The sequence below is a fragment of the Parasteatoda tepidariorum genome, chromosome 10 (genome assembly GCF_043381705.1).
Source record: "Parasteatoda tepidariorum isolate YZ-2023 chromosome 10, CAS_Ptep_4.0, whole genome shotgun sequence".
Taxonomy (NCBI): domain Eukaryota; kingdom Metazoa; phylum Arthropoda; class Arachnida; order Araneae; family Theridiidae; genus Parasteatoda; species Parasteatoda tepidariorum.
Genome location: NC_092213.1, coordinates 73174601 through 73240581, shown reverse-complemented (window position 1 = coordinate 73240581; position 65981 = coordinate 73174601). Strand labels below are relative to the sequence as shown.

General features: G+C 30.0%; 4 protein-coding genes across 11 annotated transcripts; 3 read left to right on the top strand and 1 right to left on the bottom strand.

The window, feature by feature from the left end:
* Positions 1-8071: 8071 nt before the first annotated feature.
* LOC107442633 (uncharacterized) lies at positions 8072-21258 on the bottom strand. Of its 2 annotated transcripts, XM_016056249.3 has the most exons (3): positions 21107-21258; positions 16777-16911; positions 8072-12231 (listed from the first exon to the last, which is right to left on the bottom strand). In XM_016056249.3, exon 3 carries the CDS (start codon positions 12214-12216, stop codon positions 10960-10962), a length of 1257 nt encoding a protein of 418 aa, XP_015911735.2. In that variant the 5' UTR covers positions 12217-12231; positions 16777-16911; positions 21107-21258; the 3' UTR covers positions 8072-10959. The 2 variants fall into 2 exon arrangements, with proteins under 2 accessions (XP_015911735.2, XP_071043041.1); XM_071186940.1 differs by lacking the exon at positions 16777-16911 and having other exon boundaries at positions 21107-21252.
* A 160-nt stretch (positions 21259-21418) lies between these two features.
* LOC107442632 (uncharacterized) lies at positions 21419-30416 on the top strand. 5 transcript variants are annotated; one of them, XM_043042305.1, is made up of 3 exons: positions 21419-21552; positions 25350-25496; positions 26990-30416. In XM_043042305.1, the coding sequence occupies exons 2-3, from the start codon at positions 25374-25376 to the stop codon at positions 28160-28162; spliced, it is 1296 nt and encodes a 431-aa protein (XP_042898239.1). In that variant the 5' UTR covers positions 21419-21552; positions 25350-25373; the 3' UTR covers positions 28163-30416. The 5 variants fall into 5 exon arrangements, with proteins under 5 accessions (XP_042898239.1, XP_042898240.1, XP_042898238.1 ...); XM_043042306.2 differs by having other exon boundaries at positions 21477-21552; positions 25332-25496; XM_043042304.2 differs by having other exon boundaries at positions 21486-21638.
* Positions 30417-39265: 8849 nt separating this feature from the next.
* On the top strand, positions 39266-42281 carry LOC107442631 (eIF-2-alpha kinase GCN2). Its single transcript, XM_016056247.4, has one exon. The coding sequence runs from the start codon at positions 39397-39399 to the stop codon at positions 41644-41646; it is 2250 nt and encodes a 749-aa protein (XP_015911733.2). The 5' UTR covers positions 39266-39396; the 3' UTR covers positions 41647-42281.
* A 3059-nt stretch (positions 42282-45340) lies between these two features.
* LOC107442630 (eIF-2-alpha kinase GCN2) lies at positions 45341-61239 on the top strand. Of its 3 annotated transcripts, none has more exons than XM_043042296.1 (3): positions 45341-45498; positions 50074-50134; positions 53692-61239. In XM_043042296.1, the coding sequence occupies exon 3, from the start codon at positions 53716-53718 to the stop codon at positions 58396-58398; it is 4683 nt and encodes a 1560-aa protein (XP_042898230.1). In that variant the 5' UTR covers positions 45341-45498; positions 50074-50134; positions 53692-53715; the 3' UTR covers positions 58399-61239. The 3 variants fall into 3 exon arrangements, with proteins under 3 accessions (XP_042898230.1, XP_042898233.1, XP_042898232.1); XM_043042299.2 differs by lacking the exon at positions 45341-45498 and adding an exon at positions 47630-47668; XM_043042298.2 differs by lacking the exon at positions 45341-45498 and adding an exon at positions 47640-47887.
* The last annotated feature ends 4742 nt before the right edge of the window (positions 61240-65981 follow it).

The window sequence follows — 65981 nt, the reverse complement described above, 5'->3', positions numbered from 1 at the left end:
ATTAATCGATATAAAATATCGATTAAATCGATATCGAAATAATAACAGTCACTGCTATTTGTCACTGTTACTTTTGGGTCCCAGTAGCAGAAGTAACAGTGACTGAAAAGTAGCAGTTTTGCCCATCTCTAGTTCATGCGTCAAACTGACGCGTGTTACATAGGATACGTCCATTAATCAAACATTGCAGTTTATAACATTTTCTTTATATTTCAGAAACTCTCACTTATTCTATAATCAAGAGTTTCCACAATCTATAATAAGTTCCTCGGAGGACTACAGAAGATAGTTAAACACAAAGTAAAATTAATCCTTAAATATTTACTTTTTAAAATAAAACGGTAGTTTAATTAAATAAACAGATTGAATTAATTTAAATCTTGCTTTGTGGCTGGGTGGCGCAGTTGGTTTGTCGTCGGCCTTTTGAGCCCAAGTCTGCGGGTTCGATCATGCAATTTGGATCAAAAAGTTTCAAGAGTGGTGACCTAGTTCATTTACTTATACCTGACTCTAACAACAAGCTTTATGCCTTCGAGTGGTCCTGGAAAAATCGTGAGTCTTATCCGGAGCCTGACCCGGAGAAAATAATAACTATGAACTGTCGAGGTCAATGCAGACTTAGTTGGACAACTTGTGTTAAAATTTATTTTATGACATATATTTTTTTTTATTAGAGACTCTAAGTGTTTATATGTTAATATTGAAATCTACTTGTGGATAAATTTAAAATAACAGATATGTGAGGTAGGTCAAATAGTAGGGCTGGGTACGGGCTTGTGGTCAAAAAAGACTGTACCACAGTGCCGACGGCCTCCACTAGAATTTCTGATAATGCTAGTGTCTTCCTGGCGGAGTTGATGGCTATTCGTGACGCATTTACATGGTTGCCAATAATAATTACCCGGATGAGGCTGTATTCACTGATTCGGATCCCTAACCGAAATATGACGTCGTTGAACACATAAAAAGATTATGGCGGAATAACATCCACTGTTTTTGTGTGAAAGCGCATATCGGCATTGCAGGTAATGAGGAGGCGGATCAAGCTGCAAAATCGGCCATCGATCTCCGTCAGGTTTCTGAGGTCCCGAGCTCCAAAAAAACAAATTAAGACAATCATTAGGGAGATAATTATGAAGAGCTGGAGGTCTGAGTGGCACGGTTCAGAGAAGGGTCGACAAACATTTCAATTTTTTAAGGACCCAAGTACTACAGGACTGCAAGCCAGATTTTACCTCAATCAATTTTTAACCGGGCACGGAGTGTTTGGTGTTTTTCAACAAAAAATGCTTGGGAAAAATCCAAATTGTAGATACTGTGGGAAAATCCAGACAATTGATCACCTTATTAAATTTTGCCCCCACTTCCAAACACTCCGTCAAACACACTTTATTAATCTAAGTCAACACCAATGCTTTTCCAAACTGGCCTGTAGAAATATTATCAAATTTATTATAAAAACCACCCTGGAGGACTTGATGTCAGACCTTTAGGCCCCGATCTGGACCTGACACTCATGTCGTCGACATGTTGCCGTTTTTTCTCTTTTATCCATTTTGACTTTTAGTTTTTTGATTATACCTATTTAAGATTGTTCTGACAGTGTTGTCAGGTGCTGATAACCGTTTACCCCCAGATGGCGTTGTAAAATCCCCTAAAAAATTTTTAAAAACTCTCAAAATTTTTAACTTAATGTATAAGTATTAAAAAATAGTACAAAAGTTAAATAATATATAGAAAACGTTGCTTTAATACTTTTTAATATTTTATTATCAACAAATTAATCTTTTTTACATTTCAATCGTTACATTATCTTTAATTTCTACTAAAATATTTAAGATATTTTCTTCAATGCTTTTTGACTTGGAAATTTTTTCATAAATATTTTATCGTCAACGATATAGTCTTTTTTAATATTTTAATTCTAACATTATGCTTAAATTTTTGATAAAATATCCAACATATTTTCGCCAATACTTTATGATTTGTATATCTTTTCGCCATTAAACATTTTTAACATAGAAGAAGTAGATACAAAATCCTTTACCCTTAAACCTTTAAACTGCTTTTCGTATTCCCAACCTTTCTTGTGCTTTTGTACGTACTTCTTTCTTTTTTTATCCTTTGGCATTATTTTTAAACCATGCACATTAAAAATTTTAAATAATTTGAATTCAAATTCTCCAAACGTACTGATTGATCGAGCTAAGTAATAACCTAGTACATTCAACATAGGGGTAAAGGTCTAAAATAATATCTTAATCTTTTTGTTTTGGTTTAACATATTGAATTTCATATTACCATCTCACACATTCAGTTATAGAATTTGACATTAGAAGGTAACCAAAATGAAACTAGTAAAATTCACAAATAACCCTAAAACAAACCCCTAAAAATCAATTCCTCTAAAATACCCACTGAAGATAAAAAAATCCCCCTAAATTTGGGGGGAAAACCCCTAATCTGGCATCACTGTAGTTCTGACTGCTTTTACATTTTGACCTTTTATTTATTTAGCTTCGTTCTTATCTTTGGGTTTTTATGTACTTTTGCTCTTGGATTTTAACTATTCTACGTGTTTTTTTTTTAATGTATTGTGTCGACTTTGTTTTATTTTAGTTTTTTCAATTTACCATTTCATACTTTTTCTTGAGATTGGTAATGTATTACTGCACTATACCTCTTTTTTTTTTAACTTGTATTATTTTACTTGCGTTCTGCTTTACTTTTGTCTTTCTTTTTGCTTTACTATTTTTATAAGGGTCAGTTGGCCTGATTTGTCATAATCTTCTGTTTTATTTTTTGTATCAGTTAGTTGTGTCACTACCATATTATATTAGCACTGGTTTAAATTTTTTATGGAATTTTTATAATTCTGTTTTTGTTTCCACCTCCTATTCTGATTTTTATTCTAGTTGTTTTTTTTAGTTTTATGTGTGTATAATGTATTATTTATGTATGTATAATGTTTCTATCTTCCCTCGTATGCCCTTAAATAGGGCGATTCGAGATCCAAATAAACATATGTAGTCGTAAAATCATACTCCCAAAGAAGGGAAATGATGAAGTTTAACATTTTTAGCCTGTTAAGTATTTTTTAAACATAAAAAATCTTGATCCTAGACATAGTGTTAGTTGAGGTAACAAATTTTAAAAGAAATGAAAGCTTGCATTATAATCGGCACCAATTACAACTAAGATTAAAATTTCTAAAAATAATATAAAAAAACCGCTAAAGATTGCTAGATTGCAAATTACCCAGGAAGTAAAGCACACCTAGTTATATACCTAGATTTTGCAATGAGATCTTGAATATAAATTTAAACTTTTCTACCACTTCTGCTATTCTCTCACACGACCAATCACACTTGCTACTTACTGCCATTATTTCAGTCACTCAAGGACACAAACACAGATTAAGAAGTGAGGTATACACTTCGTGGACAGGCACTTTGAATCCGAGTCAAAGCAAGGAAGATATAGTATTAATCTTAAAATAAAGTGAAATATGAAAATTAGATGTTTTGTTAGGTTTAAGTTAAAGGAAACTGTATGCTCGTTAGTTTAAATTATATTGGAAACCACTTTTTGATTTTCATATTACGTTGCGACCACTAAAACAGTTATAACCCAGAGATAGGAACTCTTTATGAGGGGAAGAAAAGAGCAGCAGAAAGAGTAGACCGCAACATTCTCAGTAATTATTTGACTTCTTTACGAATACTCTTTGTAATATCCTTTTTTTTTATAGTTATAAGAATAAAAGAGTTTGGAGAACGATACAAATACTATATAATTTATTTAGGCCGGGATAGTCTGGTTGGTAGAGCACTGAACCCATGTCCAAGACCATGAATTAGGTATTTTATGACCTAATTCAAGTAATTCTACTATTACCCTATATGTTTCGAACAAATGAGCAATTTATATTTCCTACCAATTAACACAGTGACTAGAAATTAAAATATTTTATATTCATCTTTTCGTGATAGCAAGCATGAACAAAAGCAATAGAGAGCTATAATTCTCGAATTGTTCCAGTTCTTAAAATTTTAACTATTTATAATTAGTAAATATTGTACAGTTTTCTGAAAAAATTAAATTCTATTTATTTCCACGAGCTGACTCACGTAATTCTACCATTACCATGTTATGTCACAATGTACCGTGTTGTATGAAATACAGTGCAAGGTTAAGTAGAAAGTAGGCGTTACTTTTCATCGCATACCCGATGCCAGATTTCGGCAGAGAAAAATGTTCACCGCATATACACACCCATGGTGTTTTTCATACAAGATGCTCCGCAATCTTCGTCCATAGCTCCATAATCATCGCTCTCAAAAATGCAATCAGCTTACAATTTAATATTTGAGCTAACAAAAAGCAAGAAGGTTATCGAATCTCTAATCAGACAAGTAGGCCGAAATACGCCGAAGACAGTTTTAATTACCAGAAGTGACAGAGAGGAGCTGAGAGGCGATTAATCAAACAAATCAAGAGATTTATCCAGGCAATCAAACTATTTTTGATATTGACTACTTCGCCTTCCTCAATGGCGATTCGATAAATTTTTGTAACGTTTTTGTTCCTTCCTCACTGACATGTTTATATATTTCCTTCCCTCCACTGTGCCTACCGTTTTTACTTTATTCTCGACAAGCATTTTAAAAATGTATATTAAGAGATGGGCTTACGAAACAGCTTTTACATAGACCTGATATGGTGTGGGAATTTCAAATCTTAAATTAGTTTTGTTTGGATAATTGCAATTTTTTTTCAAGATCATATTTTTAGTTCAGTTTATTTTTTTGTCTGAAGGTACAAGTTATTGCAAGTGAAAGCACAAGTTAATACAAGTGAAGGTACAAGTTAACAAAAAATAGAAGAGCATAGCATATCACATCATAGACTGAAATGTATTACAGCCTTCTTCCTACCACTCCCTACGTTTAAAAAAAGTGGCAACATGTAGTAGTCACTCGCGTGAATTTTAATATAATCACAACTGTGAATATATTAGTAAATTGCTCAAATACTGTAGCATGTAGAGAAAAATCGGTTGCAGATTTAAACCAGCGACGCGAAAATATCTAAGCCCGTACATAAATCTCAGGTAAGCAAAAAAAAAAAAAAAAAAAAAAAAAAAAAAAAAAANATTATGATGGAAAAAAAAAAAAAAAAAAAAAAATTGCTTCACAATGTAATTATATGCCGGTTCTAAAGCTTAACACAGCAAACTCACTGCCCGCAATTCGTATTTAGAGTTACGGAACTTATACAGAAACTGTTCATCTGTATAAAAAGAGCAACCTAATTATGTCAATACTTAAAACTAATACAAATTCATAGCTATAAAATGAGTTATTGAATTCTTTCTTTTTTTTCTAAAATAACTCTGAAATCTGGTGTTTGAAAGTTAAACTCGAATATCAAAAGTGCAACTTGCTCCTTTTTGCAAAAACGTTTTTGCAGCGTAAATGCAAAAAAAATTTTGATTAAATTTATAATTTAAAAAAGAAACGGAAAACTCTGCGAAACTTGCGCTTTTGTTCTTACAGTATCGGCCAGAAACTACAGCTCTTAAATAAATTAAGCTTTTTCAATTAAAGCAGTCTCTCTGCCAGCTCAGCAACATCTTATAACAATTAGATTTGTAATGTATTACGACGTACATCGTACATCATTGCATAAGAAGAAGTCGTCCGTCATAAACCGATTCTTTAAGTTGTGGTTCTTTCTTCCATTGTCCATTCCATTCACCAAAAGCTGAGTAGTAAATACACTATTGCTTTCGGCAAATGTTTTTTAAGATATTACGCATGCGCAGATGAACAAAAGATTTGTATAATAATTTAAAACTATATATTAAATTAATAGTGGTAGTGTTGTTCATTTACTAAATTTATATTAGATGTGTGATGTTTTGGTGCCTTTTATTGCCTATAAATGCATTCTAAGTTTTCACTTTTATAACCTGTATTTTAAATTATTTCTTTTATATATTTAAAAGGTAAAAATTTTTATAATAAACTCATTATAGTTTATTATAGTAAAAAACCAGTTAGTTTTGTAGTTACGCCTACCTTTGTAGAAATTACTCTTAGATGTTATGAGGAACTTCATATTTCATAATAATACATCTGAAGCAACTGCAACCACGATTTGTATGCACTTTGCACACGAGGCATCATACCAGCGACCTTAATTGGTTCTTTTATTTTCTAATGTTCATTTACCAAAAGCAGAGAAAAAGTACTGTTTCTTTCAGCTAATATTTTTCAAGACTTTAAGCTGGGAAAAATAATTATAATAAACTCATCACAGATTTAGTTACGCCAGATGGCTTTGAAGTTACGCCTACTTTTATAGAAGCTTTCCTAAGAGCTTTATGGAAGAAAACACCAAGAAAAAGAAGTGAGAAAACACCAAGAAGAAAAAGAAGTGAGAAAACGCCAAGAAGAAAAAGTAGAAAGAAAACGCCAAGAAGAAAATATATATATATGTATTACAAAAAGTAAATACTTTTGTATTAATAAAAGAATTAAATCTNAAAAGTATCATAAAGTGCTTCGATTTGAAGAATTAAGTAGTAATAAATTAGGAGTTGTTTTATAACGAAGAAACTAACATATAAAGATTAATTGAAGCTTTTTATGTTACATATATATAATTAATTGATTTTAATTGGGCATTTGTGTAATTCCAGAACTTAAAATGATAAAAGGGCAGCTTAAAAAACGAAATTCTTGCTAGCATTAGCGTAAATTTACTATCACTGAAAAACTCTGTTAATATTGACCGGTGCATAGCCCCTAAGAGTAATTAGTTCGTTTAAACTCATTGTTGATTAAGTAAAGAAAGGTATATCTAAAGTGACTATTGTTGGGTTTACAAATTAGTTTGGTCTGTTTTCTTTTGTGGTCGAAAATACAGTTATTTCAGAAAAAATGTATGAACAGATTAATCAAAGTATTGTCCATCGCTGGCTACTACTTTTTTTTATCTCTCGGGAAATTTTCAAATTCCATCTCGAAAAAATGTCTCGTCTTTTGAGGCGATCCAAGTTAGGAGTCAATTTTCGATTTATGCGAAAGAAGTGACCCAGTGATTTGCAAAATCATGCTGCATCCGTCGGAACAACCAGTAATCAGAAGGAGCAATGTCCGGTGAATACAGCGGGTGCGGTAAAATATCCCATTTGAGCATTTCCAAATGATTTTTTACGACTTTTGTGACATGAGGCCGACAGTTATCACGCAGATTAACTTTGTCATGTCTTTGCTCGGATTCCGGCCGTTTTTCACGTAATGCACGGCTCAAACGAATCAATTGTAGCCTATACCGATCGCCCGTAATGGAATCGCCAGGTTGTAGCAGCTCATAGTATGCAGCACCACTCTCCATTCTTAAAACCATTCCCTACATGATTTATCAGTTGGAGCATTGTCACCATAAACTTCTATAAGCATTCGATGCGCTTCAGCTGCACTTTTCTTAAAATTAAAGCAGAAACATAAAGCCTCCTGTAAATGCTGATTAGTTACTACAAAATTTGACATATTCAACAAATTAAAATACAGTTGTATGAAACTCTAAGCGATATAAACAGAATATTATTGACAGATGCCTAACCTCTCTGAAACCACCAAAACCAGCTGTCACTATGAAATATTCATAACAGTCAGAGCTATTTTTTTGAAAACGGACCGAACTAATTCGTACTCCCAATATGTAATAAGCGTTTTCATTCATAATGCAATATTTCCTTTTGTTTAAATGTCAAAAAATAGTAATTCACGCAAACAAAGTCTATTAAACATTTCAGATTTTTTTAAAAATGTTTTCTGGTCCAAGACGCAACATGGCATGAAATGGAAGTTAGGTAGGCCTCCATTAGCATAGCTCATAAGGCTTGAACCATTAGAAGTCACACCTTAATACCCTCGATAACATACATTTTAAGTTAATTTCATCAAAACTTGTAAGTTGATTGAATATGGATATTCCCACAATGTAAACTTATTTTTCTTGTAACTTGCATGAGATAAATAAATCGAATCAATCATAAACGTAATACCAAAAAATAATTTTATTGAAATATTTTGAAATTGCATAGTTTTAATAAGAAAATAATTTTAAGTTGCTATGAAGTTCTCCACTACTGAGGTTCACTACCACTATGTATATGCTGCCAAGACCTGTTGCACACACACACTTGAATGGACTGAAGTTACAATACGGAGATTGGTTCAATATAAAAACAAACTCACATTTATTTTAGGCTATACTAGATGCAGGATGATACGAAACATCTGTGGTCGCTAAGAGACACTCCACTTCTTCATCCCAGAAATGAGACCCACAGGCGAGCGGTTACGAAATGATGTTATAGGGAGCCCTAGGGTTCCATGGAAGGGTTAAAAAGGTTCCAAGAGCAATCGCTTTGTTTTTTTTTAAACTAGTACTAATTTTTGAAACTTGTACTTATAATTAGAGATGCAATCCATTATTTATTTAATACTTTGGTTGACTTTATAAAATAACTTAAATGAAAAATGCTAATTATAAAGATATTGAATTATGAAAAGAACAAGTCCGTCACGTTTTTAAAATTAAAAATAAATAAATTCGTTAGTAAAAATGTTTTCCAGGAAATTATTTTCAATGTTTACAGCAGCTCTTTTTTTTCTTTTTTTTGCCGTCATTTCAACGGAAGCTACATTCGGCTTGTTTCATTTACAGTCTATATGTCTACTCCAAAAACAAATTTCAGAACTTAAGTAAGATACAGCTTTAGGAGTACGAATTCATCTATCAGACATAAAACCCAATTTAATGTCATTACAGATAAAAAAGATGTAAAAATTTCATTCCTCTAATTAAATAATTAGTAATCTTTTATAGATAATACCCTCCCGATTGTCTTTATAAACTTTATTCAAAAGGTCATTGGTTCCACCGAAAGAAGACTTCCTTATGTAGAGTTCCTTAACCATTAAAAAAAAAAATTAGGATTGCTACCTTAGGCAACTAAAATAAGAAAACGTGTAAAGAGACTTAAAATTGTTAAATTCCACAGTAGAGCTGTTGTTTGCCTAGAGGGTAGAATGCTTATTTAATTTCGTAAAGTCTAAGGAAAAAAAATTTTTTTATAGAAAATGGTACTTTATTTTATAAAGAATGAAATTCTGGTACTTATCTACTAGACTTTACTTTCCAAAAATTTACTCAGCAACTGAGAAATCTCAAAAACGCAACTAAATAAGAAAACGTGTAAAGAGATTTAAAATTGTTAAATTCCACAGTAGAGCTGTTGTTTGCCTAGAGGGTAGAATGCTTATTTAATTTTGTTAAGTCTAAGGAAAAACAAATTTTTTATAGAAAATGGTACTTTATTTTATAAAGAATGAAATTCTGGTACTTATCTACTAGATTTTACTTTCCAAAAATCTACTCAGCAACTGAGAAATCTCAAAAACGTTCTCTAGCACGTGCTTGGAAAACGTGAAATTAGAGCCCCTGATTTAGACAGGCCGACTTATCAACTATTTTTGGAGCAAAGAGGTAACATAAGCACGATGCTAACATAACGTTAACTTGCGAACTTGTTTGCTCCAGTATTGCTTGATAGGTCAGCTCTGATAGTATAGGAGCCTTACGTGAAATGGTCACCAACACAGCCAATAGTATCTGACGTCACACATATTAACTACATATGATGAATGTAAAATTCTCCACTGGGTGGCGCAATTGATAACACTTGTCCAAGGTACAACTATCTTTCTTTACTAAGTTCAATGCAGGGCTGTAGAGCAGTTTTTATTTGTAACAGAGGTAAAAAGCCTGATTTGCAAAGAGAAGTCGACACAGATAAAAGAAAAGCGGGGCATTATAGCTCTTTCGGTCATTCTTGGATAACATGCGCACATAAGATCAAAATTATGTGACTCCCCCACCCCCCAAATATATACTTAGTTTGAGAATCTATTTTCGGTTCAAAAATTTTACCTTGCAAAGCATCGAAATATTTTTCAACTAACAAAATTAATTTCATAATAAACATAACTCTTCATCAGATAATTCAAGTGAGTAACCCATCTAATTTGATTTTCTTACAATATTGGCAAGTCCACAGCAGAAAGCAACTGCAATCAGACTGATCTCTCTGAAGGACACTGTTAACATGGAGAAGAGTGAACACAAGTCCCTCTTAAGAAATAAAAAGTTTAAAAATAAATCCTCATTTTCTAAAATACACTAGATCTAACACTGTTTGATAATAACCTACGATTTTGACAATATATAACTTAGGCAATATTAGACATATTCCGAATTTATACGATACAATCCTTACGAAATAAAACTTGACAAAAAATATTTGCCCAAGTTATTATTTAAGTGTTAGATGGAAAAAGTTTTTTTTTAACTAGGCTATTCACTGTTTATTATAATTAAAACATTTGTTTAAGTAATTAATTGATCCACGTCGCTGTAGATCGGCGGCAATAGTTGAAAATCTAGAATATTAGGAACCTACAGCGAATGAAAAGCATTGGTACTAGTATATAATTTGAAAAATACCATTATACGTCCGTATTCTTACATTTTTCCGTGTCATAGGTAAGCTCGGAGAAACTAAAAGATTGCAGTATTTTGATAGCGAAGCTCTTTTTAACAAGCTATTGCATGGCTAACGCTTACAAATAACACATAAAAAAATCTAAGCTGCATGATCTATAGTTGTTGCTGTCGTGTACTGTAGAGAAATCAAATAGCATCGAAGGCGTCCAAAACAGTGCAGGGAAATAAAACACCTTCCGCGGATCAACAGGGTAGAAATCCAACCTTTTTGGTTCAGGCAAATCACAATTGCATGGATAGTGCTATTTTAGAATGGAGTTATGGCCTATTAATTTCTTAAATATGGACAAAAGGAACAAAACTAGTTCCATAAAATATTTACAAACTAAACAGTTTCCACTTTCCATTCTCATCTCGCTCATACATTTTATTCCCATTAGTATGCATATACATTGATATAGCAGTATTCCCAAAGTGCTGATATGCTCCAGCAGATGTAGCATCATCCGTTTTGTAGTATATGCAACATGTGAAAAAGAGGGTATTACGAATCATATCTGCCGCTCTTTTTACACTCATCTTGTCTCTGTAATCTCTAGTGTAACAACAAGTAACTCCTGTTGATGAAGCATATTCCGCATATCGACGGGAGAAATTCGTTGAACATTTAGCACTAATAATATCAATGTTATTAGGGTCTGTTACAATAGATTTTATTTTTTCCCAGGCTCTATCATGAACAGATAACTTATCAATAGGATTAATTTCAGTGTCGTTAAATAAAAGCCACTTTCCCACTGTGGTAGATGTCTTCCATCTTAGACGAGGAACTGATCCATACTCTGAATCACTTTCAGACTCATCTGAGTCAAAAGGTTCATGAGGACGTGCATTAGATGACACAGAATCTTCAACCGAAGAAGTCTTTGAGCTATCAGACGGTTCAAATGAGTCATCCTCAAATATTTTGCTTAATGTTTCTTGTGAAATATGGATTGAAGCATCTTCAGAAGTTTTTGCTGAAATTTGGATCGATGCATCTTTAAAATTTTCTGGTGAAATTTGGAGTGAAGTATATTCAAAAGTATCATTCCTTGGCTCTACTGAATTGCGCCTTCTCTTGGAAGGTTGAGATGGCAAAGTTTCTTCGAAAGTTTCGAATGAAGGATCTTCAAAAATTTTACTGATTGTTTCTTGAGAATACTGACTTGAAGTATATTGAGGAGATTTGTGAACTAGATCTTGCGAAAACTGACTTGAGGTTTCATCAAAAATTTGATTGATTGTTTCTTCTAAATATTGGCTTGGATCATTGTAAGTAACTTCATTAGTTTTCTCTTGTAAACACTTACTTGAATTACCTTGAGTGGCTTTATTAATTTTCTCTTGGGAATAACTCTTACATGTGGCATTTTGGGAAGCTTCGTTAACTGTTTTTGGTTTTCGTTGCCTTGATTCATCTTCGGCAGTTTGGTTAAATGAATCTTTTGAGGACTCGCTAGAAACACAATGAGAGATTTTATTGACGAATTCTCCAGCTATACTATTTGTTGTATTCACTAGATTAGAAGACGTGACATGCAACCATCGTAGGTTGTCTACTCGGGATGGTACACCTGCATCACAAGCAAACATGATTGGTATTAAATCCTAAAGAAAAATAAACAATGCTATGAATAAAAGAGTATTGAAATGTGAAAATAAAATTTATAATCTAAATTGAAAAAACTTGTTTATCTAAAACTATTATAATCCTAAAGAATAATCAAATGATGATTAAATAAAAATTTTGAATAATTACAAAAACACTAATTATTCAATATTTTCTATTTTATATGGGGTTTTTTAAATCAGAGATTAAAGAATTTTAAAATAATTTTTGTCTATGAATATGAAAAATTAAAGAAAATAAAAGTTAGGTAATAATATTCAGTTAGGTAGTGGAGTATCTTATTCAATATAATTCTATTTTTGCAGTGATAAAAATTATACTTTACAATCATAAAACATATCACAAAAAAATTCTATAAGTCAAAAAAGTAATATTGCTAGAAAGTTTTGTAGTACTTGTAATAATGCAAACGTAAGCATGCATGTCAATTAAAAATATGCACATTTTCCATGCCACATATTCGTCACAGGTATGACAAATCCAACCCCATCATGAAATATATCTCATTAATACACATAACAAATATTAGTAGGCAATTTTCTTGGGGACTAGGTCATACATGGATATAAAAGCCAAAATTTTTCTTCATTATTATTTTGCTTAAAAAAATTATAAAGTAAAAGTTCTAAGTCATTTTTGAAACAGATAAACAACTTTTTAAGTTTTACTTAACACACTTTACCTATTTCAGCATCGTTTTGCAAATGTGTATTAATTACCGTATCGTATTGTAATAAAAAGTATAAGATATCGAATAGTAAATAATATTTAGTATTGTAATAAAAGACTACACCAATGCAAACTGCTCAAGACATGCCAAAATAATTTTTAAAAAAATGGTATATAACTACAAAGTAAATTTTGCAAATATTAGACTATTTTTGATTGCTTTTTAAAAGGTAGGGTGACCCGGGGTAATTCCCGATCACTCTGTTTCTGGGGTAAATAATAATCCCCTAAGTTTTATTTAAAAAAAAATTTTTTTTTTTTTTAAATTTGAGACATGGACAAGAATGCTTGTACACTTTACTAAAGTATAACTACATTTACTTAATAATAATTTTTTGTTTAATCTAACAAAATAAGTATCTTTTAAACTGCTTTCTGTATTTTCCATTTCAAAGATGGGTTTCAAAATGTGCACATTTCTGCAAAGATCCCCCTCCTTCTCTTAATAATAAATATTTTGAGTTACTTTCTTTTTCTTTGATATAAAAGTAGTGTAAGCTTTTGTTTAATTGTTTCACATCTACTGTAAACATTATAATTGATTATAGGAAACTATATCAAATGTTGCCCCCTACAGATGGGGTAATTATTGATCACTGGGGTAATTCCTGATCATTGTCATTTCTTCTTATAAATAGTATATAAAATAGCTTATAAATAGCTAATTGTCTTTTCTTAAATAACAGTTCATATTTATTAAGTGGAACAACTATAAAATATATTTTAACTGTCATCACAAAATTTGTTTTTAACTGTATACAAGACTGTATTCTGATTTGCACCATTTCTGGTTTGTCTTACCTTGCTTCTATCTTAATTTTATGTGTGTACATTGTTAGAATAATTTTTAAGTTTATAAATTAGCCTAGTATAAATATGGTGAGAAATTATAAGCCTAAAAAGGATACTAAGCTTCTAGAAAACAAAATTAGTGAATTTCTTTTAATGATTGAAAATGAAAATTTCAGTGTGAGAGCTGCTGCCAGAGCTGTTGGCTTACCTTACTTAACTTTACACTTTCCCTTAATGAAGTTAAAAAATCCAGCAAAAGTAACCCATGTGGAAACTCTCTTATATTTCAGAAGAATATGAGAATGAGTTGGCTGATTGCCTAAAATGTATGGCAAAATGTAAAGATTTTTGAAAATTTAAAGCGTTAATCGTTCTTCATGCTTTTAAATAAATTGTTTTATTAGCTGCTTAAACATAATTATTTGGTTTATTTTTTTTTTATTTTGATGTCTTATTTGTTAATTACCATTATATAATTATTTTCAAACAGCCCCTATACAATAAAAACTGGTGATCAGTTATTACCCCAGAAGTGATCAGGAATTTCCCCAGAAATGATCAAGACCAGGGGTAATTCCTGATCACTAAAAATTTAAAATATTTTAAATTCTAATTAGATTTTCAAACAAAAGAAGCTGGCATAGGACTCATCTCATATACCCTCAAACTTCCAGTAAATATTAAAATTCTATTTTGAATAGTTTTTTCCTAAAATAGATGTTTGCGTTTTTTGATCAGGAATTACCCCAGGTCACCCTATAGCATGACAGTACACTAATACAATAAAGTGGTGAATTATATAAGCCTACGAATTATTTAGAAATAGTGGTGGATAAAAATCTACTGAATTGAATTTATTAAACCAAGAATCACAATTGATAAACTACCACTTTAAAATATATATTTGCTGCCCGGAGCAAGTTGGCATCTCTGAGACTATTACCATTGGGTTTAATCTCAATTATCACTAAAAGTAGGATTTCTTTCTGCTTTATAAAATTTATTACAACAAAAGAAAAAAATAACAAATTTTACACTTGTTACTCTAAGAATTCAAGAACACATAAAAAGTACAATGAAAATGTAATCACTTCTAACAATTGTTACATGGTTTATTAAAAAAAAAAATTTTGTTGAAGTATTTTTCCTTATTTAGTTGTACCACTTCAATGTTGCAATGAATGAGTTTTTAATCTTTTTAAAGGCAAAACCATGAAAAAATTGCATTTTACAATTTTAAAATTAATAATTCTTCGAAATCAATTAGAGAATAAAGAGTTCAGTTAATAATTTTTTCATTTCTGAACTTTTTTAATTACAAGTATTACCTTTGAACCAAAGTTAAATAATGAATTGGATCAACAAACAATTATTGAATTCTAGTGATAAGTATTTGAATTAAATTATTTCCGAAACTATTTGTAAGGAAAGGAATTTAATGTTACATGACATTAACAAATGAATTTATGTAATAAGTCTTAATTTAATAATTACGTAATAAGTCTTAATTTAATTCTCATTTTTCAATAATTTTAGCACCCAAATTGTACTGTACCTGATAGCAATTATACTGTATATTGTAATTGTCCAATTTACAATATACAGGGTATCTGCTACATTTCAGATTTTCAAATGCATGACTTTCCATGACTAATTCCAAGAATTTTTCATGACTTAACAAAGTTACTATTTTCTGTGACAAAAACACAGCAATAAATTTAAAAAAGTATTATAATAACATTCATTGAAATGATATGTATAACCTAAACTGTTATACTTTGCATCTTCATATTTAAAGATTTTAAATATAAAACAGAGTTAAGAAAGAGTTGTAGCAATAAAATAGCTGAAAAAAATACAAAGGCAAATAATTTTTTTTCTCTTTTTTTCTGCAGAATTACATTCTACAGATACTTTTCGTGTTCATCGGAAAGGAAAGAAATACTCCTGTTCTTTCTGTTCTCATTTCGGAATTAAAAAGTTCGCCAATGACTGACTTGCTTCAGCTAAAATTTTAATTTGATAAAATAAAAAATAAATAAATAATAATAAAAATTCTGAAATCACAGAAGTTTCATTTTTCCATTAATCAAATATGACTGTGACTGGGGATTTTGTTACAAATTCAGATATTCTGAACACTATGAAATTGGGGGGAGGGGTAAATTCTATTTTAAAAAATTGTTAAAATCACAACATTTCATAAAAATTTTTGTTCCATACACAAATTCATGACTTTCCAGGTGCGCAGATACCCTGAATATAAGTTATAAAAGTAAAATTATTTAAAATATTTAAAGAATTAGTGCAACATTAAAAATCCATTTCATTTATTAAAATAAACAAAAGTTATAAATCAACAAGAGTCCATTTAGATTTTGTGTCTCTTTCATATAACTGACTATCCAGTGAATGTTTGTACCTTGAAACAGCTTTGTTGCCTTGATTTCTGTACGCACCAGCATATGTAGCTTCATCGGTTTTATAAAACATATTACACGGATATGAATAAACTTTACGAATAGCATCAGCAGCTCTCTTAACACTTGCCTTGTCTCTGTAATCAGCTGTATAGCAGCAGATAACTCCATTGGGAGTGGCGCCACCTGCATAACTACCTTGCCAATTTGTAGAAGACTTAGCACTAATAATATCTGTATTAGAAGGATCTATAACCAAAGCTTGTATACTTTGCCAAGCTTTATCATGAGGTGATAATTTCTCACCAACTTCAACTTGAGTTTTATGAAATAATAACCATTTCCCAACTGTATCTAAGTCACACACTGTTTTGTCATCAGAATCGCTACTAGATTTATGTGGAGTTGACACATAAAGCCATGGATGAGTTAGAACTTCAGAAGGAACTAATTTACTGTTCTGTAGCATTATGAATGATTTCTTAAGAGTTATGTTCGGCTAAAGAATCAATCCAACTATTTAATCAGATTCTATTTTTTAGTTTTATTAAAACAGTACTAAACTTTCTGTAATACACAAACCTCAATGTCCTTCAGCAAAGTTAATAGAAATATCTGCCTTCAGTCACAGGACTTGGGAGAGAATTGGAAAAGGAATCTTTACAAAAGAACCAAATATCAAGTTGCAAGTTTTTATCACTTTACACAATTTTTAACCTATAAAAAAAATAATAAATAGACAAGTTGACATAAAATGGCATATAAAAATCAGGGTTGGCTTTTTGCCGGCAGAAACTGGTTATAACCGGTAAAAACTGGCAGAAACTAAAAAAACGTTTATACTAGTTCTAGTAATTGCTTAATGACATTGCGTTTAAGTAAACTGAAAAATGTAACTCTAAGTAACTGTAACAAACTTTTTAATTCATTGTTTGTAAATATATATTATTTTGTTTATATTAAATTAAAAGAGTGCAGTATATCAAATATTTATATGAAATAAAGAATAAAGTAATGTAATAATAAATATAAATACTAGATTTTAGTTTATTACATTAAACTCTGAAATTCAGTAATTATTATCATTTAACTCTTAACATAACTGAATAGAGCTATTTTCAAATATTTTTCTTTTCTTTTCAAGACATAATTTGCATGGCAACAATCCAATCATTATAACAGTAACAGTTTTAGTCTTTGCTGTATGTAAGAGGCAATATTATTGGTTAGACTGCTACATGGTGGTCCTGTTTTAAAAAATATGCAATAGATGAAAGTTTCACAAATCTTGCTTGTTCCTTGATGGCAATGCTTGCTAGTTCTGCTGGACTTGAGAGAATCTTCTCAAATTTCTCGTTCGTGCATAGGCGAATTGAAAAATTGTTTAGGTTTNATACTAGTTCTAGTAATTGCTTAATGACATTTTGTTTAAGTAAACTGAAAAATGTAACTCCATGTAACTGCAACAAACTTTCTAATTCATTGTTTGTAAATATATATTATTTTTTTTATGCTAAATATAAAGAGTGCAGTATATCAAATATTTATATGAAATAAAGAATAAAGTAATGTAATAATAAATATAAATACTAGATTTTAGTTTATTACATTAAACTCTGAAATTCAATAATTATTATCATTTAACTCATAACATAACTGAATAGAGCTATTTTCAAATATTTTTTTTTTCTTTTCAAGACATAATTTGCATGGCAACAATCCAATTATTATAACAGTAACAGTTTTAGTCTTTGCTGAATGTAAGAGGCAATATTATTGGTTAGACTGCTACATGGTGGTCCAGTTTTAAAAAATATGCAATAGATGAAAGTTTCATAAATCTTGCTGGTTCCTTGATGGCAATGCCTGCTAGTTCTGCTGAACTTGAGAGAATCTTCTCAAATTTCTCGTTTGTGCATAGCAAATTGAGAAATTGTTTAGGTTTAGAAACTGCATAAAAACTTGTCTTTTGTTATAGATTACTGCAGAGTGCAAACAATGTAATACAGTAGGGAACCGATTATCCGGAATGATCAGGACCATCGCTATTCCGGATAACTGATTTTTCCGGTTTTCTGAATCGCTACAAAAAGCCGTTTTTTTATTGTTAAACCCAACTAAAGAAAAAAAAATATTTGGAAATAATCTTGAAAAAACAAAGTAATACACTAATGATTATTTCCAAAATGATGGTAAGGTAAACATCTTTCAAAAACGAAAGAAAAATCCTAAAATCTTATGAGGAAACAAACATTTTTTTAAAAAAAAAATGGCGGGAAAATTTAACGAATTTCGTTCCGGTTTTTTGGTTTTCCGGTTTACTGATTTCCGGGTAACGGGTTCTGTACTGTATTTGATTTTGAATGGTGATAATTTTTTAAATAAATTGAACTTTGTATAACATTTAATTGTTTTTTCTATGAATTATACATTGTATGTCAATCCACAAATGTGGCAGAAATGGGTTTCTCCCATGCCAGTTCTAACCGGTTTCTACCAGTGGTTTTAACCACCTCGGCAGAAACTTGCCAACCTTGATAAAAATACAGTGCAATGAAGTAATTTTAGGAAAATTGATAGTAATAGTAAAATTACAACATTAGTCAAAAATACATTTTTGAATTTTTCAAAATACAAATAAAAAACAAAGTAAAAATTGATTATTGTGCATTGATTTTTTTCTTTTTTTGTGTGCCAAGAACATGATTATAATGAAAATCCTTTCTAGGTTCAAAATGCAATTTTAGAAACAAAATTTTATTTTAATGATCCAAATGCATTCCTAAATCTTAAAATATGTACAGTTTTAATAGAAAATTTACACAAAATAAAAAAAAAGTAGTTTAAAGATAAATTCTGATTGCCATTTCATAGAGTTTGATTTATTTTTAATAAGCGGGTAATTTAAGTTATTGCATGTTTAAATATTTGTGAAGTTACAATTGATGTTTAAGGCTTTAGATAATTTATTTCATCATTTCAATATAATTTTGAAGAAAAGATTTGCAAAATTAATTTTGTAAATTCATTTTAGCCTGTTGACAGTACTTAATAACGATAAATTTCTACTCCGTTTTCATTAATTTTGAAGCCTGCATTTGCATGCATTATGCATAACTGTTTTCTACAAAAAAAAATTTTTCACCGTAATATAGCTTCAAATGTATTGTTGTGATTCATTTTTAATAATATTTTAAATATAATTATGAATGTAAAATTTAACTAATTACAAAATTTCTTGAATTATCTTTAAAATAATTTTTAAAAAATTGATTTAAATAAATCTGATTTAAATCAAAGTAATCAGTTATTTTACTTATTTTTTTCTTAGAAAAATACATATAAAAAAATTAACCCTGATCCCTATGACCATGTATTACTGCTTGAAATAAGATTTATATTAGGTTAAAAAAGAACTTTTTTTTCAGATATTATTAACTAAGTTGACAAATTTTTGACATGTGTCAGTTGAGAGATTTAACCATGGGAGGCCTCATAGTGAGACAGAGAAAAAATCAAAACATATTAACAGTTCACATATCGCAGACTACTTTTAAAAAGGGAAAATGACAAACTAAAAAAAATAAATATTTGCTGCCTATAAGTATAATAAAGGAAAAATTTATTGCAAAATAATTATAAAGTATAGGTACTGTTTCTAATTTCAGAATTATTTAGTTTATTAATGAAAGTTGTGATAGTTACCAGAGATGACTATTTGCTTTGGATAGCGGATAAATATTTTCAAGTTGTGGTCTTTTAAAGTCTGATCCTTGATTAAATGAACTCGATTTATAGGGCTTTTACTCACAACTACCTACTTCTAAATAATTTAAAGTCTTATATAAAACACCTCTCTTTTTCAGTTAAGCCATGTTGAGCCTTGTATAAAGTTGGCAAAAGTAACTGAAAATATGAAAATGCTAGTCTATTATTCTCGACCGTTTTTTGAAATATTTTGTCCAATCTGAAGCAGTAGGCATCTATGAGTTATCAGTACAATTTTAATATAGAACTCCTGAATTCATAATAGTATGAGAACAATTATGAGAAAACCTATATAGAACTTTCGCATTAAAAAAATTACCTGTATCAATAAGTCATTAATCTCGAAACAAAACATGGTAAATATAATGTACCACTTATCATTTTTGTATTAAAGTACAAAAGTGGATTATCTCTCAATTCACCATTTATAAAATTAAATGGTAGGTATAAGTGGTATATTGACTTTTGCTTGTTGTGTGGAATTGGATCATTTTTCAAATCAGATGAATGTCTGCTACAGTTGAACTTTAAGCACTATAGATCAGCGGTCCAGATTCAGGGAACTCTATGGTTCTGTTGAAGGGCAAAGCCTTGGGGTGCCTACAAGTTATACCCTTCTAGATGGCCCTTTCTGTGATTTAAAAAAAAAAAATTAAGATTCTTGCAGGCGCTGCCCAGAAGTTGCCATGACTTGGCAATTCTTCTGCCACAGATCACGATACAGGAATCTTCCCTTTAAAGGAATAGTTCCATATCCAATTGCCAAGATGCAAAAGAGATTACAAACTTTGATTAATAGAAATTATGTCAACTATCATCTATCAAAAGGTACCTCATGAGAGAATCAAGTTAACATGTGTTATATACTAGGGAATTGGTATTTAACATTTATAGTGGTAGTTACGCCACAAATTTAGACATAGCTTGTGAAAATTAAAAATTATATTAAAAAATCAACACAAAAATATGATACAAATATTAATTTATCGTTTCTTAAGGTATACAAAACTAAAATTTTAAGAAAAAGTTTTTTGTGAAACTACCGTTTTCCTAAAGTTGAATTTGCGAAGATACCACTGAACGGTAGTAAATTTGGCCTGGACAGACCCCTATAGGATCACAAAATATTGTCATATCAACTTACTTGAAGACACAATGTAGTTACTGGTCCCCAGTCATTTGCAAATCACTTTTTTACTAAATGATTAGTGTTTATTTTGATAATAGAGACTTTGAAATTTGAAAACGTGCGATTGTTTGAATTGACACGTCTTTTGCTGCCTATTTTTGCGTTTTAAAGAACCTCAAATTAATTCTTACTTTAAAAGAAAATTCCCTTTATTCAGTAGAAATTTCTTTTCTTTAAAAAATAGGATGCATTAATATATAAATTTTAATAATAATGTATTTACTTGTGAAGGATTTGTGTTTTGAATTTGAATTGAATTATTCCTAAAATATAGTTCACCAAACAATGACAATTGAAATGCTTAGCAGAAATTGTCTTCTTAAAACGTACCATGTTGATAAAATTCAAATTTAAAGAAAACTAAAGCTGATTTAACATTTTTGATTTTCCAAGTTTTTTAGGTAGATAATCATATTGATTATAAACTGATTAAAACATATTGTAAATTTTAAAAAATAGTTGCTTATTTTCTGTGAAAAAACTATAGGTTTGTGGCGACATTTATTTTGTCAGGATTTTTCAAAGTGATTATATTATTAAACAAATATTGACTTTTGTATATAGATTGTTATGTTACCAAAATTTAAATCTCTATTTATATATCGTCTCTAGTATTTCCTGAGGATGCTAGTAGCCTTGGACAATAAATCTATCTGATGTTTACATTAAATAACAATAAATTTTGACGGCACTAAAAATATTTTATACAATGAAATTCCAAGTGATCTATCTACAAGGAATTGAGGAATATAAGAGACAATTGAAATTTTCTACCATTTCATTCATCTTTGTTTACAAACCATCTTCAAATATCTGGGAGGGAAACAAAAAAAAAATAAAAGCTTATATGTGACTTGAGTTAATAACTGGAAGGAAAAAAAAAAAACCTAGGGTGACCCGGGGTAATTCATGATCAGTCTGTTTCTGGGGTAAATAATGATAATCTAAGTTTTATTTTAAAAAAATAATTTTTTTCTAAATTTGAGACATGAACAAGAAATGCTTGTACACTTTACTAAGGTATAACTACATTTACTTAATAATAGTTTCTTGTTTAATCTAACAAAATAAGTATCCTTAAACTGCTTTCTGTATTTTCCATTTCAAAGGTGGGTTTCAAAAAGTGCACATTTCTGCAAAGATCTCCCTCCTTCTCTTAATAATAAATAGTTTGAGTTACTTTCTTTGATCTGAAAATAGTATAAGCTCTTGTTTTGTTGTTTTAAACATTATAATTGATTATAGGAAACTATATCAAATGTTGCCCCCTACAGATGGGGTAATTCCTGATCATTGTCATTTCTTTTCATAAATAGCTAATTGTCTTTTCTTAAGTAACAGTTCATATTTTTCAAGTGGAACAACTATAAAATATATTTTAACTCAATTTAATCACAAAATTTGTTTTTAACCGTATGCTAGACAAATGTGTACCGATTTGTCTTACCTTGCTTCTATCTTAATTTTATGTGTGTACATATTTAGAACAATTTTTAAGTTTATAAATTAGCCTAATATAAATATAATGAGAAATTATAAGCCTAAAAAGGATACAAAGCTTCTAGAAAGTAAAATTAGTTCTAGTAATTAAAATTTCTTAATTAGTAAATTTCTTTTAATGATTGAAAATCAAAATTTCAGCGCGAGAGCTGCTGCCAGAGCTGTTGACATACCTTACTTAACTTTACACTCTCCCTCAATGAAGTTACAAAATCCAGCAAAAGTAACCCATGTGGGAACTCTTTCTCATATTCCAGCAGAACATGAGAAGGAGTTGGCTGCTTGCCTAAAATGTATAGCACGATACAAAGATTTTTGGAAAATTTAAAGTGCTAACCTTTATTTTTGCTTTTTAAATAAATCATTTTATTAGCTGCTTAAACATGTATTTTTGGTTTATTTGTTTGATCTTGATGTCTTATTTGTTAATGACCACTGTATAATTATTTTTAAACAACCCCTTTATGATTAAAACTGGTGATCAGTAATTATCCCAGAAAGGATCAAGAGAAGGGGTAATTCCTGATCTCTAAAAATTTAAAATATTTTAAATTCTAATTAGATTTTCAAACAAAGCAAAGTAGCCTAAGACTCATCTCATATGGCCTCAAACTTCCAGTAAATATTATAATTCTATCTTGAATAGCTTTCTTACAAAATAAATGTTTGCCTTTTTTGATCAGGAATTACCCCAGGTCACCCTACTTTTAAATACAGTTGACTCGCGTTATAACGACCCCATCGGGACTGTCCCAATCTGATTGTTATATCAAATGGTCTCTATATCAAAATGAGCAAATTTCCTTTGAAAATCGGTCACATAATGGTTTTAAACATCATAATGCATGCTTAGACTATTTGTGGTATACATGTTATAAGCCGAAAAAGGATGGGATACATACATTAATAAAACATAATGACATTTTAACAATTGAATTACAACTGTTAACAATTAAGAATTTGTGGTGTGCTGGAACAGAGGTGTGCTTGTTCAAGGTCAACCATTCGACCCCACTTTCCAATAGGAAGTTAGAAACGAGCGGTGTTCAAATTCAGAGAGGGTCGTTATATTAAGAGTTGACCTTTTTTACGGTCGTTATAGCAAGAGTAAAATAACGTTATCTTTTATGGATGTGAATTGGGACTCCTTCACAGGGTTGTTATATCATGTTGGTCGTTCTATCACAAGGTCGTTATAACGCGAGTCGACTGTAGTACAAATCGTGATTCCATCATTTCAAGTGACACGGCGAAACCTGAACCAAATTACCAAATGTTTATATAGTTACAAAGAGTAAATATTAAAGCATCCAAACAGAGCTTGAGAATGACATGAAAGATGTAATTTTCAATTTATATACCAAAGAATTTACTTATAGAGTTAGACTTTTGAATGGGAAACGTTTTAATAGAAATAGACTGATCTAAAAATTGCTATGTATAATTCTGTGCTATATAATTTTCATGTCAGTAACTGCATTAAAATAGGTATCAAAGTTTGGGGATTAATGAGCAGTTCCAGTAAAAAGCTAAAAATGAGCCTAACATTTTGAATATTTGTAATTAACCAATTTGTTTTACTCAATTCTGTATTTCTCTTTTCATTTTTATTTATTTATTTTTAATCTATCACGTGCCCTTGTCTAGCTTTCTCTAAAATTTGGTGACTACCTGATGCAAAAATCTTTCTGAAAATATGTATGCCGATTCTATATGCATTAAAGGCAATAACATTTAGAAATAAATTTTATTTCTGTATTTAAAATGAAATACTGTCCTAACTTATTTAAATTGCAAGCAGAAACAGCATTGTTCATCATCTGCCTTTTCAATGAAACTGATACCCATCAATTAAAAGTTTTGGTCTTTCTATTCTAGTTTATATATTGCTCTAATTATCTTAAGAATTAGTTTATGATTGAATAAATACATTTTCTTTTGCTTGAGTCCTTTGCATTTTTAGTTTTTGTTGTAGTTCATTAGCTGCATAATGGGCTTTAGGTACACAATTTAATAATTTTGTAATTGAAGAAGCAGATGTACTAAAGCATTGTAATACAAATTTTAAGTAAATAAAAAAATATGCATAAAACAAATTAATCGTGTTTTAAATAACAAACTGAAACGTTAAAAATAAATAAACAAAATTATATTTTTGTCTTCAACTTTGTTTAATATCTACTTTTGTACTTATGATCACCATGTAAAAAAATCAGGATATATTTTAATTGAAAAGAAATGAAATTTTTTCATTATAGTTTTGGAGTAAAATCAAATTTTTTTTTCTTTTCGTTAACTGAATAATTTAATTAAAACTTCAAGGATTGGAGTTATTTTTCCTATGTAGCATTCTAAAAAATTTTTAATTGTTAATTTTTTATGATTACAAAATTACTTATTGTTTAACTGGAAGAATAATGGAAATGGAAACATACGCTGTTTTATATCATTTCTGTAAATGATTATGTTGAAAATAACTTTTAAGTTGTAAAATACGATGTTGGAAAGAAAAATTATTTTTTGTTAATACAAAAATATTTTTTCAGTAAACACGAGTTTTTTTTTTAAGTTTCCACTTTTTCAAATCTATTGAAAAGAAAGAAAATTTTTTTATAATTGCTTAAACTTACCACTAGCTTCAATCAATTGATTTTGATGTTTTTATTTAATTCATTGACAGCTTGATTTTGTTTTCCAGTGTGTGCCTACTGTTGAAAACACTATGGCTAGGATAAAACATACTTCAAGAAAGAAGACAACAAAACGACTTCCATTAGCAGTAATGCCTCATAAGAGCTCAAAAAACTCAGATGTTAAAATTGAAAAGGGAAGCAATTCGAAAGAGGTAAATATTTTTAAACTTTTGTGCCATGCAACTAAATGGTATTTACAAGTAAAATTAAAACTTAACAACCTCAAATAGTAACTTGGCTCCAATGCTCCCATTATGGGAACAAACACTATTTATTTATTTTCTCCTTTTTTGTTATTTAATTAAATTTTATTAATTTATGGTAGAATATAGATTAGAACTTTTATGATAATTAGAAATATTTACAAATATGATGAAAATAGGCATAATAAGATAAATTAATAACTCTTTTCTATATTATTTACACATGAACATAATTTTATTCTTATAAATAAGTAAATCATTTTAAATACTTGTCAAAGGCTTATTAAAAAAAATTATTACTAAATTGTTAACAATGACTATCTTTTCTTCTCTCTTTGAATGAATACAATTTCAAAAGAGCAGGAAAAATGTAGGGTAATATATTTTTTCAATTAAAAAATATTTGAAAATTGTGGACGAATGAAAAGGACAAAAAATATCAAATGAACTACATAAATATTTTTGTAGTTTACAAAATAGTAACGGAAAATAGTTTTTTGCACTGAATTCCATGCATATAAAAATAATTTGTTCTACTAATTTTATTGTTCTATGTGTGGTATGAAATTTAACTGTGTGATATTCAAATGGAAAAACTGAAAGTGTCTGCACAAGAAAACTTTAATTTAAGTCTTGAATTATCACATTTATATAATTTATGTTGGGCAGTTTTACTGATTGCGTAATTCTTTATCAATAAAATAATAATTTTTACCCTTTCAGAGTTTTTTCAAAATTTAATAATTCTGGAAAAATTAATTTTTAATATAATTTTTTAGTTCTTAATTTCTCTGCTTTCCTCATTTATTTACTAATATTATTTTGGCTTATTTTTCACTTAATTTTAATAAATACTATTCTTTATTCATTATGGGGTAATAAACATAATTAATCTTCGTCTTTAATTTACTTAGTGAAGAGGATTGTATATTTATCATAAGAACAACATAGCATATTATGAAAAAAAATTCTATTTTTTTAGCATTGAAATATAACAGAGTGTAAAATTTACATTTGTTAACTTGCCATTGGCAATTAAATATTTAAGACTGTTGTATAAGTTTAATCTTTTTAAAAAATTGAGTTTCAAATTAAACTATGTACGATTGAGTTAAGGTCTCAAGATCGAAGTGTTATAATACCGCGAGGATGAGTTACTCACTTGGATGAGTTACTCACTTTACGCATATAATATTGTTGCTTTTGGAAACACTGAAAGCACAAAACAAACTTATTTTGATTTTTATATAATTATTATTGCAATGAATATGTTTTGATTTATAAGTTTCTACATTCTTATATGCTTTCAGTCACTATCTTTATACTACATCTGTTAACGTTTTAAAATTAGGTAAAAATTTTCATGATTTTGAAATAGTAACAACTTTACTTTTTAGCCATGTTTATTTAATTTATTAATTAAATAATTATTTAATATTAAGGTAAAAGAAACATCGACTGAGGTTGCTCGTCCAAGTTCTTCATTGAGTTCTCCGTGCCATATGCAGTATTATTTTACAACAACTGACCCACTGAATAGTAAAGTGAAGGTAGCTGGAATTAGATTCATTGAAGAGCAGACTGATAAAATGCAAGGCTTACCAGAAAATGCAGGGAAGTGGCTTCTGTTTTCCAACACTGAACATTGTGATTTAGGTGGTCCATCACATCATAACTATGCTTGGAATGTTGCCAAAGCTTTAGTAAAAGATTTCAAAAATACAGGTATCATTAGTGCTAAGTTCTCACATTTTGAGGATAGTGAAGATTCTGAACATGGTGCACTAGGGACCGTTTGCTGTTACACATCAAATTACAAAGATAAACTTGCTGTGAAACGTGCTGCAGATGCAATTTTTAAAGCTTATCCTTATCCTTTAAGTATGTATTATAAAACTGAGAAAAATGTCCTAGGTAATGTGTGTGATAGGTACAAAAAAAAGGTTGTTGCCATTTATAAATATACAATTGAAAATAAATTTTATGAAAGGTGTGCCTCAGACAGCTATAACTGGCAACTTGTTGAATTTGAAAATGAAGTTGCACCGGGAGTCAAAGAAAATGTTCCTCAAGTTTCATATAGGGAGGTCATGCCATGTATAATCACAACACATCAGTGGCTTTATATTTCTTCATTAGAACAAAACTGTGAAAGATTTGTTGTGAGTTCTACAAACTATGTTGAAAATTTACCAGACACTGCCGGAAAATGGCTTTTGTTTAATAGTTTCAGTGATGTGTGTCCTCTTGCTGGCGTGTCACATCATGATTTTGCATGGAAATCTCTAAAACATTTAGTCATTAATTATAAAAATAGTAAAGTTATTGCAGTCAAATGTTCGACCAATAGAATTGATGCGACTAATCCTAATAAAGGTGTTACATGTTGTTATACTCCACATTTTTATGATAAGTTAACCATTGAGATAGCTGCTAAAGCTATACGTGATGCCTTCCATTATCCTGATATTATGTATTATAAAACAGAGGAAGATTCGGAATCAGGAATATGCAGTCAGCATGGGAATACACACATATCTATTTTCAGGCACACACCAGATGGTAAATTATATGAGAGAGAAGGAGATCAATTGAGTTGGAAACTTCTAGATTGATTTAAAAGTGGTATTATTATTAAAACAGATTTTTTTAATTTTGATAAAAAGAAAATTTATATAATTTTATACAGCTTTTTAGACTGAAAACATATTTAGAAATTATAGAGTATGTGAATAAATAATCGTATGAAAAGCATGAAAATCACTTAATTTTTTATGTAATTTTATATATAATTTTCATTATCTTTTTTCACTCTGACAGTGTTTATTAGAAAATGTAAGGATATATAAAATTAAGGTTTAAAAGGTTCAGAATTATATCTATATATTCAAGAAAAATTTTTTACACTGAAAGTTTTTTATTACTCTTGTGTTTTTGATGATCTGATGTTTGAATATTAGAAAAATCACCTTTTTTACTAAAGTATTAAAAAAGTTTGAATTGGAAAATGTGTTTATTTAAATAATTTATTTTTTTAAAGTTTAGTCTCAATTTTAGATAGTATTTGTTTCTTTTTTTTTTCATTTCTATACTTTAAGTAGCATTTTGCCTTTGAATGTATAATTTTTCAAATGACTATTATAAAAAAAATAGTCGTATAATTAATCGTTAATCAAGAGCCTCTCATTTTTCATCAATAATTATTTCCTGCATTATATTAAAAACATAAAGTTTTTTTACTTTGAATACTCCATGCAGTTTGTCTGTATTACTACTTGTAATTTGACAATGTTTCTTTTTTTTTTCTTCTTGTTTATGTTTCTACTATTTAAAACTGTCTTTTGTTTTTAAAATAATTTTTAAATTAGTGTTAATGATTGAAAAAATAATATTAATGGTTCATTGATATATTTATCGATTTCTGATTCTTTCCTAAATTATAAGGAAGAGGTTTTTTTACAATTATCTAAAAAAAAATTTTTGTTTATTTTAGCTGTTTTACTTTGAATTTTGAAATTGCTTTTCTCAATCTGTGTATGAAAAAAATAATCGTTAAGAATATTTTGTGTTTTATTAATAAATATTTTATTGAGGGAAGTTTTTTGTTAAACTTCTGGCATTTCTAATTTTAAACATTACTTCTTTTTGAAGCTTAATAAAATAGCTACCTTTAACAATTCAGTGTTAACCCTGTACTATCAAATTTAGATTGAAAAAGTAATATTGAAAACTTCATGTTTTCATCCCCTGTCTAAGGGTTGAAATGCTATGGTCAATATGTTGTTTTGTCTTAAAAAATATACAACTGATTATTATGTTGTACTAACTATAAAATACTAATTTTTTCATGAATGATAGTGTTATTATTTTTATTCTTTTTGAAAGCACAGGATCTCACTTTAAAACTCTTTTAAAAAAATGAAAGAAAGAGATTTGGCATTATTCACAAGATTTTATATTCTAAATTTTTGAAGTATTCTTCCCAATGTTTGAATGATCGTTTTATTTTTCTTTCAAATGGTATTTTTTATAAATGTTTTATTTTTTTATAAATTGCTGTATACAAATGTATGTTTTTTTAGTGAATAAACTGTATTAATAGTTCTTTCTTCTTGAAAAATACCTTTACTTTAAAATTATTATTTCTGTTAAAGTGTTTGAATGGAATGTTGTTAATAATAAAGCAATTCTTCAGCACTATTTCCTACTATTATGGTCATTAATTCTTCCTTAAATGAAATTAAATATGCTTTGTTTTTCTTGCTGCAGAAGTATTACTGACTTGGCTGTAAATTTTCTTTAATTGAAGAAAAATAACATAATCTTCACAAAGCATACTGATCGTTGAATATTTTCCTAAAAGTAGGGATATTCCACTTTCCATCCAACAAAAAAAAAAAATCCATAAGGAAATTTATATTTTTTTATCAAACTTATTTCAACAATTTTTTAAAAAAGCATGTGTGTTTGTTTAAACTATGAATGGGGATTTTCTCCCTCAATGTTTTATTGTTGTTTCTTCCAAAATAATTTTTCTCTTAACATGTTTAAAACTATTATTTATTAAGAGAAGATTCATCAAGTATTTTTTTCCATGTTATATTTTATGCTACAAACACTACTTTAAATTACATCAGTGATTTCAATTCCATTTATAAACCATTTGAAAAAATGTAATGAGATTTATAAAATCATTAATAGTTATGTTTGTGCTTATTTTTTGTCTTCAATTTCTGTAGAGTGTTATTTCTATGTCTAGCTGTAGCTTCTGAAAGAAAAAAAGTTGTGTGATGTTGTAAAAGCAAAAAAAAAAAAAAAAATGGTGCTGATATTTCTTATACTTGATATTAAAAGATATGTTATTAAGAATATGTTGTTTTTTATTATTTTACCTTCGGTTACTAAGAGTTTTGGTTTTTTTTAATATAACATGTATAAATTAGCTCAATATTTTAAATGTTAAGCTATACAAATTTAGTATAAGTAAGAAAATTATATATGACTTTTAAATTTAGTTTCTCCGAAACCATTAGACCGATTTCATCTAAATTTTATATTTTGCCATATAAAATTACTTTCTTTAAAATTATCTAAAAATGTGTATACTTTATTATTCAAAATTTTTTCCACTATTAAATAAAATATATAATTATTTTTTGCATGGTATCATCTTTGAATAAGCGAATCTTATAATTACGTATATCTAAAAGTTTTTCGATTCACTTAAAAAGTTCTCTTAGATATGGCAAAATATGCAAAAAGTAAAATTGATACTAAGGGTTCCAAACTTTGGACTGCTCTCATGACCAAACTATTGAGAAAATATTTCCCAGATTATGGTTTGATGACCAGGATTCCAAATCCGTAAGAAAGTAAGTTTTACGGTCTGATTTCATAACTTAAAATATAGTTTACTCTTGTTAATTGGCTTATTTGAGGTCACCCTATAAACCATTAAGTTCTATTTTCTTTAGCAAAGCAATTTATTTGGTAATTGCTATCCAGACCTTTTTTTGTAAATTTAACTGAAATATAATAATACACAATGCAAATGGAGCAGAGTCTCTTAAATGTTTCGGTTTGAATGTTTATGTTTACCTCATATTTAGGTGATCTCCAAAGCAAGGAAAAAAGTTCAAATGGTTCTGTCACTTAACAAACTCTGCTTTGTGTATATTTGAGAAAGGAGAACCTTTTTGCACGATTCAGAAACCGTTTATGTTCAAAACAAAGATAAGGTCTTAATGAGGAAAATATTTACGTTTTGACTTTCAGCTTTGTTAACAGTTAACTTATCTTCAATGAAAATTTCATTCGTCTATTTACTAGAGATTTTTTTCCATTGAAGTAAACCTTGGTGATTTTATAAAAATGTTAATAATTTTTTTAAGCTTTTATAACGAAAAATATTGAGCCTATAAAATTAAAAATCTCGAGACCTGAATTTTCCGTGGTACTTTTCTGTTATCCGAAGGGAAGGAATTTCTATTTTTATGTGTTTAAAAAAATTAACAAAGGTCTACATTTTTTGGCGACTATTAATTACGCTAACCTAACCGAAAAGTAACTTTTACCTTTTTATTATTGTGTATAGTAAAAAGAGCAAAAACTTATTACTATCAAAAAATTTCAATTGGAATCGAATTTCCTTTCAGGCCGTTAAAATTTCAACTGCAAATGCCTTTTTTTTAGGATGCGAGATATTTTTACCACACATTTAACAATTGATAATTCTGATAATATTTATNCCACATAGGATTGTGTAGCAATTCTCGGGGGTTGGAGAGCGTTAGCGAGCAGGGGGCGGAACCTCCTAGTTGAAAAAAATTAACAAAGGTCTACATTTTTTGGCGACTTTTAATTATGCTAACCTAACCGAAAAGTAACTTTTTCCTTTTTATTATTGTGTATAGTAAAAAGAGCAAAAACTTATTACTGTCAAAAAATTTCAATTGGAATCGAATTTCCTTTCAGCCCGTTAAAATTTCAACTGTAAATGCCTTTTTTTTAGAATGCGAGATATTTTTACCACACATTTAACAATTGATAATTCTGATAATATTTATGGAATAATTTAACTTAAAAATGTGATTCAAATAGATCAATCGGAAGAGCGGTCGTAAATTTGAATCTCTGTTAATTTTAATGAATGCTTGTTTTGTTATATCTTTTGTCATCTTTAAACAAGCCAAAAGCTTTTTTTTGCACACAAATAGGAAGCTTGTTTCGCCAAAATATTTATATACAAACCAAAATATTTTTACAAACGAAAATCTTTTTTTTTTGCACTCAATAATACAACTTGTTTCTTCAAAATATTTAAGTCCCGCAGTGGACTGATCGTTAAGACACGGTTCCCAGCAGATCACCAAAGTCAAGCATCACTAGCTACAGTGTGCGGGTGGGTGACCACTTGGATCAGTCTGCGTAAGGGACAAAAGGGTGTGCAGTATTGGTCCTCGTTAAACTGTGCCACCGTAAAGTTCTCGAATTCGCGTGCAGGTCGTCGAGTTACCGAAACGGGGTTGCCATTCCCTCCACAGAGGATCAAAATTGTGATGGCATGTCTTCGAATCATCTTCCTTGATGTTTCCCAGACCGTCGCCAATAGCCCATTGTGCAGCTCTAGTGCGACGTAAATTAACAACAATAACATCAAAATTTTACAAACATCAAAATAAAATATTTGAACCATAAGATGTGTATACTTTTTCATCCTTTTGAATTACGTAGTTTTAAAAGAAAAAATATGAAATTTGAACGTAAGCTGTAGAATAGTTTTAGGTAGCTCAAATGGATGAAAAATTAAAAGGCAAATTAAAGCCTTTTTCGACCAATCAAATAATAAATTATTACTAAAATTAGAATTTCTTACTAAGAGTGAACTTTGAATAGTAAAGATCTTATGAAAAACGAACTTGTGTTTAAAAGTAAGCATGTAGTACTTTTTCAATTCATTTAAAATTTTATTGTGAAGATGAAATAACAACAAATGCTAACTATGCATATTTTTATAGACTTTCTTCAATCCAGTTTCTTGGTAGGGAGGGTACATTATTTATGTCGCACAATGGGCTATTGGCGATAATCTGAAAACCATCCCTGAGGATGATCTGATTCAGTTTTCTTTAGTTCAATAGTTTGCCTATCGATGTTTTAAACAAATACTGAAAAAAAAATTATGATCTATTCCTAAAATGTAAATAATTTGCAACATGGTAATTCAAAATAACGTAGAAAACATACTATTGTTGCAGTTCATTTACGTCGCACTAGAGCTGCCCAATGAGCAATTGGCAACAGTCTGGGAAACATCCCAGAGGATGATCCGAAGACATGCCATCACAATTACTCTCTGCATTGGGATCATACGGATGGCACCCCTGTTTCGGTAGCCCAACGACCTGCACGCGAAGTCTAGCACTTTACGGTAGAAAAGTTTAACGAGGACCATACCGCGCACTCTCGATCCCTACGCAGACTAATCCAGAAAGCATACGAAGCGCGAGCATGAAAAATTTCGAAAGCTATACAAATATGGTTTCAATGGCTTAAATTCATACCGTGGTTTCATTCACATTCAAATGTCATGGGTAATTCATTTTTAATATAAAAATCTATATCAAACGCATATCATATTAAACATTTGGGGTTCCGCAGTGGACTGATCGTTAAGACACGGTTCCCAGCAGATCACTGAAGTCAAGCATCACTGACTACGGTCAGTGTGTGGGTGGGTGACCACTTGGATTAGTCTGCGTAGGGAGCGAGGGTATGCGGTATTGGTCCTCGTTAAACTGTGCTACCGTAAAGTGCTCGACTTCGCGCGCAGGTCGTCGGGTTGCCGATGTAGGGGTGCCATCCAGAGGCGTATCTATGGAAGGAAGCGCCTATGGCAAATCTCGCACTGGCGCCCTTCCTAAAATATTTATAATCTCTTTTTTGATGCGATGCGAAATAAAAGCGTTGTTTGAAGTATTTAAGCCTTTTGGCAATGTTGCAAAAAGAGCCGCGGTGGCTCAGGGGATAGAGCATTCACCTTCCAACGAGGTGAGCCGGGTTCGATTCCCAGCGATGACTGCTCGANTAAACTTTTCATTTGGTATCAACCAAAACGGAATTTCTCCTTGCTCAGTGATATTTTACTTAAGTGAATGTTAACAATAAAATAAAATTGAGATATTACTAGTACTACTAATAATATTAAAAAAAGTCAAGTGAATATACTACTGCAAAGTCTAGAAAGTTCATAATACAATCAAGCCTATGTTTGCGAAATTATAACAAGTATTTTCATTTTAAACTGTTATTATGTCTCTAAACTTAACAAGATGAAAAACATCTTGAAATTTTTTTTCTTCCTATTTCTGGTTACCATAATGAGAACAAGGTGATGCAGTACAGAACCCGTTATCCGGAAATCAGAAAACCAAAAAACCGGAACGAAATTCGATAAATTTTCCCGCTATTTTTAAAAAAAAAATGTTTTTTTTCCTCATAAGATTTTAGGATTTTTCGTTCTTTTTTGAAAGATGTTTACTTTACCATAATTGTAGAAATAATCATTAGTTGTATTACTTCATCGTTTTTTCTTTTTTTAAGATTATTTCTAAATATTTTTTTATTTTTTGTTGGGTTTAACAATAAAAAAACGGCTTTTTGTAGTGATTCTGAAAACCGGAAAAATCAGTTATCCGGAATAGCGATGGTCCCGGATAATCAGTCTCCTACTGTATTATTTATTTATTGCTATAACTACATGTAAATAACTTACTTTTAGCATTAATGGAATAAAAAATATTCTTTTTGTTTGAACAGATTCATCATTTGATTCAAAGAGTAAATGAAGATGGAGTTCTGCATAGTAAGTACATTTCCTCATGCGAGCCTAAAATTATTATGTTTTTAGAGTATGTCTAAATTAATATTTAACCAACTTAAAAGTGAATGAATAACACTTACTTCAGATGGAAAGATAATTTTTTTATGCTTACGAAGTGACATAGGAGCTGACAAGGCCTTCACTTCAGCATCCTGAAAAGATTTTGTTATATAACTATCAAATGCACCCCTGGAAAAAAGCTAAATTTGTTTCTTCATATTGGCAGTAGCAAAAAATAAATCATAAATTTAAAGTAATATGTTACTGCAAAATGTACCAAAGAATTAAGTTCAAGAATTAGGTCATGAGTCAAAGAGAGAATTCAATTTTTGCTGACTTTTCTTCATTGGCAATGGATAGAAGAGACTATAAATATATACACACACATATATATATATATGCATACACATATTTATATAGTTTCTCGCGGGACGCTGCCCAGAAGTTGCCTAGACTTTATGATTATTCTGGCGTTGATCACAATACAAAAATCTTTCTGCTATATAAAAACCAGATTACAAAAATTATAATTTTGCAAAGCACTTAATTTGAGAAGATTTTTAGAGAATATTCACCAACTCTTAACAACATCCAGGCAATAGCCCTCGATAAAATTAAGAAAATTTACAAAATGAGACCAACTCAAAGAGTATAACTCTTATCCTTCCCCGGGAGACCTCTATGTTTTGTTTTTTTTAAATTACAAGTTTAGGATCCATTTTGCAATTATAGTTGGTGCGACAGATCAGGATAGGGAAATATGCCCCGTAAATTAGAAATCTTCCCAATTTGATATTTGTGTGTTTAATTTTAACAAGTATTTTCAACATTTTTTGCTTTGTTGATTAAAAGATGCCTTAATTGATAGATTTATTTTAAACTGCAGATAAAACAGCTTAAAATTAAATTTAAAAAAAACCCAACAAATTGTCAAAATTAGCACTATTTGTTTATTAGGGAGTAGAATGAGAGTATTTCATTATGAGATTAGCTGTGTTTCATGAAGTAGCTAAATTTTGTATAGCTTATTTAGGTTTAATATAGTCCTGAATTTAGAAAAAAATAACATTTAGTTATGATTTGAAGCAGCATTCAGAATCATTTCTAATTTTTAATTATATTTTTTGTTTGTTAATAATTGAAGTTTATTCTTGTTTCTGAAGAAATACAAGCTTCATGAGTATAAAATGGGTTTATAATGAGTTTATAATGTGTGTAAATGAAAGGATATATATTTTTTTAAATGAAATATAATTATTTTTATTTTTGTTGCTTTTGAATGGTTTCATGTTTCAAAATAGCATCATAACAAACTAAAATGTTTAAATCTGTTCATGTTTAAAAGTTCTCAAAATGTGGAATTGACTTATATATGACAAAATAAGTCATTTTAATTTTACCAATTTTTGGATTTTAAATTTTAAAATTGTCCAAGTTATGGTTCATGGTAAGGAATAAGTACTATCACCTAGTTTGCAATCGGTTTCCCATATAACGTTCTGATTGTAAGTCAAAGTTTGAAGACTTGATTTGACCTTAAATATCTGATATAAATGTATGTTTAAAAATTGTAAAGCGAATTTATTTTATTGGCACAACAATATTTTTAAATCTAAATATCAAATACTAAAAAGGGAATATTATCGGAAAAATTAACATTGAAAATTTTTACTACTGATTCATATTGTTTTGTTTTTGCTTGGGTAAACTTAAAGCATTATAATTGAAGACAAATAATGTCACATAGAACAGATGTGGGGCTCTTTTTGTATTTTATAATAAAAGGAGAATTTTTACTATCTACATGGTCTAATTTTTACTATCAAAACACAAAATATAAGAATGAATAAACAAAGAGATGCAGAAGTATCGAGACAAGTTACAACTTGTAAGAACTGAACAAGATTAACCATGAGTAATTGAAATCATGTTAAACAAGATAGTTGTATGAGTAGATATGCATATAATGCATATATACACAAGTAGATATGCTTATATACACAAACGTGGGAATGCTGTTTGCGGAAAATTTAACATCATCACAGAAAATTTTTTCGTATAGCTCACTACATAAAAAAAAAAATNAAAAAAAAAAAAAAAAAAAAAAAAAAAAAAAAAAAAATGGTCAAAATTTTTAGCAGTTAATGTATTTTTTTACTGTTATATATTGTTAATTGAATAGCAAAAGAAAGCAAGATTATTTAAGTGTAAGAGAATTGAAAAATGATTCGTATTAAAATATTTTTAAATGTTTGCATTGCAATGTTTCTGTGTGTCTTAAAATTTAGATATACAAAGAAAGTCAAGCGCATAAGATAAAACAAGGTAGTCAATAACTTGTTTTTATATCCTCCAAAAAGTGCTATATTTCAATAAATAAATGGTGGTGTATATAATAATCAATATAGTGATTTATGTACACCAGCATTTATTTATTGCATTAATACGTTACACTTATAAAAAAAAAATAATAAGAGTCAATAAAATTCTTGCTGAAAGTTTTTTAATTGAGATTATGTTCACCTTAAGTTTTTTTATTTTGTAAGTCTGTGCATAGGGTTGAAAATGTGGTGGGTAAATTACAGTGTGAGTTTTAAATAGGTTGAAAATTTCTTTCTTTCTATTAGATTAAGTGTGCACAAACTTTTTCAGTGAAGGGCCTCTTGCACAGCAGGTTAACTAACAAAGAGCTGTATGCATATTTAGTCATATTGGTGACTAGTATGATCATTTTTATTAAACATTAGTTTTCTAAGCACTAAATCTTTATTTTATCTATAATCTAAGTAGCAGATTTGCAGAAAAATTTATACTTTTAATTATTAGAACTGATTTAAAAATGAAAGACTAATACCATTTAAAAAAGATTTCCCTTTTTTTTACAATAATTGATTTATCATAACAAATATTTATATGTATATATATATACGTACTGGGCTCGTGCTAAGGATTTCNTTCACTCGACGGCTTAAATCACATTTCTGATGTATCGCTTGGAATGAAAGTTGCTGTATCGGTTTGCCGATATAGGCGTTAAATCGATATGTCGCGATATATCGATTTATAGCCCAGTCCTAGTATATATACATATGTACTGGGCTGAAGCTAAGGATTTAAAATTATTAGCCAGTAAATGAGTCATATATCAAAAGTATTCGCCAATTTTCGAAAGTCTTCGCTAAATGTTAATAATAATTTCTTATGATTAATTTTTTTCCCATATAAAACTATTTTATGTAAGATATTGTACTAGTTATCCATGAGAAATATTTAAGATAAAGGAAATCTGACTGCAGATATAAGAAATATAAAAAAAAGTTGTAATTTTTTTTTCAATGTCCAATTTTTTTCCAACCATATATTGACATTTGGGTGCCAGAAAAGCAGATGTGTTGAGCACTCTTTCTGGGATATCATATTATATTGTAAGAAGGACAAATAGTGCAGAGACGAAGAAAAGAACACCCATACCTCTGACATGAAATCCAGAACCTTACTGTCACATGGAAAAGTTGAGATATTAAAAAAAAAAATCCTCTTTACTCTTAAAACATAACTTTGGTGTAAAAATAATTTCCGGAAAACACCTCTGTTAATCCAATCGCCGTACTTTCAAGAAAAAGTTAATAGAATCTAATAGTAGCGCTCTTAAAAATTGTCATACCATAATAAATAAAAAAAATTTCCAATAAAATGTTAGTAGTAACAAAGACTCTTATTTTTTAAAATAAAAATTTAATGCTTAAAATTTAAATTTTTACACTTCCATATTTTAGAAAAAAAATGACAATAAAAAAAGTTTATGTTTTTTAGAAGCGCTCTTTAAAAAAGTGTTGTGTCATAAAAATGCCATTCATAAAAGGAAAGTTAATAAAACAACTATTGTTTGAAAACAAAACTTTAACATTGAAAACTGCAGTTACGTATGCTACCAGTTATCAATATTACTGTGTAAAAAAAAGTTACCATAGAAGTATGAAGTCTATCAGAAATGCTCCATTAAAATCCACTCTATAATAACAGGAAAACAGCAAATATGAAACAAGTGTTAAAAAATTACTGAAATTGACTTGCCTGAAGATAATTTAAAAAAAGAAAAAGATTACAAAATTTTTTAGAGCAGCATAAAGTTGTCTAGTTTCCATTCATCAAATTTCGTTTTTTCTTTTTCAGAACATAAATTTGCAAGCACGTAAATATTAAAACTTAAATAGGCATGAAAACTATTTCTAATAATACTTAGTTAGGAAATACGATTTTAGATTAGATTTTATTAAACCTATTCCAAAATCAAAATACATCTCTGATAAAATATGTCACAACCATATATAGTTTAACGTTTTACATGCTTTTCTTTCAGGCTTTCGATAACCCTAATAAGATTATCAAGATTCTGTAAGTAGCAAAGATATTGTCTGCCTTGCATTATTATCCTATTCTGTGCCTCCTTAAAGATTAATTGTGAAAATGGACATGACAACTTATGTTCCCAATAGCTCAAATGATAAAAAACATGAAAAGTCAAAAGAATCAACTGAAGACACAGGCAGTGAAAAATGTCTTCAAAGCAATTGTAAAGATATGCTAAATTCGAAATTGAAATTTTTTGGTAAAGAAGAGCATAATATTGTCATTGGTAAGTGCTTTAGGCATGGACAAAGGGGTTGCATTGTCTACAAAGGATTGGATACTAATTCCGGCAATCTTGTTGCTGTTGTTAAATGGGTTTTCCCTTTATGCAGTAGCAATTTAACTGATAAGAGGGAAAATTTGAAGATGTATAAAGCTAATTATTTGAGACAAATTACGGCTATTGAGCAAGAATCCAAAAACCTGAGACTTATGAAATTTAATAATTTAGTACATTATTTAGGAATGCAGCACACCTTAAAAAAGGATAAAATTATTGTTTATGTCCTTCAAGAGTTGGTGTGTGGCATTAACTTGCAACAAATCTTGCAGAATATACCCGTAACTATATCTTGCTTGCAACTTTATGCAAGAAAAATTCTTGAGGCTTTACAGTGCTTGCACAAAAATGGAATTGTGCATCAAAATTTACGATTATCTAGTGTTTTCATTGATAGTTCCGGATCTGTGAAATTAGCCGATTACTGTTTAGACAAAAAACTGGAAGCCTTATCAGGAACGCTGTCTAAAGATGTTGTTAATGACTGCCTCTCTTCAAGTCCCAAATATAACTCAAAAGATGATATATATAATTTTGGAATTTTACTTCTAACTTTATTTATTGGACACTTAAAGAACGAGTATCCAATTATTATTCCAGATAATGTAAACCTAGTATTGAAAGAGTTCCTTAACAAATGTTTTATCAGTGATGAGAAAGTGAGGTGGTCAGCTGAGCAATTACTCTCACACCCATTTCTTTCCAATCCCGCTAGCAATATAGATTTATTTAGAGATAAAGTAGATAATGAAAATAAACCTGATTGTCTAGAAAATTCTTTAAGACCTTATTCAAATCACTCTAGGCTGACTACTGAATTCGATATTTTAAAAAGTCTAGGAAAAGGAGGTTTTGGCCATGTTTGGAAGGTGCAAAATAAACTGGATTCCAGGGTGTATGCGTTGAAAAGAATACCTCTTGACCCTAACAACAAGCAACTGAATTATAAAATTAAACGCGAAGTTACATTGCTTTCAAGATTAAGCCACGAGAATATTGTCAGATATTACAATTCTTGGATTGAAACTACACCTGATGTGCAATGTTTGCAGAACAATGCAATTTCAGTGTCAAAGAAATGCGAAACAAAAAGTAAACAGAGCTTTAGTCAGTCTTATTCTTCTGTATGTTGGGACATACATGACAGCCAGCTTTCATCTGATGAGGAGGATTTTGATAACAACAATGATTCTGTCATATTTTTGAATGAAAAGGAATGTGGAGAAAAAAGTTTAAATATATCACACACAAAACGTATTACTACGAACGTTCAATCAATAGTTTCAAATAAAGATTCATCAATTAGGATGAGACATTACATGTATATCCAAATGGAATTCTGTGAGAATAGCACTTTGCGGACAGCAATTGATACTAGCTTGTACAGAGACATCCCACGTTTATGGCGTCTCTTTAAGGAAATTGTAGAAGGTTTACACTATATTCACCAACAAGGAATTATCCATAGAGACTTAAAACCCGTGAACATTTTCTTAGATTCAAATGATCGTGTCAAAATTGGAGATTTTGGTCTTGCTACAGACATCATTTCCAAAGCTGTAGGCTCAGAAATCTCTTTGAATGAATTAAAATACGAATCTTGTTCAAGTACTTATGTTTCTCACACTGGTGGGGTTGGAACTGCATTTTATGTTGCACCTGAACTTGCATGTTCCGATAAAGTTCCATATGATCAAAAAGTAGATATTTACAGCTTGGGCATCATACTCTTCGAGATGTGCTTCCCACCGCCAGTGACGTTTATGGAACGAAGTATAATTTTGACTGATTTAAGAAAGAGAGATATCATTCTTCCTGATACAGCTTATGAGCTGTTAAGTGACGACATGATTCATCTCCTTATATGGCTTCTACAGCATGATGTTACAAAAAGGCCTACTTCAGAGGAATTAATAACGTCCAAATACATATCAACATTGACAATGGCTAAAAGTGATAGCATCATTCTTTATTCTTCTTTTATAGCCATTACATCGGAAATAAATGAAGAACCACATGAAACGTAGCTGAAATTTAAAAATAACAATTTAGTCTGTGATAGTGTAATACATTCATGAGTTTATTTCGTTTAACTATACTATACTACTTGTAGTTGTGATGTCACACTGACAAATTTGCAGGCTTCCCATAAGGTAGGAAGAAATTGACAACTTGTAATTTGTCAGTGGATATTGAGTTATTCTAATCTTAGGAAGTCTCATGACGCCTAAATTAATCTCCGTTTACTCAGTTTTTACCCTTTTGTTCCTATTTTTCATATTTTGGTCCTCCTAGTTGAATTTTTTAAATTATTTTTAGTTTTAATTTTTCATCTTTTTTTTTCTATTGGAAGTATCGAAACGAGATATCTTTCCCCATAAATCTAAATAATCTTAAGTGAAAATTGCAAAGTTATATTCTTCTGCCATTTTAAAACATGTAAATTCGCTTCAAAGAGGATTGCTATTCTATTATATTTCAATGTGTTTTTTATATTGTTTAATTGTAATTTAAAATAAAAATTTATGGTTTTTACAAAAAATGTTCTAACTATAACTGTAACAAAAATGTACACAGTTTTTCACTTGATTTTCAGATCATTGTAATAATTTAATGATAAGATTTAAAGTCCAATAAATATTTTTTATTGAAACTAATAAAACTCTGGTGTGGGATTATTCATTATTCTAAATTTAATTCACTAATCTTAAATTTTTCAACTAGCATTAATTCAAATTGTGTAGTTCAGTACTACACCGCTTATCTTCATTACTTCAAGATGTTCATGTACTTTTATAATTTGTCTAAAGTAAGAACTCCCCTATCGATTCGTCTGGACCCGTGGCTGTGACTATGGTAACGAGGTATAACCATTTCAAGCAGGGGTATGGGGTCAGCGAGAGAAAGGGAATATTTTTCTTCAGTCTATTGTGTTAGCCCTAGAGTGAAAAAAAGCTACCCTTCTTAAAATGTGGTATTCTTATTTCCATAGCAACAAACGACCATAGACTTTGTGGAGGTGGGGGGAAGGGATTCTTACCATAGACGAACTATATTTATTTATATTGTTAAAACCTTATAATTCAGAAGTCTCCAAAATTTGAAACGATTTGTCGTTTTATTGTCTACAAATGTTTCAATCATTTGATTATACCTACAGTATTTGCTTCGCCATTATTGTTTTTCTATATATCAACCTCCATTGTTAGAAATAGCTACAATGGAATGAAATATAGTCGGACTTCTATTTAACGAACTTCCGTTTTGCGAATTTTTCTAATTTGCGACTTTTTTCGAGGAACCAGGGACATTTTGGAAATTTCTTCGTAAAGTAACTTCCAAATAGCGAAGTCAATTTCCTATTTAAGGAACTTTTTTTTTTTTTTGAGATCCCCATTTCTTAAAATATTTCAGAACGTAATGCATTTTATGTGGGAAATGACCCTGAATTGATTTTCGAACCTATTTAATTTTTAGAGAAAACAGTTAAATCCCTTTCCCATTTTGTTTGCATTTCAAACGAAAAACTCAGACAAAATTAACGAACGCATGACGTAATGTATGTTTAAAATTACTTTTATAAAAAATGCAGCTATAATTTTATACAAAAATTTAGCTTTTTTTTTAGTTCAAAATGTATGTAGCATGACAGTGTACCACTGGATAATGTTTTGCTCTATTCTTGCTTTCCATGCAGATTTCTTTTATGGTAAATATGTATAAAATAAATAGTAGGTACTACTTTACAAGATAAAGGTGCATCAATTTCTATTTTAGCTATGTATCGTGTTTATGAATTTAAAACCTGTTTTGTGTTTAAGTATTTCAAAAGTTGATTTTCCATTTAACGAGTTTTCCATATAACGAACTTGATATCGGGATTCAGCGATTTCGTTAAATAGAGATCCGACTGTATTATAATCAAAGTTTAAAAAAAGAAGGCGTCATAAAGATGGCTAGAATTGGCACAATAGCTTTCAACTTAGAATATTACAGAGTTAGCCTTAAGATTGAGTCCTATACATGAATTCGATAATCAGATCGAATGTTAAGGGTGATTTTTTTTTGTGTACTTCACATTTTTGAAAATATCCTTGTATGAGCAGTGATGGCGCAGGGGATATAGCGTTCGCCTTCCAATGAGGTGAACTGGTTCGAATCCCAGTGATTGCTGGTTGATACGAATTACGCATCCGGTTTGCACCTACCACAGTGCTGACGTAAAATTATCCCAAGTGGTAGACGTATCTTGGGTTAGAATCCCCTTGCCGTTAGGCTATCCGTGGGAGGTTTTATGTTAGCTTCTTCATTAATCTATCTTATGAACACAAAAGAACTATATTTCGTAAATCCATGACTTTCTAGGGTGGAATTCAGTTAAATTTTCGCAATTACGATGGTCAAATTTGGCCAATGAAAAGCCTGTATTTTTCTATATAGCAAAATTTAAATACCTCCATAAAGTTCGGTTCTTCATTATTAAAGTAGTAAAGTAAAAAGGGGCCCTAAATGTAGTTTTTGCATCAGGCCCTAATTAGGCAAAATCGTATCATGTCTGTTCCTAAACAGATTCACTAGCCTTGCCCAATTCAGAATCTATAAAGAGATATTTATCGCACAAAAAACTTTTCTAATACCTTTGTTGGAACGTGTACTTAATTTAAAGAAGTTAGACCTACCTACTGGTCCTAAGTCGTTAATAGAGAAAACAATTGCGGAATACATATTTTTCTGATAAGTAGTATATATAAATTCAATGTTTACTTTAATAGATTTTGCTAGCCATTTAAATATTACATTGATATTTTCCTAAATGTAGAATACAAATATATTAAAACTGTCTAGCATTTATAAATTTTTCGTATACGAAAAATTCCAACGTAGCAAAATAATTTGGGCTAATGTTAAATTCGCAATGTCAATATAACGAATTAATGCGAAACAATCACTATAGTGATTGTTTCGGTCTATTGGAATGAGCTAAAACGGAATTCGACTGTATTAATGCTTTTCAAATATTTGTTTGGCAGGCATAAGTTTCATTTAGGTATGTATTTTGTAGACTGCCACATAGGGCACGTAAAAATTTTGGTATTTTTCGATCATCACCTTAAAAATAATGTATGAAATTGAAAGAAAAATAAGTTTAATGTCCGAGATGGTTGACATGTATATAATTTAATTATTTTAATTTCTATATGGTGTGCTAGAAGCAAGTAGAGAGGCCTGGAGAGCTTGAGCTGGAGAGCTTTTCAGTAGCCCTCTCAATTCAAAAATTTAACTAATTTCATGTTGCTAAGATAAACTTATGTTAATTTACATTTCTAAGCTAAAATTTATGTTTCTAAGCTAAGTATTTTGAGCAAAAATAAAAGCAAAAAGTAGTAGCAAAATTAATATTTATTATAATGAAATGCATTCTTCGGCGAAAAACACATTAATCGGTTTCCCCTTTTCCCTCAATGTTAATCGGAGATGCGTGAATTGCATTCAGTGAAAATATTTCCTTAACCCTGAGAAGTTCCGAGGGTGGTTCAAGAACTTCCGATTGCAGTTGACCTTAATTAGGAAAACTTGATTAGTAAAAATATTTTATTACAAAATACCTCACTAATTTGATTCTCCATTTTTCTCTGCCGCGGTAGGTTATGCTTATACTGCATTTAGTGAGAATGGCCCTTAATAATAATCCCGATTAAAACTGAGCATGCAATACAGCATTTCTACAACTAATCTATTTTCTTATTTGTTTATTTTGAAATGAAGCCGCGTGGAGGGAGCGTTGAGATGTGTAATGTTATGTTGTGACATGTCATACTGAGTTATGAATCAAATATTGAATGTTAATCATCATTACGTACGAAAAGTGAAGTATACCGGTAAATATTTATGAGGTTTTGAGCTTCAAAATTTCTAAGCAGTTCTAGGCTGAAGTTCGTGTGGATTTTGTTTATATATCACAAATTTTGTTTATATATCAGTCTCTGATTGCTAATTAAAATATGTATTTATATCGTTTTAAGTTTTCATAATTTTTTCGTTCGATAATTAATTAGGTTTTTATTTTATTTACTACCAGTTATTGGTGAACATCTTAGTTTATAATGTTGTTCTGTTTCTTTTAGAAGAAATTATTAATAGGAGCTGTAAAGATTCTCTGTTACTGTTTTTACTTTTTCTAAATGAGTTCTAACTAAACATGGATGCAATACCGTATGATTTTTGTGTTTATTTAAGAACGGAAGTGATCCCTTCTGTCATTTATCTGTTTCGTAAAATTCTTTTATAATATATTTTATGTAATCATAAAATGTGAAAAATCTTTGTGAATCAATTTTCATTTAATTCACAGAAACGAAAACACTATATAAAAAAACAAACATTAACATGAAGTTTTAATTGTAATTAAAATTCTATATGCAATTAGATCCTAAATTAAAGCAATAATTTTTAAAGCAATTACTTATAACTTTCACTTGAGTAATTAATTTTTTTTCCTAGAAGCAATCAATAAGAATTAAATTAAAAAAATTCTTATTGTATTAACTATTTTTAGTTCTTGGAGTTTAGTTTCACTTAGAAAGGATTTACATATCTGATAGATTTACATACATAGATTCGCAAACGTATAGCAAAATAATTGTTAAGTTTTGGTGACATCTGAACAGAAAACTTCGCGTGCAGGTAGTCGGGCTACCGAAGCGGGGGTGCCATCCCCTCTGCAGAGGATCAAAATTGTGTTGGCATATCTTCGGATCATCCTCCGGGATGTTTCCCAGACCGTCGCCAATAGCCCATTGTGCAGCTCTAGTGCGATGTAAATTAACAACAACAACAACTGAACAGAAAACTTAAAAAAAAAAAGGAAAACTCTATCTTGAAGGGTCTAACTCATAGCACTAATTATTCATTCGTTAGTGCAATTAAATTCAGCTAGTTTATTTATTTATATTTAATTATTCACAAAAAAAAATGAATTTATCTTTTTTAAACTGTAAACTTTTTCGCATGTTCTGACAAGTACCCTCTGTAACCATTCCTAATCTGACCAATACATTAATTAATTAGGTTTTCAATTATATTAATTAATTTTTTAATTTCAGAAACCCTTTTTCAATTACAGCTGATGCTAATTGTCATTGACGTATGGATGCAATATTATCCTCTACTTCTATATTGAATATTCCAATATCTATTATAAACTAGCAAATTTTTTACAAAAAGGATGCGTGACAACAAGTCTTACTTTTCAAGTTGATTCTGTTCTGCGATTTATTCCATTTTTCTCAGTTTCTCGTGTACCACGGCCTGGAAGTTGCCAAAGCTTTGCAGTTATTTAGTCATGACAGGGAAACCTCCCTCTATGTAGTTTATTGTTTCATAGACTTTTTAAAAGTTCCAATTACTTTTTTTTTGTTTTTTTTTTTTGTGTTATGCAATAACTTGTGTTGAGCGGTGATAACAGAACAAAAAGTATGTTTTTTGTTTACAAAGTAAACAATTATTAATCAAAATAAAATAAAAATTCATACAATTGAATTAAGTGCATTTATATTTAAAACTACCATTTGTAACCATTAACAATATTGTAGATTATTTGTTTATTAATATTTTTTATTGCTCCATTTATTTATTAAGAAAAAATTAGGTCATTCTTTTTACATGCCATATAGTCCTAAAATTAGAAGAGCCATTGTTGGTATTTTATTCATAGATCACTAATTGTGTTTTACAAATCAGTGAATAAGAAATTGTGAAAAAAAGGGGGGTGAAATCCAAAATACCTTTAAAAAGCCTCCCTCCACAAACATGATGCGTGCTGGGTTTTTCTACTGACAAGTAGGTTTTTACGAACCCTGATTGTAACTATTAAATTTTTTTGCTGTAAAAAAATTTTGGGTCTAATATTAGGCATCTTATGTTTTATTTATGTAAAACTTGTGCCTGTAATGTTTTCGTACCATCTAATATATTGAACTATTATGCCATCCTAAGTAANAGGTTTTGAGCTTCAAAATTTCTAAGCAGTTCTAGGCTGAACTTCGCGTGGTATTTAACATCATTTATTCCACGAATAAGACATAAATTTTGTTTATATATCAGTCTCTAATTGCTATTTGAAATATGTATTTATATCGTTTTAAGTTTTCATAATTTTTTCGTTCGATAATTAATTAGGTTTTTATTTTATTTACTACCAGTTATTGGTGAACATCTTAGTTTACAATGTTGTTCTGTTTCTTTTAGAAGAAATTATTAATAGGAGCGGTAAAGATTCTCTGTTAATGTTTTTTCTTTTTCTAAATGAGTTGTAACTAAACATGGATGCAATACTGTATGATTTTTGTGTTTATTTAAGAACGGAAGCGATCCCTTCTGTCATTTATTTGTTTCGTAAAATTCTTTTATAATATATTTTATATAATCATAAAATATGAAAAATCTTTGTGAATCAATTTTCATTTAATTCACAAAAACGAAAATGCTATGTAAAAAAACAAAAATTAACATGAAGTTCTAATTGTAAATAAAATTCTATATGCAATTAGATCCTAAATTGAAGCAATAACTTTTAAAGCAATTACTTATAACTTACATTTGAGTAATAAATTTTTTTTCCTAGAAGCAATCAAAAAGAATTAAATGAAAAAAATTCTTATTGTAACAACTAATTTTAGTTCGTGGAATCTAGTTACACTTAGGAAGGATTTACATATCTGATAGATTTACATAGAAAGATCGCAAACCTATAGCAAAATAATTGTTAAGTTTTGGTGACATCTGAACAGAAAACTTTAAAAAAAAAGAAAAACTCCATCTCAAAGGGTTTAACTCATAGCACTAATTATCCATTCGTTAGTGCAATTAAATTCAGCTATTTTATTTATTTATTTTTAATTATTCACACAAAAAATTATGAATTTATATTTCTTAAACTGTAAACTTTTTCACATGTTCTGACAAGTACCCCTGTAACTATTCCTAGTCTGACCAATACATAAATTAATTAGTTTTTCAGTTACATTAATTAATTTTTCAATTTCAAAAACCCTTTTTCAATTATAGATGTTGCTAACTGTCATTGAGGTATGGATGCAATATTATCCTCTACTTCTATATTGAATATTCCAATATCTTGATATGTCACACCAATTAAAGACAATATAGATTTTAAACTAGCAAATTTTTTACAAAAATGATGTGTGACAACAAGTCTTACTTTTCAAGTTGATCCTGTTCTGCGATTTATTCTATTTTTCTCTGTTTCTCGTGTACCACTGCCTGGAAGTTGCCAAAGCTTTGCAGTTATTTTACCTTTAGTCATGACACGGAAACCTCCCTCTATGTAGTTTCTTGTTTCATAGACTTTTAAAAAGTTCCAATCACTTTTTTTTTGTGTTATGCAAGAACTTGTGTTGAGCGGTGATAACAGAACAAAAAGTATGTTTTTTGTTTACAAAGAAAACAATTATTAATCAAAATAAAATAAAAATTCACACAATTGAATTAAGTGTATTTATATTTAAAACTACCATTTTTAACCATTGACAATATTGTAGATTATTTGTTAATTCCTTTTTTTTAGTGCTTCATTTATTTATTAAGAAAGAATTAAGAATTAGGTCACTCTTTTTACATGCCATATAGCCCTAAAATAAGAAGAATCATTGTTGCTATTTTATTCATAGATCATTGTGTTCTAAATATCATCATATAAAACATAATAAAAAAAGGGGGAAAATCCAAAATACCTTTAAAAAGCCTCCACAAACATGATGCGTGCTGGGTTTTTACGAACCGTGATTATAACTGTTCAATTTTTTTGCTGTAAAAAAAAAAAAAACTAAAACTTTATATTTGGGTCTGATTTTAAGCATCTTATGTTTTATTTATATAAAACTTGTGCCTGTAATATTTTTGTACCATTTAATATATTGAGCTATAATGCCATCCTAAGTAAGAAAGCACACAGAGGAGATACTACCTTGTTTACTTAGTAATTTAGCCTGTATATTGAAAGCTATTTGTGACTGCTTTTGTGCGATTTGCATTATATTTTTGTAAAATATAATGCAATGCCTTTCATAGTACAGGGGTCTGTGTAGGTTTTTCTTAGAGGTACCTATTTTGTGAAAATTATAGACATAATTTGTGAAAAATTAAAAATAATATTAAAAAATCAACATAAAAATATGGATTTATCGTTTCTTAAGGGATGCAAAAATAAAATTTTAAGAAAAAGTATTTTGTGAAACTACTGTTTTTCCTGAAGTTGAATTTGTGAAACTACCATTTTTCCTGAAGTTGAATTTGTGAAGGTACCGCTAAACGGTAGTAAATTCGGCCTGGACAGACCCCTGTAGTATATTGTATAGCTATATCTAAAATATTATGCATATTAATATATATATCTATATAAAAAAAACAGCCTTTAAAAATTAATTTATTTTCAGATGCTTTAAATATTAATATTTTGGAGCTACTGTAACCTTCCTTTCAAGAGATTAGAGAAGTGTAAGTATTAAATGATCTTTTCTTCTAACTGGCAGTGCTAAACTTCTTAGGGTCTTCCCATAAAAGCTGTATTATAATTTTCTTTCTAATTATAATTTTTTTCAGCCTGATTTCATGTCAAGCTGATTGGCTGATTTCAAGTCTCATTGATAATCTCTTATGAGTTATTGTCAGTCAAATGTAGAAACCCCCAGTGTTTTATCTCCAATCATGCTTTTACTCGTTTTATCAACCTACCAATGGAATAAAGTGCTAAGCATATCCACAGGGATATATATATTTGTCATGGTGTGTTGCATTTTTAAAAAGTGCTTAAAGGTACTTATTTTTGATTTTCGGTTTTTAAAAGCCCTTGGTGCTTTTAAAAAACGATAAAACAAAGGTTTTTTTAATAAGTGCTTAATTTTCCCTTTTCGAAAATGAGAATTTTTCTTTACCGTGCCGTTTTTCGCCACATATTATTCAAAAGCTTGCCTTTCACATTATTCTATTGAACGTTTTAACAATTCATTCAACCACAATCCATTTTTGTCTTACATTCGGTCCATAGCGTTTAAAAGCGCCAATAATTTTGCACGTTTTATTAAATACTTTGAATTTCTCAGGTGCATGTACTGAGCTGGGTTTGTTGAGTTTATTGCATACACATGTACAACTCTGCTGCATTTTGCAAGATATTCTCGATTTCAGGCTTCGTTTTCCACCCTCTGATATCGAGCCGAAAAGTTACTTAATCATTTTATCATGGTTAATATAATAAAGAAAAAAGTTCTTTGTTAGAAACTAGTTATTTTGTCTTGATCATGTCAAATCTCAGAAATTTATTTCCATTTTGTTAATGTTTATAGTGTTTAAATATTTTTCAAGTGCTTAAAAAGTACTTAAAAGGTGCTTAATTTTTGTTGGAAGATTTGTCTATGCACCCTGTATATACAGTGTTCACATTTCTTTTAAAAAGGGGCAGGTTGCATTTATTGAAAATGGCAATTTTTGTCAAGTGAAATAAAACTTCCACTGGATTATTTACTATAAAACAACTATTATATGTATATATATTGGTTCATAATCAGGCACACTGACCACTCGGTCACCTGGCAACTGACATTTTCTTCCTAACTTTCTATTAATTTTTATGACTTCCTACTGAAGACTTACTGAAAATTCTATGTACACATACAAAAAATTGAAAAAAGCTTTATACTTACATAGATTTATTTATTGATTTGTAATATATTGATTTGATATGTTTATTGATAAAATAAATGTTGCTAATTTTATATATATATATTTATTTTTTGAAAAAAAAAAACTTTTTATTTGATTTAAATAATTTTTTTTTTATTTAAATCATTATCTTTTTGAGGTTTAGGGGTGATTGTGCTCTGGAAAAATTCCGGATCCGGATTTTTCGCTAATCGTGATTCGAAAGTTTCCGGAAAGAACTAGTATGGAATAATTAGTTGATTATCCATACTAGATCGTCCAAAGGTTTAATTATATGAGCATTTTGCTCTTGAAAGGAAAAGATAACATTCTCTTATGAACACAAAACTTTATTCATATTTATATTTCTATCCCAGCACGCTGCCACACTACTCATGACGTTCTGCTCCCTGCTCTCGGGTTGCATTATTATTGCTGTCGTCTTGGTGATGATTTTATTCGCTACCGCTAATGTGGCATAACTACCACTACAAATATTAAATACCAAATCACTAGTATATAAGACATGTTAACTCCATTCTATCTTAAGGTACCTTTTGATAGATGAANTTGGTGATGATTTTATTCGCTACCGCTAATGTGGCGTAACTACCGCTACAAATATTAAATACCAAATCACTAGTATATAAGACATGTTAACTCGATTCTATATTGAGGTACCTTTTGATAGATGAAGGTTGACACAGTCAAAAATTAAATCCCCCCAATGGTGACCTGTGGACGTGATAAGAACTTGCCAATATTGATGGATAATCAACAACCACATTAATTATGATTTGCTTAAAAATATACTGCTCAAAAAAAATAAAAAAAAATCCGGTGAAGTAAATGAAGTCTCCCGGTCAATGAACAAAATTGAAGTAAAAAAAAAAAATGAGTGAAATGCTATAAACAAAATTGAAGAAAAAATATAATGAGTGAAAATGTCGTCACCGCCACACTAGAATTTATACTTGGTATCTCTTTCATTTGTAAATATTTTTTCTGGTAGAATAATAAATGTGGGTAGAGATAAAAGTAAACTTACACATAATTAGTCATTTAAATTATGCTGCATATAATTCATTTAGAATATCATGTTTTGAAAATTTCAGTGATTAAAATTTATAAAGTTATTAATTTTTTGAATGATTTTACTCAAGAACTTTTCAAGATTTTTGATTTGGGCTCACAATCACCTCTGGAGGTTGTATTGATACCCTTTGAAAAATGCAAAACATGAACACTGTGTGGTGCCCTTTGTTTTTGCTGCAGAAATGAGCTGTTGGTGTACTAATATTAAAATAAGATAGAGATTATTTGTATTAACATAAAATTAAGGTTAACTCCACTTTTATAATGATTTTAATTAAATCACTATTTTAATAGGGTCTTCCGTTAAAGTTACTCTTTATATATATAGAAATTAGTTTTTTTTTTTTTGTAAATTCAAAACAAATTTTAGAAATTTTTTGAAATATTCCGGCATTTAAATATATTTCTTACAGCAAACATTTATGAAACTAAAATTCCTTTATAAGAACCAATTACTGTGGTTATTACTTTCACACACTAAGGACAACTGTTCATATTAGGTGATTCTTATTTCAATTATAAAATTTGTATTTTGGTTCTAAGATTCTTGGTGTGCAAAATGTTTTTATAACTTTTTCCAAAAAAAATATGGTTAAGAAAAATCTTTTTATAACTTTTTCCAAAAAAAATATGGTTAAGAAAAATCTTTTTAACACTATATTTATTTAATTAATATATTAGTCTGTTCTGAGGTTCATGCTAATCTTTTTATCATCAAACCTGTGTCCTATTGATTTTATTATTTTGTGACTTCCCATTTTTCAAAGAAACAGATGTTGAATTTTTTTTTATTGAACTTCGATAAAGAAATCTTCTTTTGAATTTTTAAATGAAACTTATTTTTCATTTTAACCTCTTCCTGAATTCTTTATTGCCAGAGTTTTGAAGACTACTATGACGTAAACCATTATTTTGTCTTTATTAATTGGAGATCTGACTGAAATAAAGCATGTTAAAGAGAGTTGAATGATTTTTTAATAAACTTGTGCCTGTAATATNTTTTTGTGCTCATCAAATACTAATTTTATTCTTTTTAATATTTTGTTATATCTTCCATAATAAATTGAATACTGCATTGAATGTTGTTCTTAACTTTAATTGCTAGTAGAAAATGAGAGCCATAACTTTATCTTTATTAATTGATAATCTGGTTAGAACAAAGCACACTAATAAGAGCCCTCTGTATTCAAACAAAGTTCGATTTTGAATGTGATAAAATACTGTTTGTTTAACAAAGCTAAAATTTTTATTTATTCCAGGCATGCAGATATCTATTGAGTACCATGAGTGTAAGAAGTCATCAAGATTATGAAGAGCGTCAACAAAATGAACTTCTTTGTATATCTTCCATTTTCCCTGGTCAAGTCAAAGAAATCAAATCATTACCTCTTGAAATTGCAATCACTGTTTTTCCAGCCGAAAGTACAACCAGCAAAAAAGATGATGATGCCCAGGTGGAGTTGTATCTGAAGTGTTCTGCTAAGTATCCAGATACAGCGCCATTTATTGATCTCAGAAATCCCAAAGGTTTGTCGAAGAATAACCTTGAACTGCTCAAATCTGAGTTAATTGAAAAAGCCAGAAAACTTATTGGAAAGGAAGTCGTGTGGGAATTAGTCAATCACACGCAAAATTTCCTTTATGATCATAAACAGTCTAACAGAGGATCATTTTATGATGAGATGTTGTTTCAAAAGCTACAGAAAGAGAAAGAAGAAGCTGATAAAGAAAAGAAAGAGGAACTTGAAAGGGAGCTTTATGACAGACAGACGATATTAGCCATCAAACAAGAAACAATACGTAAGCGAGAAGCCCTTAATGCCCTAAAAAAGACTAGGTTTGATGACTCTCGTCTTCCCAGCCCCACAAGACTTACAGTCGAATCTCCTGCAAAAATTAACTCTACTGCACGTCGTAGAAGTCGAAGTGTATCCGCTGGAAAAGAATCTTGCTCTGAAAGTATTCTTTTGAAAGACTGCAAGGACATGGTTAATGTTAAGTTAAGATTTCTTGGCAAAGAAGAACATAATGTAGTGTGTGGTAGGTGCTTTAAACATGGAGAAAGAGGTTGTATCGTTTACGCAGGGTTAGATATTGAGACAGGAAAGCAAGTTGCTGTTGTCAAATGGACACTCCATTTCAATGCTAGTCATAAATTGAAAGGCGATGAGTGGGAAGCTCTACAAAAAGCTCAAGGATATTTTTTAAAGCAACTCCAGTCTATTGAGCAAGAATACAGAACATTAAGACAGGTTAATTCTAATCACTTAGTGCATTACTTAGGAATGCAATATAATTCCAGGAAAGATAAAATTATTATTTACATCCTTCAAGAGTTTGTTTCTGGTAGTAGCATACAACAAGTTTTTCATAGTACTTCCATTACAATACCTCAGCTGCAGCATTATGCAAGACAAATTCTTGATGCTCTGCAATGCTTGCATAAAAATAGCATTGTGCATAGAAGCTTACGGTTATCCAATATTTTTATAGATAGTTGTGGAATCGTGAAATTATCTGACTACAGTTTAGACAAGAGATTGTATGATTTGTGGAGAATGTTGTCAAAAGAAGAAGAGATTGATAATTTCCCTCCTACAATCGGCAAAGGTGGTCAAAAGAGTGATATTTATCGTTTTGGTGTACTGCTCTTAACATTATTAAGTGGTCCCCTTCCAAAAGTATCTCCTATTGTATTGCCAGATAATTTAAACCCAACATTCAAGGACTTCTTAAATAAATGCTTTTTGCACGATGAGCAAGAAAGGTGGTCGGCAGAGCAATTACTATCGCATCCTTTCCTCTCCCAACAGACTGTTATTTTGACTTTCACTAAAGATAACAAGGTAGACGAAGATGAAGCTGAAGATGATTATCTAGAAAATTCTTTAAAAGATGAAGTCAAAGGTTCAAGGCTGACCACTGAGTTTGACATTTTAAGGAGTCTAGGAAAAGGAGGCTTTGGCCACGTTTGGAAAGTGAAAAATAAGTTGGATTCCCGGCTGTATGCCTTAAAAAGAATTCCCATAAATCCCCACAATAAACAGCTGAATCGTAAAATAAAGAGAGAGGTTAAATTGCTATCCAGATTGAATCATGAAAATATTGTCAGGTATTATAATTCTTGGATTGAAGCCACTCCTGATGTGCGTCGTCCTGTTCAGAATGGTGCAGTGTCAGAGTCAGATGATTTTGAAGTTGTGAATGAGGAATCTTGTAATCAAAATAACTCATCCATTCGCTGGGACATTCACGATAAATATTTTTCTACTGATGAGGAGGATTGTGATGACGATGATGACTTTGTTGTTTTTTTAAACGAGAATGAACATGATGATAAAAACCTTAATTTGCACATCGCAAGCGGTGATGAGAGTTCTACACCAGAGGCAGGGTGCATGGTGCAAAGTGAGATGCAACCAATTAAAGTAAAGCAGTATATGTATATTCAAATGGAATTTTGTGAAAAGAGTACATTGCGAACAGCTATCGACAATGGTCTGCACAAAGATTTGTCTCTTATGTGGCGACTTTTTAGAGAAATTGTTGAAGGCTTGCATTACATTCATTTGCAGAGAGTAATTCACAGGGATTTGAAACCTGTGAACATTTTCTTAGATTCTAATGATCATGTAAAAATTGGGGATTTTGGCCTAGCTACTGATGTAATTTCAAAACCACTTGCCCTAGAAACTGCCTTCAATGATTTTGAACAGGAGTCTCAATCAGATGCTTGTTATGTGTCTCAAACTGGTAGAGTTGGTACTGCCTTTTATGTAGCACCTGAACTTGCATGTTCTGAGAAGGTGATTTATAATCAAAAAGTTGATATTTACAGCTTGGGCATTATATTCTTTGAAATGTGTTTTCCACCGCCCGTAACCCTCATGGAAAGAAACATTATCCTTTCGGATTTAAGAAAACCAGACATTATTCTCCCAAATAAAGCCTATGAGTTATTATCAGATGAAATGATTCGTATTATTGAATGGCTTTTGCAGCATGATGTCACAAAAAGACCAAGTTCACAGGAATTGATATCCTCCAAGTATATACCACCATTGCTAATGGAAGAAAGTGAATTGAGTAACCTTTTAGAAAATACCATCTCTAATCCTCAAAGCAGGATGTACAAGCACATGATGAACTCTTTATTCAAACAAAAGGTTTCAACCGAGATAGAGTTTACTTATGATATTGATTGTCAACGAGGTCAAAGTTTGAGAAACAAGCCAGTGTTCACCAAAGTTGTTGAGGTATTGTACAAAGTTATGAGCTTGCATGCCGCAGTTTATGTATCAGTTCCTACTTTGATGCCAAAGAGTGATATCATCCATTGTGAAAATTGTGTGCACTTAATAGAGCATGGAGGTGACGTCGTCATGTTGCCTCGTGATTTAAGAATTCCATTTGCACGGTTTATCGCTCGTAGTGATACACAACATCTTAAACGGTACTCTCTGGAAAAAGTGTATAGACAGCAGAAAGTGTACGGATGTCATCCTCACGAACAGTACGAGTTTGCGTTTGATATTGTAACACCAAACCCGCAAGCATTCATGCCTGATAGTGAAATCATCGCTGCTGTTTCTGAAATCATCTCTGAGTTTTCTTCTCTAAGAGAAAGGAAATACTATATTCGCCTTAACCACTCTTCACTGCTCTCAGCTATTTTTGCATATGCCGAAGTCGACGACATCGTAGCTTCCGATATAGTGTATTTTGCTGGAAAAAGAAAGGATAAGACGATAACAAAAGCATTGTTGACAGATGACAACAACTTGGATTTACATAATTTGAGTGAACGAGCCATAAGTAGACTTTGTCAGTTTGTGGAACTTGAAGATAGCATACATAAGATATCAGAAGCTCTGCGCAATTTAACTATGAATAGAAAGAGTAAAGCATCTGTTTTAGCTGAAAAGAGTCTAAGAGAGTTGGATAATATTATTTCAATCACCGAAGCCCTTCGTGTAGAGCTTCCTGTTGTTATTTGTCCAGGGTTAGTCCACAACTGTGGACTATTCTCTGGTATGTTTTTCCACTGTATATCGAAGCAAAGCTCTAAGAAAAAAAATGCTTGTGACATAATTGCTGCTGGTGGCCGTTATGATAAACTTATCCAATCATTCAGGCTTAGAAGTCTTGATAGCGGGAAATCCATTAGCCAATCGGCTGTGGGTGCCAGTATTGCAGTTGAAAGTATTGTTTTTTCCGAGAGTACTAGCAAGGAAACACCAGAGACAGGAATTGCTGATTTTCTGATACATTCCGAAGGAAGTGGACTTTCCACTGAAAAAGCATCTTTAATGAAAGAAATACAAGATCTCGGTCTAAGGGCGACTGTTTTGTGCGATAAAAACCTAACGTTTGAGGACGCCGCCGATTTCTGCAGAAATCATGGCATACCCAATATTATTATTTTATGCAAAGAGGAACAAAATGTCATTAAAATCCGTTCCCTTGACAAAGAAAGGATGAATGAAAAAAGAATATATCGCTACGAAATCAAAGATGTTTTACCTAAATTGTGTGGTAAATCCTTGCCAGACAACAAAGTCGAGATTTCTCGTAGTACGTCTCTGTCCCATTCCTCGTCAAACTCTATCTCAATCAATGTTCGTTTCCTTCCCCAGGACAAAACTATTCACAGTATCAAGAAACGTGAACAGCATATACGCACACAGGTTATGAACAACCTACAACTTTCTTCTAGTCATGTCTGGGAACTTATACCTGTTGATCTTAAAATGTCAGTGATTGGTACTATTATTAGCCATTGTGATATTAATGCTAGTGTGGGAGATACACAGAAAAGTTTTGACGCCATTATTGATGAACATGGTAAACATAAGAGATTACTTTCGCAAGTTTGCGAAGAAATCTGTGACATTAAGAAAAAAAGTTCCAACTCTACAATTATTTTGTATAGTTTGCTTGAAAGCAATTTTAGGGTTATTTTATGATCTCAAATGTCACATTTTCTGTTAATGATATTTACGATACCTAATTTGACTGCCAAGTGATTTATTGTTTTGTTATTGTCTCAAAATTCATTTTCTGTGGAATTTATTTTAACCTCATTTCATACTCCTAGTGATATATATTTTTAATGTATTTTTTGCATTATTTTGACTTATATTTCTCTAATTTTGACTACAAATCTAATGATAGCTTACGTTAGATTTCTAAGTGGGAAATATTGACTGGCATTTGTTTGATATTTCAAATTTATAATAATTAATTTGAAAAGAACTTTTAAACTATTTAAAAAATTATAATTTGACATCAATATATAAGCATTAAAATATTGACTGAGAATTGATTTGTTCATATTTATATCAATATTAATTTGAATATTTAAATTTATTCAAGTGCAAATGATTGCTTAAACTAGCAGTCATGAGCAATTTATTTAAGTGACATTGTCAGTCTTAACTTATAAAGTATTTTATATTAGTCACTCAGCTACTATATTTAGTTATTGAAGCAAAAAAATTATATTGTTGTAAATTGTGTTTGAAAGATTAATTAACTGAGAGTACCCACTAACAAAAAATTTTGCCAGTCAGCAAAATTTTTCAATTTTTTGTGTTGACAACTTAGAAGCCTTTTTTTGTTTATAAATGTTTAGAAATAAGCTTTTCTAAAATTTGTATTACTACTTGTGTTTTAAATTTGACATTTTTTTTAGAAGTTACCAAGTGCTACTCATGTTTTTTCTATTGTGTTTTGTAAACTTATTGATAAGCATGATTCTGTGCTTATTGCCTGAAATGCCTTAGTGAGCTTTTTAATAATTTTTATTTTTGTTGCTGAAAGAATGGACATTGAGACTCTTTAATTTTGTCGCCTTAAATACGTTAATTTGTCTTTTAACTATATTCAGTATATTATAGTATGTTGCATGAAGGTTAGTCATTGATCTCTATGTTCATTTATTCTCTACTTCAAAATCCTTGTTGATGGACATGATTTAGTGGAGATCTTGTTAAGTGATATCAAAAGTATTTTAACTTTTGGACATCTGTTCTGGTTTCCTAGTTTGTATGGTCAGTGGAAGTTTATTTGATTAATTTATTCTATGCAAGAACGTTTTTGGAAAGAAGGAAAATTTTTTATTTTTATGCTAAGACTAATTTTATTAAATTCAGTAATTTACCACCTAGCATGTTCGCCCACAGAGATCTTTGCCTGACATAGTTTCTAGCACCATCTCATTTTATTATTTTGAATACATATTGTGAATTTTTATTGTTCAATTTGGTGTCTGATACATGTTAAAAACGTTAACGTTGCTGAAATATGTTGGTTAATTTATTTAAAAACTGTATTCAGTATAGTAAAGTATGTTGCATGAAGATTGTTCATTGCATTCTATATTCATTTATTCTCTACTTCAAAATCCCTGTTGGTCAACATGACTTAGTAGAAATCTTATTGAGTGAAATTCAAAGTGTTTTATGATTCTGCTCATTTGTCATGGTTCCCAGTCTGTATGATCAGTGGAAATTTATTTGGCCAATGGCAATTTATTCCATGTAAGAATGTTTTTGGAAAGAAATTAAAATGAAATTTTTTGTAATTTTATTTCTATGCATTCAAAGACAAATTTTACTAAATTCAATTATTTACCTCTTAGAGTGTTCTGCAGAGATCTTTGCCTGGCATAGTTTCTAGCACCATCTCATTTTATTATTTTGAGTATGTATTGTAAATTTTCATCGTCCAATTTGGTGTAACATAGGCATATTCATCTTTTGGGCTAATAAATCACATATAACTCGAATCCACTAAGAATATCAGAAGCGCAGCTCAAAAAAATTTACCTTCTAGTTTCTTTTGTTTTGTAATATTGTTTAACATTGTTGATTGCATTTAGAAAAGTAGTAGTTAAGGAGAGGAAGGGCCAATCTTGCAATCGAAAAATAAGCTTAAAGTGAGAATTTTTTTCCTCCAGCATGATTATAGAAATAAATCAAAACTCTGAATTAAGTTCTTTATTAGGGTACTAGTGAACTGTAAAATCTACTTTTCCCAAAGTGATAGAAAATACACTGGCGACTGAATTACTTTTCTTGGTTTAAATATATTATTTTGAGAGGTGTACTGCTGAACTATCAGCAACTGTAATTTTGAAGTTAGGACGAAAAATAAAATTAATTTTAATCATTGATGTAACTAGCTACTGACACATGAAGGATTTTTTTAGGATACCACACACAATAAAAATTTTAAAAAAATCCCCCTAAATCTTTTATGTCAAAACATTTTGTAATAAAAAGAGAATCATACATACTTCTCTAAAAAATGTAATTTTAAATAAAGAGTTTAAATTTGAAGTGAAAAAGAAATATTTGCTTGAATTTTAAGTTCAACAGAATGAAAAAAAACGCTTTTGAAATTTTTCGGATGCATACAGTAACTCAAGTACACAGAGCATAAACCTTAAGGTACATATTTTGAAACCTTGAGGCACATTTTTTTTTATAACTAAAACCTTTTTTTTCTCCCATTAACATTTTTAAGTGACTTTCCTGCACCATCATAAAATTTTTTTCCCATTATTTTTAGTGAGTGCACTTTATTTTGTATTGTGTACATTTTCATGTTATATGAATTTTGTTTTGTTTAAAGAAATTTATGTTCTTCACGTGTAATATTTATTAAACTTTTTGTGAATTTTTAAAATTTTGTTTTTATACGAAGATGAGACCATTGTGATACCTGTGAATTGATCTTAGCTCACAAACTATTATATTTTAAGAAGTACGTATCTTGTTTGTATATTAAATTATTGTCCATTACCTTTGCATTTGTGTTTTATTTATTTATTTATTTTTTTTTTTTTGCATGAAAGTTGTTAAAGCTACATTTTTCATTTATTATATTTTCAATCTAATAACTGCCAGTTTATTGATGGTACATGTAAATTTCCATAGTTTTTATTGCAAACTAAGGTTTTATTATGCAGAACTGGGAACAAATTAATTACTTAAAGTATGATCAACTGTTAGCGAATGAATGAATGAATTCTCAAATCAGTGGCAGTGAGTTGTGGGTTTTTCTATTAGCTCTTCAATAAATTGCTCCTGAAAATAGTTGTGCAATCAGGGGAGGGGGCAAGAAAAAAAATTTTCATAAAAAAAAAGATAGAAATTAATGTATATCTAATCCCATATTTTAACCTCTTTTTTATGTAAATATACATAGAAATGATTCTTAGGTAAAAAATTCATTATTTTGAATAATTTTTCTCTTAGGTTTTTCTTAAATATAAAGAATATTTAAATTTCGATGACTTTAAACTTCATTAATAAATTTGTTTGAAAATCATTGATTCATATCCTTTAGCATTTGAATTTTTAAAAAGAAATATCTTTACATGGTTGCCAACTCAGAAATATGCAGAATATTTAAAGTAGTAGCCAAATAAAAATTTCAAGCAAACTCAATTAGCTTAATTTTGTCTGCATTTAAAAACTTCTCTGCACAATTTATATGTTTTATATATATGTTTAAGTTCGTATGTAGCGTAGAAAATCATTCTAAATTAACTTTATTAAAGGAACAAAAACTTGTTAAATCACAAAATTTACTTATTTTCTAAGTGTTCAAATAAAAAATGTTCTGATAAGGTATGTATGTATTTATCAGAGGTAGTGAGCTAACGCAGAATTTTTACAAAACCTTTATCAGAACATTAGAGCTTAATAATTTTTCTAACTGTCCTTTAATATATGAGTTTAAATTTTTTATGTGTCATGGTAGACAAAATTCTTATAATTTTATATTTATTAACATATTACTTCTGCTTCCACTAGAAATTTTTTTCTCTAAAACAATAGAAATTCCATAGTAGCTAAAGGGTATGTCACTTAATTTTCATTAAATATTTGAGCCTAGTGTTTATCAGTTAAAAAATTTAATTCCACAATTAAACAAATGGATGCCACCTTTGCCTGGATGATTTTGGTTTGTTGCCATCTCTTTGTAAGCCATTTTATAACCGTCGTTGAACAGCCAACCTAATTTTCGGGTTTACGACTACTAAAGTTCAACTCCGTGGCCTTGTTATTTTGAACCCAATCCAGAAGACAAAGGGAACTCCTTGATCAAGTATTGGGAGAAATTTGCCTTTGTAGAGAGCTTTTTGATTTAACTAACCCGCATTTGTATTACATGAAGGGGAACACCTACCACGGTTAGCCTGACAGCAAAGGGATTCGTCTACCACTGNGTCTTTTTGCTAGAACATTGTGTTCATTGGCGAGCGAGCCATGGTTCACGGCGTGAACCACATAGGATTGCGTAGCAATTCTCGGGGGTTAGCGAGCAGGGGGCGGAGCCTCCTAGTATATGTTTAAGTTCGTATGTAGCGTATAAAATCATTCTAATTTAACTTTATTAAAAGAACAAAAACTTGTTAAATCACAAAATTTACTTATTTACCAAGTGTTCAAATAAAAAATGTTCTGATAAAGCATGCATTTATCAGAACATTTTTTATTTGATAAAGTATGCATTTATCGGAAGTAGTGAGCTAAAGAAGAAAGTTCTAAAGCACATAGAATTTTTACAAAACCTTTATCAGTACATTAGAGCATATTCATTTTTCTAATTGTCCTTTAATATATGAGTTTACATTTTTTATGTGTCGTGGTAGACTAAGTTCTTATAATTTTATATTTATTAACATATTACTTCTGCTTCCACTAGAAATTTTTTTCTCTGAAACAATAGACATTCCATAGTAGCTTAAGGGTATGCTGCTTATTTTTTATAAAATATTTGAGCCTAGTGTTTATCGGTTAAAAATTTTAATTTCACGATAAAACAAATGGATGCCACCTTTGCCTGGATGATTTTGGTCTGTTGCCATCTCTTTGTAAGCCATTTCATAATTTTATAACCGTTGCTGAACAGCCAACCCAATTGTTCAACTCCATAGACTTGTAATTTTGAACCTAATCCAGAAGACAAAGGGAACTCCTTGATCAAGTATTGGGAGAAATTTGCCTTTGTAGAGAGCTTTTTGATTTAACTAACCCGCATTTGTATTACATGAAGGGGAACACCTACCACGGTTAGCCTGACAGCAAAGGGATTCGTCTACCACTGAGGTGCGAGCCATCACTGGGATTCAAACCGGGTTTGCCTCATTGAAAGGCGAACGCTCTATCTCTCAGCGAGCCATCACGGCTCATGAAAACAGAGTATAGATTAAATATACCGGATCTGTAAAGGAAGCAATTTGGATTTAGAGGCAAAAGACACTAGATATTTGTATTTTGTGATTTAGCAAAGCAGTGTAATTGGGTATAATATGAAAAAAACACAACTACTTCGATTTAGTAGGAACAACATATGACGCAATGCTAAACGAATGGAATTTAGTTGTTGTTTATTTAGTTATTGTTATTAGTAGTTGTTGTTATTTGTTTTAGTTGTTGTTGCTTATTTAGCTGTATTTAGTTTCAATTACTTTTCTTTATAATGCAATAAAATCTGGCGTGCAGCTATTCTAAACGATCGAACACTTCGTTTGTTTATTTGTGGCTTGAAGTTAGGCTCGCAGAAAATGCCGTTCATGGGTTAAATTTAGTAGGAACAACACAACTTGTGACGTAGGCTATATTATACCCAATTGACTACCTAAAAGTTATTATCCTAAAGCCGTACTAAAATCAAAACTGAAACTATTTTCCGAATACATGCGACACACGTGCTCTTAAAATCTGTGGAATGGGAAGTCCTGTGGTCGCTGAGCAGTCCCATTGTTACAGCTATCAGAAGAAAATTTCCTTCCCCCTTACATGGATGTCTAAATTGAAGTAGTGGCCTCGCGAATGAAATTCTCTCTGCAGATTATCAAAATTCTGATAGCATGTCTTCAGATCATCCTTTGGGATGTTGTCCAGAAACCCCATTGTGCAGCTTTAGTGCCACGTAAATTATGTTCTTTCCATACAATTTTACTCTGTAAACTGGTTTTTGGAAATGTCCGACTCCAAATTTTTTGTGAGCTTGAATCCAATTTTATACTCAAGTAAGATTGTATTAATATTATAAAGTTATTAATTTATAATTATATGCTTTTATTTATTTACTTTTTCATGTTTGATGTATAAAAACACTTAATTTAAAATTACATTTTGATTTATAACAGTAAGAAATAAATTTAAAAAAAAAAAAATTGTGGAAATTGTACAAAACCATAATAGTGAAAAGAGTAACATTCAGGTAACTCTCTTTCACTTCTGTAGAAAAGCCAAAACAAGGCTCATCATTCAATGAAAGCGACGATTTAACTCAAAAAATTAAAATATGGGAAATTTATGAATGAGATTTGAGAACCCTTAAAGTAAGCCACTTTTGTGATAAGATGAAATTGAAGCAATGTCCCAATACAGTAGTTAAAAAACCTGTCACTTTGATAAATACATAAACTATTCAAGTCAAATGAGGACGTTTCAGAATGAAAATGGTGTTTCGAATGCCACTTGCCAATACCAGCAAGCCTGCCTGTTGAAACCAAGCGAATTTAAGGAGGAGTGTACGTTTCTTGTTTTTCGGTGGAGCCATCTATGGCCGAGAATATGACTACATCCACCCACACGTCACTGCCCGTTTATAGGGTGGACCCATTCATTCATCCACGTGTCGTAATTTTGACCTGAACCGGAGAACAATCTCCAATTTTGAATCCCCAGAGGTATGAATTGCTATGGGAACATGGAGGACTTAGTAACTGAACAGATTTAACGTGCACCAGTAATCATTTACTACATGGGGATAAAACTCACGATATCTTGGACATTTGCCCAACGCCCTACAAAGCAGGCTATCCCAGCCCATGAAAATGGTTAAATTATGATTTGTAACGTTCCTTGTTACAAATATTACATCACATCGAATCATAATTTCAAATTAGCCTTTAGATGACTTTTGATCTAATGATCGCTATTTCACATATAGTACATGTAGTCTTAATGGTTTGTGAGGTTAACCATAGTTATACTAATTAATTAGTTTACACGATATTTAAGCTACAAAATTAGTAATGAAAACATGCTTTCTCGAAATTTATAAATTTTTTGAGTGTAATGGGATTGTTGAATATAATGAAAGAGTATGTAGGTCCCAATTGTTTAGTCTTCAGAACGGTTGATATTATCAAATTTTATTTTTATTTTTGTTTAATTTTTTTATCACGGTCCTAGAACTGTTTAGCGAATTGAAAATCTTTTTTTTTTTGCTTCTTTTCATGAAACTAATTTTTAAAGATACGAACATTTTTTTTGTAAAAGAGAAAAGAAAAGCATAAATGTCAATTTCGATTCGTATTGTTCCCAATCAGGCAATTACGGAATACTAATCCTACCCACGAGAAATAATTGTTAATTAAATAATAACACTTTTTTAAAAAAAATAAAAGTAGCGTTATTACTTTATAATATCGAAATGACATTTAAAAGTACAGTTTTTAACAAATTTAAAAGGTAGAAACCAGTAAAAACTCGAGAGTTAGAGCGCTAGCCTCCCAATC

Coding starts and splice junctions, on each gene's coding strand:
- LOC107442633 (XM_016056249.3), bottom strand. CDS start 12,216: ATGTTTGCTTGTGATGCAGGTGTACCATCCCGAGTAGACAACCTACGA.
- LOC107442632 (XM_043042301.1), top strand. CDS start 22,151: ATGCTTGTACACTTTACTAAG. Junction 22,172..25,349: donor TGCTTGTACACTTTACTAAG/GTATAACTACAT, acceptor TTTGTTTTCCAG/TGTGTGCCTACTGTTGAAAA. Junction 25,497..26,989: donor AGGGAAGCAATTCGAAAGAG/GTAAATATTTTT, acceptor TTTAATATTAAG/GTAAAAGAAACATCGACTGA.
- LOC107442631 (XM_016056247.4), top strand. CDS start 39,397: ATGGACATGACAACTTATGTTCCCAATAGCTCAAATGATAAAAAACAT.
- LOC107442630 (XM_043042296.1), top strand. CDS start 53,716: ATGAGTGTAAGAAGTCATCAAGATTATGAAGAGCGTCAACAAAATGAA.